The 55,404-nt window shown below is 41.0% G+C and overlaps 2 protein-coding genes across 2 annotated transcripts; one reads left to right on the top strand and one right to left on the bottom strand.

Annotated features, from left to right (window-relative positions):
• Positions 1 to 14,889: 14,889 nt before the first annotated feature.
• Positions 14,890 to 36,650, bottom strand: mrasa (muscle RAS oncogene homolog a). Its single transcript, XM_084022237.1, has 6 exons — positions 36,376 to 36,650; positions 23,956 to 24,215; positions 22,830 to 22,983; positions 21,944 to 22,043; positions 20,556 to 20,635; positions 14,890 to 18,571 (listed from the first exon to the last, which is right to left on the bottom strand). Exons 2-6 carry the CDS (start codon positions 24,146 to 24,148, stop codon positions 18,472 to 18,474), a joined length of 627 nt encoding a protein of 208 aa, XP_083878363.1. The 5' UTR covers positions 24,149 to 24,215; positions 36,376 to 36,650; the 3' UTR covers positions 14,890 to 18,471.
• An 8,055-nt stretch (positions 36,651 to 44,705) lies between these two features.
• On the top strand, positions 44,706 to 47,436 carry tmem177 (transmembrane protein 177). The gene is made up of 4 exons (XM_084023158.1): positions 44,706 to 44,747; positions 45,411 to 45,670; positions 45,999 to 46,986; positions 47,044 to 47,436. Exons 2-3 carry the CDS (start codon positions 45,470 to 45,472, stop codon positions 46,728 to 46,730), a joined length of 933 nt encoding a protein of 310 aa, XP_083879284.1. The 5' UTR covers positions 44,706 to 44,747; positions 45,411 to 45,469; the 3' UTR covers positions 46,731 to 46,986; positions 47,044 to 47,436.
• The last annotated feature ends 7,968 nt before the right edge of the window (positions 47,437 to 55,404 follow it).

The raw sequence follows: 55,404 nt of genomic DNA, 5'->3' as shown, positions 1-55,404 counted from the left end.
TGAATTCATTATTTTATGTGATGAACAGCTCTCATACACCAGACATCAGCTTTCATCAACAACATCAGTCATTACCTGGGTTGTCTTGGAAACAGTTTTCCATCTTTATAACAACAGTGTCTAATTTAGGCAGTCTTCAGACCTCAGCCTCAATTCTCAGAAATGAGATGACAGGCATGATTCCTTCGAACACCAATAGATTTCAGGCCACAACGTTGTCAAGATGTTAAATTGGACATCAGACCTCAGCTAACCTCCTTACATGTCCTACGTTATAAGACTGCTGTTTAAAGTTTAAAGATATAATCCAGTTAAAATCATTTAATCACCTTAATGATTTAAATTCATAACCACGTTTCCAAACGAAATAGGCTGACTGAGGCGCCTAAGGCCAAGTATTTTATAGGCACAAAATAAATTGCAACATAGATCCAGCAAAAAAATTAAGCTCTTTCAACTGGAGTTTCCATTTCATTGTCTTCCACGTTTGTTATGTCTCTGGCATGGATCCTTCCTCTGACTTTACTTTTTTCAAATTAAAACTTGAATAAACAATATATCACCCTCCAGCTTTCTTACACTGCAGTCTCTCAACTCTGCTTGCAATTTCCTGCTGATATTTTTGCTTTTTGTTTGTGATAAATCACGAGCAGTGGCTCCTGGACACTTATACATCAACATTTTTTGGGAGATAGTAGGCTACTGCCATAATTTAACATATTTACAACCTTCCTACGTGGGGAGACATGATACGGAGCTAAAGGAAATTAGTAGCAAGATGCCTCTCTTCACTGCAGACGACTACCACAAACTTCTACAGAAGATTGCAGTACAGGAAACTAAAATGCACAGGTTAGAAGTGAATGTGGAAGTAAATGGACAATGTGGGAACGACACCACTTTACCATGGATTCAAAACAGTGGGCAAGATAATGCTAACACACTGCTATAGCACGACAGAGAAACAGGAGGGCCGTGTGCAAGGTAATAACTATACTTGGTGCTAAGCCTAAGTGTAAATCACCTCCCAGAGAAATTAACAGGCAGAGCCCAGCGCAACGAGATTTGTGATGCGACCGGCTGCTTTTTCATCTCAGATGGTTTGTGACAGGTCTGTTCTGTGTCCCCAGAGTCAGAACCAAACATGGAGAGACAGCCTTCAGTTTCTAAGCACCACATATCTGGAACAAACTTCCAGAAAGCTGCAGGTCTGCTGCAAATCTCAGCTCTTTTATATCAAGACTGAAGACATTTCTGTTTGACGCTGCCTTTCAGAAAACAATTCAATGTATGAACTTTTTATACTGCACTGTAATTTCTATTCCTTTGATATTCTTGTTATTATTTTTTTATTATTATTATTATGTTTTTTTCTCCAATGCATTTAATGTTGCTTGTAAAGCACTTTGTGAATTGCCCTGTTGTTGAAAGGTGCTATACAAATAAAATTGCCTTGCCTTAACAATCCAGCTACATTCATAGGGAACCCCATACAGGAAAACAAATCTGTTGACCAGAATTTAAGAACGTAGACCTTTCAAGGAACAGAATTGTCATCACACAAGCCCGTTGCTAGAAAAACATTTGATATTGTACATATTTGCAAACCACGGGATACGTTCAATATAATAATGATAATACTGATACATAGGTTTTATATAGTGCATTTCCAGGTGCTCAAACACACTTTACAAAAACAAACTAAATCAAAACAACAATACAAGCAAACAGGCAAAACAAATACACAAACAAACCAAACAATTTTAAACATTTAAAGGTTAAAAGCAAGAGTGAAAAGGGGAGTTTTGAGGGTTGCTTGAAGGATGGAAGACTGTTGGCATTGTGGATGTGGCTGGGAATGGCATTCCAGAGGGAGGGAGGGGGCGGCTGCAGCAAAGGCTCTGTCGTCCCAGGTCTGGAGCTTGGTCCTGATTGGTTGGAAGGGGTTGGCATCAGTGGACCTGAGGCGACGGATATAGGGCCGTCCATATCCATGTCCTTACCTATAGCACTTTGATCATAGCACTGTTGTACTTAAGGTATACTTGCTGAACAGCTACTACTTGACTCAGACCAGGACCTAACACGTGTTTCTATTTTTTCGCTCTTACTTTATCGGTAATGATATGTTGTGGTTTCTTTCTTTCGACAAATTTGTACCTATTGTAAGTCGCTTTGGACAAACGCGTCTGCTAAATGCCCGAAATGTAAATGTAAATGTAGAATTTGCACCGAAAAATGTTGTCTTTAATCCCATTTCATACACAAGAAGAAATAAACGCACAAATAAACAGCAATGATACAGTGAAGTGTGGAGGATGTTTGTGATGCTGATTACCAGGAGCTTCAAACTTTTTAGTTGCTCCACCTCAACTCCATTGATGAAGACGGAGGGGTGTGTCTTCATCTCCTTTTGTCTAAAACAACAATCTTGTCCTTGGTTTTACTAACATTGAGTAGATTCTCTGCAGCACTCCATCAGAAGGTTGTAGTCGTAGATGTACAGCGTGAACAAGAATAAAAGAATAAATGTACAAAAATAAAATGCAGACAAAATAACTAGTAGAAAATGGTTACCTCTAAAGATAACAGCAGCAGTGGATACAATATAATCATAAAAATAAAGCAGATTTAGTAGCATAGTAAATAATAGAAATATAATAGCAGTAGTGGGTGTCGAGTTGTTTGTAGTTGTACTAGTTGTTTGTCCTACTCTGCAGCTACGTGTTTTTGATGTTCAGATGCACTCAGGAAATCTTTGCATGATCTTCCATCTACACTCTCTGAAGCTTGGAAGTTCAGCCAATTATTGTGGTCTCTGTGTAATTGATATTACACTACTATGTAATCATTATTATTGGATCTTACATTTACTCCTTATTACAACTTAAATATAGGTCCCAGTCAAATTAAATCAAGTTGATTTGTGCAGTGCTACTTTATATGCAGTAGAAAGACACAATGGACTTCATGGATGTACATATACTGAATGTTTGAATACAGCTGCAGGTCAAGCAACATCCAGCTCTCCAGATACCTCCAGTGAAACAGCCTGCAGCAGTCGAGTTCTGTTTGTATGTTACAAAATAGGTGACTGAGATGCAGAAGGTCTGTCATTTGAGAAATTTAAATTTAATTCAGCAAAATGTGCATAGGTACTCAGAACATTATAATACTGTGTGAATATTTTTTCATATTGAAATGTATTTCAGACAATTTTGCAATCTACCGGATTACAAAATAAACATTAATCACAAAATACAATGTCACAATTGAATTTTTTTTACAAATTATTCCATAAATAGATTGTGCAATATGCGTGAACATTTCTTAAAATATATTCACTCCATTAAATAAACTTACAATGACCATCATACAGTAGCTTTTCATGAATGATGCTGTACAGTGTTGCTGGTCTTTCTGTTTGTATCTGCTGCTCTCTCTTAAAGGGTGCTTGTCCTTAAAGCACCGTAACACACCGTGTGGCACATGAAACTAGACAGCCCATGTTGAATGGTGGCCATTCAACATGGGCTGTCACCATTATTATTATTATTACTATTATTACTGTCATATTATGACAGTGACTCTATGTAGTGTCTGCTACAATGTTATCGTTATCTGCACAGGTGGGAAACACTCAAACAAGAATGAGTCCAATTTAGACTTCATAGACTCCCATTTAAAAGCATCAACATTGATGCGCTCCAAGTGGTAGTCATTTGTACAGTGAACAAACCAAAAAAAAAATCAGACCACATCATCGCTGTGATTCCCATCTGTCCCATTGCCAGGTGGTAGTATTCAGGACTGGCTTTGAGAGGAAAAGTGCCAGTATCACTTGCAGAAATATAGTTGCAGTCTAGAAATGTGTCCACATCAGGGTACTTTATTTCCAGAAGCCGCTGAAGAAGCCCAGAGCAGTTGACTACCTTGCCATCAGGTGAGGCACCCAAGTGGGGAGCATGGTGGTTGATGACTAAGCCACAGTGGAATACATGGTTCCCAGATACCTGCAGTGGTGAAAGAAATATTCAGATCCTTTACTTCAGTTAAAGTTCCAATACAGCAATTTGAATGACTCCATTACAAGTAAAAGTCATGCATTAAATTCAACTTGAGTAAAATCATAAGTATTAAGACTAAAAAATGTGGAGTTTAATAATTTTGTTTGTACAATAACTGTAATGTCTAATACAAAATGAAAACAAAAAAAAAACAAGAAAAACAACAAGAAAAGCACACTTGCCTTAACTGCAACACAATCAACCAAAGGCTTCCAACAATTACTTCTAAAAGGGATAGAAAACAAATAACATTTTAATTGACTATTGCAAACATAGTGTCAATCAAATGTATGACAAAGACAGCAGGTGAATCGAATTGAAACCTTGATTCAATGACAGGTTCTCAGTGTGTATTTGCACTAGAGACCTGCTTATTTCTTATTATATAGCAAACCAGATTCTTATTATGAATACTTATTTCAGACATTGTGCTCTGAATGTCATTGGCATCCATCTGATAATGTAGATAAAATGATTGCTTGATTGTAGCGGTTTTTATTTTTATTTTAGAGAGGTTAAATACGACAGTGTAAAAAAAGTTTAAAGTTGCAAATTTGTTAAGGTTTAAAGTGGCAAATTTGCTCACGATAGGTCATAGAGGAAGTAAACACGTTGCTTGACCCGGATGTTTGCCTTTACTATGACAATAAGTGAACGCTACCGCTAGCTTAGCCAAACCACCTGATAAATAAACACCCATAAGATGACAATTTGGCCCATATAAAATCAACCAACAATCACCATCAACAGCCATCACCCTAAGGACCTTAGCAAAGTGTTGTCACGTTGGGATGGAGTAATTAGAAAGAGAAAAGCAACATTCATGGGAAGTTAGCTAGCATAAATGACGGTAGTTAGCATCGTAATAAACTTTTTTTAAACCTTTTTTTCTCAGAATATGGTCCACCCTTCTTGGCTCCGTTTCCCCCCCCCCTATAGTACGCCGTCGTAGATAACTCAAAGGGAGGAAAGACAAAAAGATGCAGGAAAGTCAAGTAAGAACAATGGTGCTGGTGGTGATGTAGTGAATAAGTCTGAATGAGAGCAAGAGTGTGATCATAGTCCTGCCGGATACAGGCCTAGGTGCCCAAAGTGTCAGGGGGCCCGTGGCTTTCACCTTCAAAAGACACTCAAACTAATCAACCCAGACCAGTCAAGTTTTATAAAAGGGAGTTATGCAGCTGACAACATAAGGAGAACCTTGAATGTAATAAACTGCATCAACAATCAGCGGAAGCCTTCTGTCATCTCTAGATGCAGAGAAGGCTTTCAACAGGGTTGAGTGGAGCTTTCTCTTCTCTGTTTTGGAGAAATTTTAAATGGGTTGTAACCTTACTGACTGGATTCAGAGCATTTGTAATAGCCCCAAAGCTGCAGTCATAACAAATGGCTACTGCTCACACTTCTTTGCCTTAACTAGAGGGACCAGGCAGGGGGGCCCTTTGTCACCTTTTCGCCATGGTGATTGAACCTCTGGCTGCATTTGTTAGAGACAACACCAACATCCAAGGTTTTTAAGATTGACGCGAATGAACATAAAATGTCCTTATATGCTGACGACATTGTCTTATACATCACTGATCTTAATAATTATATTCCTCACCTCCTAGATACAATCAAAGAATTTGGTAGCTATTCAGGATACAAGATAAATCTCCACAAGTCCAACGCTCTTTTCCTACACATGACACCAACTGAAGAATTGCTATCTTCTAGTGGGTTTAACTCTACACCAAAAGGCTTTAAGTACCTGGGTATATTCATTACTCCAGATTTGGATAATTTAGTTAAAGAAAATTACACTCCCCTCTCACTTAAGGTTAAATCAGACTTATCAAAGTGGGCCTCTCTGCCATTATCACTCTTGGGCAGAATAAATGTAATTAAAATTAATGTTCTCCCAAGATTTCTTTTTCTTTTCCAGATGCTTCCATGCTATTTATCGATACACTTTTTCAATCCAATTAATAGCTGTCTCTCGAGATTCATTTGGAGGAATAAAAAACCTCGGATCAGTTTATTGACTCTAATGAAGTTCAAAGCTTTGGGTGGTCTGGGCTTACCCAACCGCCAATATTATTTCTGTGCAACCCAAATAAGGAACCTGATTTCATGGTTAATGGAGAGACATGAATGCATGTGGGTTCAAATGGAATCAAAACCATTCAAACCACTGCCTCTCATCTCCCTCCTATTTATAAACCCCTTTGAAAAGATACAAAATATTGACAAATGTTTCTCCGTATCCAATACTCTACAAACCTGGAAAGACTGTAGAAAGGAAATTGGCATTACCTCTTGTACTTCTATACATTCTCCAATCTTTCAAAATCCAGACCTTAAAGTGTAAGTTTGGCGGAAATTGAAAATAAAGCTATTTTCTGAATGAAAATACATCAACTAAGCCGTGGAGGAAGTAATTTTCGCTCATCACGCAGTTCAGAGCTAGCACGGGCGGGAGCTAGAGTCCAAAATCGCAAACAGTGGGTTAGCATGGGGCCAACAGCCACACGCTTTCAAAATCGCATTTTTAAACCACTAACATTGCTCAAAACAGCGCCAAACCTCGTCAGCAGCGTGCTCTGGGTGTCTACACATAAAACGAAGCACCAACAACTCAGTTCATGAACCCGAAGTTTATAACAGAAGACAGTTAAGAACACTCACCAATTCTACCCCTGCCAGCTCCTCACGAAGGATAGTCCGTAAGTGTCGATTACCGAACGCAATGCAAAAGTGAAAGTGAAACTGGAGATTTCGCCCAGAATAAAACGAGTATACTTTTAAATTAGTGTCAGTTTGGCCAAATATAAGTTAATAACGGTGGGTAAAAACGTCGGGATAGTTTGTATACACTTCCAATCAGTTCAAGACAGCAGCCTTATCTGAAGCACATACATGTCACACGAGATCTCACACGGGAACACGAGAGCTGCGTTCGGTAATCAACACTTACGGACTATCCTTCGCGAGGAGCTGGCAGGGGTAGAATTGGTGAGTGTTCTTAACTGTCTTCTGTTATAAACTTCGGGTTCATGAACTGAGTTGTTGGTGCTTCGTTTTATGTGTAGACACCCAGAGCAAGCTGCTGACGAGGTTTGGCGCTGTTTTGAGCAATGTTAGTGGTTTAAAAATGCGATTTTGAAAGCGTGTGGCTGTTGGCCCCATGCTAACCCACTGTTTGCGATGTTGGACTCTAGCTCCCACCCGTGCTAGCTCTGAACTGCGTGATGAGCGAAAATTACTTCCTCCACGGCTTAGTTGATGTATTTTCATTCAGAAAATAGCTTTATTTTCAATTTCCGCCAAACTTACACTTTAATACTCACATTACTTTGGTCAATACATGTCAATGGACAAATTCTGACATTATACATTTTAAAGATTTGTTAAATCAGAATCTGCAGTTAAAATCATTCATGGATTTGAGATCACAATATATCCTCTCCAATAAACACTTTAAATACCTACAAATCCGAAGTGTTACAATCACCCTCATTAAGGAAAAATAATATGGCTTGGACTATCTGAAATGGAGGACACTTTGTTATCCTCACACACAATAAAAGGAAAGATCAGTGAATTTTATAATATTCTGACAAGAGAGGGTCAATCTTCTTTTCAGTTGTTAAAGACACTATGGGAGAAGGACATGGGGAGAACTTTTGAAGACAATGCATTGTTAAATATCTGTAATAGAATTAATTTCCCCTTTAAAAGTAATACAATTAAGGAAGACGATTTCAAGTTCATCCATAAAACCTACCTAACTCCATTAAAAATGCATAAAATATGAAAGGATATCTCAGCAGCATGTCAGAGATGTAAGAAGGTGGAGGGGACATTCATGCATGTTTTTGGACTGCAATCTTCTAAAAAGTTAATGGAGCTCAATCCATTCATTAACTCAGTCTGTAAATACATTTGATTTGAGCAGTAGTTTATATTTACCACAAAGAAATGCAGGATACTCATTTTGATCACTTATTTTGCAAAGAAATGCATACTTTTTTTCTGGAAGAATGATTCCCCTCCATCTTTCAAGATTTTCCTTGATCAACTGTCTTCATTCTTGCCTTTAGAAAAACTGACTTTGGAGAAATACAACCATGGACAACACAACCAATATCCTATTGGGTATTTGGGGTTTGGTTTTTGTTGGGTTATCCCTCTAAGGGTGGGGGGGGGGGGGGGGGGGGGGGGTAATGCTCAAAGGAAAATTGTAAACTGTAAGACCAATGACCAGCAGTATATGAGAAATAAAAATATATTTAAAACAAAGCATGACATAACAACTACAGAGAGCAAAAACAAACAAAGAGACTCTAACAACTATAGAAAGGAGCAAAATAACCCACTATGAGACACAACAATGACTGCATAGAGATGCAAAGTAATAAAAAGATTAAAGCAACTATAAATAGACTCAAAAAGACCACAGAAAAAAAGGAGTGTTGTTATGCAATTGGATGGATATGACCAGTTGAACATGACTGACAGCCCCAAACAATGAGAGCAAGGAGATTAGGAGTGAGTATGCCTGAGAGGATTGAAATCCAGGATGTATGAGAAAATACTCATAAACATGCAACAGTATAGTCTTCTCAGCTGAAGTAATGCTTGAGTTAAATAACAAATAAGAAAAGCATTTGGAGAGATGGCTATGGCTCCCATTCTACTTTTACAGACTCTAGGAACCACAAGTAACCCTGCTTATAAACCACACACACCGAACACAAAGAAAACACACAAGTGAAATCTGAACTTTTAGAAATTCTATTCAATGAAAGGCTGAGATAAATAGCCTGAGTGAGACAACCAAATTAAGCAAGAATTGCTAATTGAAGTCAGGCTACGGAAAAAGTCAAGGTAGCTAAAAGGCAATGGAGGATTTCTGAGAATGGTTGCTTGCACCCTGGGGAACTTTCCTCTTTGAATTTGTAGTCAGATGAGCAAGTGAGTCTGGATGAAGTAGACGCCTCCAACAGGTGAACAGCAGTTGGATCTCAGATAACTCCTGAGATGTCAACTTCCACTTAATATGCCTTCTCTCTCTTGCTACACTCAAATTATTAAAACTTTTAAAGTTGAAAAATCTGTAACTTGTGTGTTGGTGTGTGATGTTAGTGTTTTCCTCTCAGTGTGTTCTGAGTGACAGTGTGTGTTGTCGTGATGATTGTTCAGTGTTTCGCTCGCTGAGCTGGCTTTGCAGCCGTGAAGCAATCGAAAAAAAAAAACTGGCTACTTTTATTGTTTGCACCTCGTTTTATTGTTTGCACCTTGTCACTTTTGCACAAAGAAATAAAACACCAAGTTCTGAAAAATAGTGGATGTTTAAAGCCGGAAAGTAAACAAATAGGCTATAACGAGGCTAACGACGATATACGTCAAGAGTCTCGGTCGGTCGGTCAGTCTTTACAAAAAACATAGCGCCCTCTACCGGTGTGGCATTGAATTGCATTCGACACGTAAACCCAACGCAGAACCATCACGGTCTCCAAGCAACTGCGTGGCCGTTGCGTGATCACTACGCGGAAGCATAATCAGGGCTTAAGGGTGGGGGGGATAATGCTAAAAGGAAAATTGTAAACTGTAAGACCAATGACCAGCAGTATCTCCGTATGTTCATATGAATACATTTCTTTTGAGAAATAAAAATATATTTAAAAAAAAGACACTCAAAGACACCACAAAGAAACATAACAACTACAGAGAGCAAAAACACACAAAGAGACTCTAACAATATAGAAAGGAGCAAAATAACCCACTATGAGACACAACTATGACTGCATAGAGATGCAAAGTAATAAAAAGATTAAAGCAACTATAAATAGACTCAAAAAGACCACAGAAAAAAAGGAGTGTTGTTATGCAATTGGATGGATATGACCAGTTGAACATGACTGACAGCCCCAAACAATGACAGCAAGGAGATTAGGAGTGAGTATGCCTGAGAGGATTGAAATCCAGGATGTATGAGAAAATAATCATAAACTTGCAACAGTATAGTCTTCTCAGCTGTAGTAATGCTTGAGTTAAATAACAAATAAGAAAAGCATTTGGAGAGACGGCTATGGCTCCCATTCTACTTTTACAGACTCTAGGAACCACAAGTAACCCTGCATTCTGGGAATGCAGGGTTACTTGTGGTTCCTGGAGGGTTCCTAGAGGGTCTTGGGGTTTTAGGAGACAATTAGCTCTTTAAGATATGATGTCGCCTGACGAATAAAGGCTCCTAATTAATATGCATAAAATATAAATATAATATAAAAAATCTAATAGTAAAAGGGAGGGAATATTCATTGTGCTGCTTGAGTAATCTGCTAATCTGCGTTGAGCTAAATGTTAATGTCAGCATGTTCAATATGACAATCCTAACATCCTGATATTTAGGTTTAATGTTTACCATGTTCACCGTTAGCATGCTTACATTAATTAGCACTGCACCCAAAGCAGAGCTGTGGCTGAAGGACATGTGATTAGTTTACATGGTATTTGGTCATAAACTGATATTATCATAATGTTGGATGAATGAAAATGTTGTCCTGATAATGGGCTTTATGGAAAGTTAAGGGAAGCTATTATAATTCATCCTGACATTGATGCTAATATCTGTAGCCAACCCAATTTCAATAAATGTTGTGGTTTTGGTTTTGAGGTCCCCTCATACATGAAAACTTTAACCTGCTGTTGGCACAAGATGAAATGTCAGGGAACTGAACACCAACATAATGAATTCTCGGATGAGCATAAATGTGGCAAACAATCCAGTTACTGATGAGATATTTCACCTGGAACAAAGTGACCAACTTTGCCAACAAAAAAAACCCTAGCCAGGACCTCATGGCCAGTGTTGGTAATAATGGTGTTAGAGTACGAAGGCTTTATTTTTTTCAGTAACGAGTAATCTAATTCATTACCTTTCCCATCGTTGCAACGCCGTTGCCGTTACTGAGAATGTAAAGTGGCGCTTTACTACAATTTGGTTGAATGATGCCGTTGCAAATGCGATGATGATTGGCTGGGTGGGCGGATCATGGCCTGTTCACGCTGTCTCACTGCACGCTCTGACTACCAGACACAACAAGACAGCGACAATGGCAATGAGCCAGGGAAATTCAAAGGTAGTGTTCTCGAACTGGAAGTACCGGTACTACTTCTCGCTCATTGAAATTAGAGGCAAGAAAGTTTATGTAACATGCACGCTATGCCCAGGAAAAAAGACTTTATACACGTCTGCCTCAAGCAACTCAAATCTTATGAAGCACCTCACACCAACACGTGCTAACACGACACTTGTTGTTGCTGCTGCTGCTAACCCAACCCCAAGCTCAAATGCAGCTAGCGTGAGCATAAGCTCTGTATCTCTGTTAAACTTAAGCTCTGTTAAAACAAGCAACGCTCGATTTTTCACACATTGATTGCAAGGTACGTTGTTGAAAACATGGTACCCCTGTCCACTGTGGCGTCTGAGTCATTCAGAGCTATCCTTGCTAAAATACCAATACGAGGAGGAAGGGGGGTTGCCCCATGCCGAAACACTTTTGCTAAATTCATAGACAGTGAATACGAAACAATGAACATTTTATTTTCAATAATTGTTTTTTCTATATTTTTACTTCTATGCATGTCATATGGCAGGCTGCAATCTATTGAGTTCAAAGATACCAAATGTTCTAAAATACTGTATATAGTGTTTTATTCTTCAATCAGTTAATATAAACATCGTGCTAACTGTAACTAATTACTTTTTTAAAATAAGATAACAAACACTGCTTTTGGCATCATGGCCCTTTTTGTTTAGTGCTAATTAGCAAATGCAAGTATACTGACACATTAAACAGATTTGCTGGCGTGATGCAGAGGACTGATGTCTGCACAAAAGCCAAAAAACAAATTAATTAAAAGGTGCACAGAGAGTTACTTCCACAACTGTTTTATTTCTTATAAACCACACACACCAAACACAAAGAAAACACACAAGGGAAATCTGAACTTTTAGAAATTCTATTCAATGAAAGGCTGAGATAAATAGCCTGAGTGAGACAACCAAATTAAGCAAGAATTGCTAATTGAAGTCAGGCTAGGGAAAGTGTCAAGGTAGCTAAAAGGCAATGGAGGATTTCTGAGAATGGTTGCTTGCACCCTGGGGAACTTTCCTCTTTGAATTTGTAGTCAGATGAGCAAGTGTGTCTGGATGAAGTAGACGCCTCCAACAGCAGCAGTTGGATCTCAGATAACTCCTGAGATGTCAACTTCCACTTAATATGCCTTCTCTCTCTTGCCACACTCAAATTATTAAAACTTTAAAGTTGAAAAATCTGTAACTTGTGTGTTGGTGTGTGATGTTAGTGTTTTCCTCTCAGTGTGTTCTGAGTGACAGTGTGTGTTGTCGTGATGATTGTTCAGTGTTTCGCTCGCTGAGCTGGCTTTGCAGCCGTGAAGCAATCGAAAAAAAAAACTGTTATCTCAGGAGAACAAGCTGTTTCTCCCAATGCTTTAATTATTTGGTATTAAACTCATTAATTCAGTCGAGGAGACTATACTGTTGCATGTCAAGTATTTTCTCCTGGATTTCACTCCTCTCACACATACTCACTCCTAATCTCCTTGATGTGTTTCTTTGGGGCTGTCGGTCATGTTATCAGCTGTTCTCATCCATCCAATAGCACCGGAACACTCCCTTTTTTCACTCTTTTCTTCATTCACTTGCCTCTGATTGACAGCTCTTTACACCTCCACCCTGCCTGTTCTGTCTCATTCTTTATCACTGTGATCATGGTTGAATTATGAGAACGTGGCCGCAGCATGCAAAATGTCCCACCAACTCTCCTGCAAAGGAGTGAGACAAACAGACTTTAGATACTTCATTTAGCCTCTTTGTGTTGTTGTTATGTGTCTCTTTGTAGTAGTTACACATGTCCAACTTTGTAATTGCTCTGGTCTTTTTGCAGTTATGTTTTTCTGTGGTTGATTTGCCCCTTTTTGTATTTATCGTGCATTGCTCTGTGAGTCCATTTATAGTTGCTAAGAATGGACTTTGATTTGTGCTCTCTACCTCTCCTCCTTTCTTTAAAAAAAAGAAACACTACAATCGAGCAATCCTTTTAAATCACATGTTACATCTGCCATGAGCAATTACAGTGGTTTTTGTACTGATGCTAATGAAGCTGTTCTAAATGTGAGGCTGTGAGTGTTAAACACAATGGAACAACCATCTGGTTGGGAAAAGATACCACATCTGTCAAAGCAGCTGTGATCATACTTTGCAGTAACCTTTTATGGGACTGATTAACTCAAGTCTGTCCAAGTTCACTCAGGTAGACCTTCATACATTATAGTATTTATCTTTCTTTTTATGTTTAATGTATGATGTTATCTTCAAAAGCAATGCTCTCTCCCTAAAAATGTTTGTATCAATAAACTTCAAACAATCAGACATGCATGCACTCTTTAGCATAGAGACTGATGGATCCACTGTTGAGCTGCATGAACACTAAATCATATTAAAAAGCCCAGCTGGCCAAAGCAATACATGAGCATACAGCTGTAGTTAGTGTTGAGGTTCTGCTCCTGAAAAATGCTTGAACGTCTTTGTGAGAAAGTGTGTGAGAGATCGATAAACCCAATCAAAAGGTAAACTGACCAGAGCATCTACATTATCAGAGGGATGCCAAGCACAGTGCAAATACACATTGAGCACCTGTCGTTGAATGTGCTATATAGATTGACATGTAGGCGATGTGAACTTTTCTAGCCAAAACCCACTGATGTGACGGGGCAACGAGGTGACCAATCGTTGGCAGCAGCAGCTGAGAAACACCATTAATTCGCTACTTTAACGCCTCATAGCTCTGAGCTCCGGGTGGCCTAAAGAACATCAGTCTTCTTCTCGTTTGTCCTTCAACAACAGCTGGATGTCCTGTCACAATGTATTTGCTATGTGCCTTTCCTCCCTGTTGCTAAATTCCTTTTAAATAAACGTTTTGTATTCTTAACAAACTAGTGCTGTACAATTGCTGAAAATGTTTTTGTTCTGTTAAACATGCAAAACTATTCCATTGATTTAAATTGTTTTCAGAAAAAGGGAATTGTTTTAGGTTTACGGTCCTCTGAAGCAATCTCTTGTGTTTATGTTTCTTCTTTCATGGTTTGAACTAAAGTGCAAACGTGCGCTTATCAGACAGGATAAGTAATCAGCAAAGCACTGACCCCCAGTGGAAAGAACCTCAAAGTGCACTCAGATAGCACAGGACAAGGGAAAATGTGTTACATTTTTTGTCTACATCCTGGTACTTCTTTGCACTTATTAGATTAGACCAATGTGCCAACTCTTAAATGTTCAATTGAAGCTTTACGTTTTCTTTCAGTTGATTAAATGAAATCTTAAGCTCTGAAGACAGTCAGATCGTTTTAGAAATTATCTAAAAATTAGAAGTAAACCCCAAACACCTCTGTTGCCCCTCGTTCATGTCCAACACCTCTCCTAATCAATTTCTGAAAAGAAAGCAGTGTAAATCAATAGCAGAGATGCAGTTCCCGGCCTGCCTCCTCTGAGAGGTTGAAATCAATCAGGCAAAATGCTTTCCTTTCAGCATTCTGGCCGTGTTGAAATCAATGGACCCTGACAGCTCTGAAGATTAATGAGGGGGGCTTCTGCTGAACAAGCAAGACGACTCGCTTAACATGTGTAGCCGTGTTCACCTTGGCTGCGGTTTTCGGCTCTGAAAAATGGGCCGTTCAGCAGCGAGTCAGTGGCTCTGCATTTTAATATCATACCCACCAAACATCCAACGAAGAAAGAATGAAGCAGCTTAACATGTAAAGTCACAATACTTGTATTTCTTTATTGAAATATAATCGACCCCTGAGGCTAGATTAAAAAAGGCCACAGTTTGTTTGTGCCTCGTCTAGCTCCTCAGTCTGACACAGCCAGGTAGAACACAACAGACCTGTCCAAAAACACGTATTACACAACGGGTGTGACAAACCCAAATGCTTTTTTTTTCTCATCCAAACCTTAAGTTGAACCTTACTGCCACAGACGGACGACGTTTTAGGACATACATGACTCAAATCAATTGCATAACTTCAACGATACTTGTCTATTTGGAAAAAGAATTCTACCTCTCCAATACATGAAACAAAAAGTGCTCAATTTAGCTCACATATAACCCAGGGTCAAATAATTGATACAATATATTCACTTTCTGCATTTGTATTTGGTCTGCCTGAAATGTGAAGACGGTGCAATAAATCAGCAGGTCTCTTTGTACCAGCCACAATGATTCATTCTCGAGTGATAACTTTCTCATTTCAAACTGTATTTTGGACCTCAAACCAAAAAGTTAAATAGTCAACTAGAAGAAACCCGCCTGGTCCATGAGCTCAGTCTGCTTTCAGGAATTGTGTGACATTTTTGGAAATATGCTCTTCTTCCCAAGAATTAGATGGAGATCTAAAATAAATCTGAAGCTAGCCTGTAATCTTAGTTTGAAGTCCGGAAGCATAAAAGACTGGAAACAGCTGGCCTGGCTATGTTCATAATCTGGCAGATAAAACCATGTTAACCCACACTTTTTTATAGATTAAACAAATTAAATATAACATATTGAGTGAGCTATAGAAGTGCTGGTTGGCTTTTATCTTGAGACAGATCCAGACTAAATGTTTCTACTCGATCTCCTGTTTCTACCTTAATATTTAATCAACTGATGTAACTTTGGCCAAGGAAGTGAATAAGCTTATTTTTCAAAATGTCAAACTATTCCTTTAAGTAATTTCACATTGAACAAAGAAACATTTAAAGTTACAAATTGGACAACAAACTTTCCTTGTCTTGACCCTTGTGTGATTACATGTCCTCCCCAGTGAGGCCACCCACACGAGCTCCAGTAAAGAACAGGTGCTTTTTAGGGATTTGTTTTCAGGATCAAACTCTGTTTCTTCATCTTGGTCCAGAACACTTTAAAAGTCTCCTCATACGGGGGTCAAAGGCAAAAGGCCGATGACCCACTGAGATTCCCATAGAGAGAAAAAAAAAGAAAGGGAGGGAGGGAGATTTTTGTCCAGGTCTGGGACACACTGAGGTAACAGACAGTAATAAATTATTCAGTTGTTTAAAAAACAATTTGCAAGAATCATATCAATAATTCCTATCAATAATACAAAATGGTATCAAACATACATGATGCAACATTTTCAAACACATTCATTTTTTTTTCTTTGTTTTTTTTTTCCTCAACCAGGATCCAGAGTCTGTTGCTTCATTTCTCAATGATCAATGTTTTCTGCCCTTCTCGTGAAAATCTTTGTGAAGTCCCTTTAACAGTAGATGTAGATCAATACCGATTTCCTTCTATTTGCCGCGGTTGATTTTCCACTTTTCATGCTGAGGTGAATTTGTTCGCCATTCAATAACTGAGACTAACATGGAGCTTTTCTTTCAATATCTTTTAAATCATTAAATTCCAATTTATTTCATCTCCGTCAAAATGTTTGCCACGGTAACAGGCGTGCAGGCACACAGGGCCGCAGCACTAATAGCCTATTTGCCTGTTTTGTTATTCGATTTCACATTCAAATCGTTTTGACCATGCTTTTCATTTCACTTACAGGTTTGAACAGAAAACAACATGCCAATAGGAAAGTCAGAAATTGTATTAAAAGTGCAAAAATGTATTCCTTCAAGAGACGGTATTCATCCAGACAAAAAAAGTTGTCCACTGAAACTTTAGTGCATTAACAGTACAAGCCATTTCATAGGTTATTAAACTGTACAATCCTATCCACCTCATGCGTACAGATATGAACATAGCGAATGTCTTGTTGCTTTGAGTGTTTCATACAACTAAACTGAGTCTGTAGCTAGGTCAGCATGGCTTTAAGCCCCAGGATCATCACACTGCCTGGTTCACACAGGCTGCCTAACTCGGATGTATCCCCAGGGCTACAGTATGTGGATCCCCAAACTAAAGGAGTGTTCTCCTTTTATTGAGCATGACTCGTTGTCCTGAATTCAGCGGTGTGGCCTGAAAAAAGCCCCTAGATTGAAATAAAGTGACATCACATTATTTTGGTTAGTGGCCAGTGCAAATCAGCTTCTCCAGCCTGCTTCAGATCTAAAACAAAAACATGAAGCTCTCATTATCCCTTATCTATTGTCTCCTCCTGCAGATCTTTTGTAAAACAGCATAGAATTTGAACATTGCCACCGGTAATTAGATTTTTTTTTAATATCACAAATATGATTGTAATTTTTTAAATAGAAAAACATGAAAATGAGCTTGTTTTGAAGATCTGTTAAGACTACAAAGACCAAAAATATCAGGGCTATAGTCCATTCAGTACTGATGAAGACTGCACTCATCATGCCATCGACAGTGACAAAGGCAACCGAAATAAACTCTAATTAATAATAACAGTTAATGTAAAGTGGCTCTGATGAACTGTGTGTCGTTATGATGAGAATATAATCCATTTATAAGAGTGTCTGTAAACATGGCCGCTGACACATCAGTGTTGGTATAAACCCCGTCATGTTTACATGAAAGTGTGACCACATACTCCAACCAATCTTACTCTTCTTTACAATCACAATATTTAAACACTTATTCAACAAGCTTTGACTTTCACCTGTCAACCAATCCGACGCGACGCGCTTGCTCAGCTTCACGTCGCGATCCACATTTGCCACGTCCTTCCATCCTCTCTGAGCTGACATTTCAAAAACCACATCGTCACATGGCCACAAAGTTCACGCTACACTCACAGAACTCGCAGTTCATCCACCGAACCAAACCATACGACTTCTCTTTTCACCGTTCTCACCATTTGTCCACCGTGCCCTTATGATGTCCACTCTACGAGAGAAAACACAGACAACATATTTACAGATCACACAGGCGCTTCTCTTCCAGAAACTGCAGGAGCGTGAGGATAGAAAGGTGACGACCAGCAGGTTGTTGGGAATTATTCTCTGAAAAAACGAGGCTCCATTTGGAGCCAGGTCCTCCCTTCTCCTCCCTTGTCAAGAAGGCAATAGTCCCAATATCAAGGTGATTCTGATGTCTGGCTCCCCCCCACCCCCCAGAGTCTGTCGTCTAGCGCCACATTTGAAATGAAATCCAAAATGACACTGAGAAGCACTTCATTGACACTGTAGGTCTGTGTCGAATGGCGATGTAAGGGACCATACATTGAGGAGAGAGGGCTCATTCCACGGCATTGTGAAGGGTGAGGGGAGTCCAACATGTCACCGTTTCAGCCATTTATCAACCCTTTTGTGCTCTAGTAGTTAACCACTGGCGGGGAGTTCCCTGACATCCGAACGTATGTGGGTGTGCATGTGGATGTGTGTGTGTGTATGTGTGTGTGTTACGAATGATAAACAGGACGAGGGAGGTCACAATATGGCGCAGTGGAACCTGTGGGAACCTGCAGAACGCTCTGCTCTCCATTTCATCTTCTTTTTCTTCTTCTGGTTTCGCTCTGGCACCTGTTGCCTGTGGGTGTGGAGAGAGAAAAACAGACAAGGAACACTTTTACTACATAAACTGATTGTAATACAAATTTGTATGTTGCCGTCATACTGGCAGAGGTGTGAGGAAAATTAATATGAATGAAGGTAAGTCCCAGAATTACTTTAAGGACATGAATCACGGTGTTTAAAGTCCACTGCTCCTCTGCTTTCTGAAATAAACGCTGTGTGGAGCGTACAGTTCCAGTCAATGCACTACACTACACTAATGGATGGCTGCTGTGGTACCAAAGCGTGGAAAGCTGCCCAAAAACACTGAGAGATAGCCGTTTGTGTACCTCAATGATTTTCACATTTTATGTGTGATTCTAACACTTTGATTCCTAGTGTCTCACATTTAAACGTCATATACAAAGGCAGCATCTGGCTTCATACAGGCTCCTCTTTGTCTTCGAACGCATATGAAACGTAATACAAAATCAAAATAAATAAATTCCCAAAACACCATTTGATTATTTGAAGTTAAAAAAAAAAAAAAAAAGGCACGGTGGATTTTTGCAAAACAAACAACAAGTTCTAGGTGCATGTAGAGGCATGTTTTTTTCTAAAACGGGATGATTTATGTTCTTCTATCGGAGCATAGTGTCGGTTTCAGTGACAAATGTTGCCGACTGCGACTTTAAGACATGGCTAGGACTACATTTCAGATAATTCGATTTAAAGACTTTTCAAGGGCCTGTGGAAACCCTGCTTAAATCCAGATCAATTCACCATTATTTTTCTGACACCATACAATACAGTAATCCTGCCATTTTTAGCTCATACTTGGCTCATAAGGTTTTATGTAAGTGTAGTTCATTCATTTTAATGGTTATCTTCTAAGTGGAAATAATTGAAAAGTCTAGGAAATACATTAATTTGCTCTCTTGAGAGTTAGATAACGAGATTGACACCACTCTCATGTCGGCATTGCTACTGCCAGCAAGTGATAAGCTTAGCATAATGACTAAAAACGGGAAACAGCTAGTCCAAAGGTCATAAAATACCGCTACCAGCACTTATTGGGCTAACTAATTAATTGTTTAATTGTTTAATCTGTACAAAAAAAACAAAGTGTAAAACTAACATGTTGTGGTTTTAAAGGGGGGTTACAAACTATAAATATATATATATATAAAATATATGCTGGTATATATATATATATATATATATATTCGGATGATGTGTTTTTTCAGTGTCTGTGATTTCAGCACCAATCAATGAGAATCAACTATTGTAAATCACAATTACAATGGCGGCTAGACTAAGGGATGTCACACAAAGCTTAGAGCCTATCAACAGTATGTGTCACCTCTTAGAGATTTCACATTAAACACTTCATAGGTGAGTTTTCAAGTTACACAAGAACGAAGAGGATGGACCCTTTCTTCCTGAGCTACTGGTGCATCAGTCAGACCACAAGAGGGCAGTGTTGATTCATCAATAGACTCTCCTCTTAATTTCATAATGTACCAAAACAAAGAAATGTCCTCATGAGTCATTACCAATCCAACATGTAGTCATTGACAGCTCCTACAGCTGTATATATGGATGGCTGAGGACATAGGCCCCAAAACCTGGTGATGACATGCCCACTAGTTGCTGACTGGTCCTTGACCACAAGAGAAGGGTTTAAAACAGGATATGACCACATTCGTACCAAGAACACAAATCAGATTCTTCTGAAATTACACGTGGGTCAAGACAGGAAATAGCTCTCGCTTTTCCACTTGTACTACAAACACGACCACTGCCCTTACATACCGGCATAAAACTCACTCTACACCACAAACCCCTAAAGAAATGAAAGACACACTGAGAAAAGAAAAGAGTAAGACTTTGAGTTTAGACTATTTAATTAGACGTAATGACTAGTGTCCTCCAGCAGATTAACAGCTCTTGCTGCAAGTAAACCTGTCCTGTCCATGTTGTGAAAATTAGAGAATAAAGAGAAGTGAACCTGGAGTTACCTTATAACACGAACCAGCTCATGAAAGGCTTTGTCCACATTCATTGGAGGATCCTTGGCACTGGTTTCAATGTAAGTTATCTGAAGAAACAAGCAGAAATATTCAAAATCGAATCATAAACGGTATTACAGTGGCATTATTCATTCACAGATATATGAAATATTGCATTTGGTTTCATAACTATATAATATATTGTATAGAAAGTATAGACAGATACAGTATAGGCAATGTAGGGAGTGATATAATTGCATTTAATCCCAACCAAATGCTACCTATGAGCCAAATAATTGAAAGTTGCTTTGGGGACCTGGAACTAGTAGAAAGTCACATGATGACAGAATCTGTATCCATGAAAACACCAATTACGAACGTAATTGCCCGCTATCATGAATTAGATCTCACCACACACAAAGATTGAGAGAGATGTTCCCTCACACATGTCTAGTAGTCAAGAAAATAACAATGATGAATCAACCGTGTCTCATGCTAGTCAGTGTGGAAAGTCTTTGGCCAGGCTGCAAATGATCACTTCAAAATTGAAAAATTGAAAAAGGGGCCCTTGAATCCAAAATAGAAAAGAATTATAGTATATATAATACTACTATAATTATAGTCGAAAAGCATTATACAAAACCTCCCAAGATGTCATATACCTTGAATTAGGGAATCATGTGGCTTTGCCTTTGCTCAAACTACAACAACAGAATGTAAAAATACTCTGCTCAGTAAGATTTGTGCATTCTGTATGGATGTGATCCTTTCAGCAGATCACAGTAAACATAGTCATGTCTGCATGCTTCTGCCTGTCTCATTGGCCATGTTGTGTTCACTGAAAATACATTTAATCACCTCTAACTTTTACACTGACTGTTTAGTTTAAATGTCACTACACAGAGGTTCTGTCATTAACCTGGATTTATATTGATATTGTCACTGGACATTACAATTAGGAAATAAGGATTTTGGGAAGACTGCTGGTTCACATGCTGTGTGGTGTCTCTTTCATACTTGTTCAGTTCCCTGAGGAGAGATGTAAACAAGCACAACTTTATTGTGATTTGGCCGCATTAAAACGTAGGTGATCACAGAGAGCAGGACTCTGTGATCACACGTTTTAACTGTTGATGTTACCGATTATACAGCACAACTGCTGGCATGTCTATCCACTCCTCACCAGATTACATTTAATGTTAGAGAGCAAAGAAGGAGCGGTCTTTATGTATGTAAAAAAAACTAATGTGGGGAGCACAATTGTTTTCACACAAAGAAATTCTGCTCAACGTAGATGTGGTCTCTATCACAGAGGTGATCTTTTTTGTTAGCTAAAACTCTTGTTAGAAACTCCAACAGTTTACTGCAAAAAGCCTGCAATGAGGTTCGCTACTTACGTTGTGTTTTGCAGCCATCTCTTGGCCCTGGTCAGCAGTGACCTTTCTCAGATGGACCAAGTCCACTTTGTTTGCCACCAGCACCATGGGGAAGGCCTCCCTGAGCAGAAATGGACACACACACACACACACACACACACACACACACATCTCAGGTATCCTTGTATAACTGAATCATTCATTTCCAAACCTCTTGCAATGGTTTCTAGGAATGTTTAAAAGTGTCTCGTGGTATAATATTTTATAATATTTAACCTTTTTTTTAATCGTCTTAGAAATGTCCGATTTCTGCAACACTCAAATCTTGTAGAAAAATGTGCTACAGTAGAGCACCACTAAATATGGACACACAGTATCTTGCTCAGTTTCTATTTTTGTTCCATCTCAAGCTCAGTTTTATAGGCTACTGTCAGAGAACAGATGCATCTCTTTTCTCAAAACTGACTGCATTCAGGGATATTATGATGGAGCTCACAGGGCCTTAAAAACGATAAAAAGTGACGCACACGGCTGGGACACGCAGCGCTTGTTGCTGTTTGTGAATGATGAAGTTAGTGTCAGTGATCCGTCAGTGGTCTTGGATTTACTTACTTTGCCTTATTGTAAAATCATGATGGCATCATTCAGATATTATCGCAGATATCTGCTTTTGATCTAGCCTCAGCATTTTGCTTTTTAATATTATATTTGAATGATGAGATCACAATGACGCCCACCGTAACAAGGCAACTTGGGGAGATTTCACCTTTTCAAAGTATTGACCGGGCCCCCTTATTCATTGGTTTTCAGCAACAGTGTGAATGATTGGTTTGCATTTAATCACATGACATCATTTGAGAGTTAATAAAGTTAATACAGTAGGAGTGCACTTGTCAATCCCACCTACCTGTCTTTGACCCGTAGTATGAGTTGATGGAATCGGTCAACATGTTCAAAGCTGGCCTTGTCTGTCACAGAGAAGACGATGAGGAAGCCATCTCCTGTCCTCATATACTGCTCCCTCATCGCACTGAACTCCTCCTGGCCGGCTGTGTCCAGCACTGCAAGATGGAGGAACACAAATGTATTACTTTACATGAAAGCGTTTCTGATTCTGTTCATTCAAAACACCCCCGATGATCTACTTATTTGACATGGGCTTTGAGCATACTGTACTTTATGTCTTGTATGAGTAATGAATTATAAAATGTTGACTACTTGTCCTATTAAATAAACAAACCATCATTATTTAATGCTTTTGGCAAATTGGCAATTAGGCATTTCATACAATTATTTAATTTCTTATAGCATCACCTACACATCAAGGCCTCTTAAAGCTGCCATAAAGAGTCAGAGTTATTATTAAGTATTAAAATCCTCCTTAACAAGCATTGTTATATTTATTTAATAATGGATATAGAGGAAACTAACACAGTTGGCAGAAATAATTTAAAAATCTTCAGAATAAGAGTTTGTTTCCTCCACAACTTGAGTGATCTCCTCCACCCCTACACTTCCAGAATCCAAAGAGACACTACATTTTGTTAACCCTGTGACCCAGTAATCGCTCCTTTAGGCCAAGGTTATCCTTACATAACAACTGTGTCAGGCCTTTGCAGACGTCATTAGCTGTCAGTAGTTCACACAAAACGCATTCCCATAAACTGTAGAACTGTTAACGTGGTTTTCTAATTCTTTCCAGAGCTTTATATGTTTCCAACATAAATTGAACACTTTATGGGTGGAAGGATAAAATCATGGAATGATGCATAATTTCTCTCACATGCAACAACCACGGTTCCCTTTTCTAAATGTCATTAATTTCAGGGAATTGTCATAGTTAGCATAGTGAAGGAAAAAGTGTGTGGGGGGGGGGGGATTGAAGAACAATGTGAATGTTCACTCAGTGGTCAGTGATGGATATGTTTAATTGAAACCAAAAGAAAATGCAAAATAAATAAAGAAGACAGAAGATTAGCATGGGGATATTCTTATTCTTATTCTGTTAATTTAACATGCACATTTCTACTCACCATCCAGTATTGCCCACTGTCCATCGATCTCTGTGTGTTTCAGATACGAGTCCTCTATCGTGGGATCATAGTCGGGCACAAAGATCTTCTGAAAAAATTGGATGGTGAGGGCACTCTTCCCAACACCACCATCCCCCACCACCACCAGCTTGTACGTTGGCAGGTTGTCACTTGGCAGGGCGCTGGTCGCCATGGCTACCTTGACAGTGGTGGTTGAAGGTGAGAAGTAGGCTAGTAGGTGGCTGAGGAGACACACCTGGCTGAAATGGAGGACCAGGAGAAAGAGAGAGGGAAGGGGAAAAGAGAGAAAATGGGGATTGACAATAGACGGAAGGGATCAACAGAGGGAGAGAGAGAGAGAGAGAGAGAGAGAGAGAGAGAGAGAGAGAGAGAGAGAGAGAGAGAGAGAACAAGGGAGGGAGGTGTTAATGTTTTTTTGTTGCAGCTGCTTTTTCATCACCATGGGAACCACAGACCACAGCTAGGAGTTGTGGATCAAAGCAGATAGATGAACTTTTTCTTTTCTTTTTTTTTTACAAAAACAGAGAAAGAGAGGCCCACAGAGGAAGTCCAACACCCTTAAAGCCAGGGTTCTCAAACTGGCGGCCTGAGGGCCACATCCAGCCCATCCCCCATGTCAAAAATATTACGGTTTTTACATTAAATTATTATTATTTTATACTTGTTTTAATTGAAACTACCCCTTGTAATAAAAATCCAATTACATTTGTTTAAAAAATATATTGTATTTTGTTCGCGCAATACAATGGCAAAGGGCAGAGGTCATGGTGCTGTGCATGTCTGGCCTTGACTGTGCCTTTTTTCCAAAGAAGCGGGCGGAACTGTCGCTTACTTTGTTTTGCCACAAACAGCAAAGATGTCGCTTTCCAAGCCGAAAACAAAGGTGGACTGGAAACACAGACTGTTTTAAGGAAGATGGACATTGCAGTATTTTTATCATTTTATCAGAGCCTGAAAGTTAAAACCCCCACAGCACTCCTAATAGACAGCAACACTTTAAGTGAAGCATCCCAAACTTCATCAACATGTTTGTGATTAATTGGCTCGTTGGATCATTGTTGTTGGAGATATCTGGGCTGTTTACTGTGATAACGGTCTTTGTTGGCTTAGCATTTTTAATAGCATTACCCAACACTCAGACACTGGCTGTACCTTTAATTCCTCACCAACATTTAGTCACCCCAACACTGTGTGACATGTATTAGTATATCCAACACCGTAAACCAGTATTCGTAAATTGTTATTATGACAGTTAACAAGGAAATAACACGGTATGACGTACAGCGGCGCTAACGCAGCAGTGCTGCTATCGCCACAGGAAGGAAATCACGTGATCTGTCTGCGTCATCGACAACAGTGTTGCCCTGGTGACTGACTGACAGGCTGCAGGTTGCAGAGACGGTTTGAGTTGAGAGAGCTGGGTTTTATTTTGTTTGGTGTTTAACAAAATAATCGTTGAGGGTGAGAAGTTTGGCTGATTTGCAATTAAGCACATTGACCAACATGGTCCAGCCAAATACTAGGTTTCACCTGGTCTTGTTTCCAGTCCATTTAATGCAGCCAGTTCTATCAGAGCAAATGTCTAATAGCTTTCACAGGAACTGTATTTTATGGTGATTACTGTATTGACGTGAATATTTATGCAAACTGGGCAGAAATTAAATCACAGTACCCCACAGAGTTCTGTGACATGGAAAGATGAAAGTATCATTCTTTCTTTAATTTTTTGTTTGTTTTTTGAGCGGTAGTAAATTGGTTACAGTGCATGTGGTTCAATTCCAGCTGTTTTTCTTTTTCTGCTTGAAATGGATCTGATGCTGTGAACAGATGCCTTAGGCTAAGCCGAACCCCCGAATGCTGATCGTACTGCTGTTCCCTGACCTACAGTATTATGGTCCCGATCACTTGAACACGTGGGTGGGTCGCAGTAACATGTCAAGATATGCTGCAATGCATCACCAAAGACAGGGGCGAGGAATACAAGCAAGTTTACATGAATGTAAACCATGCAGGATTATAATGTACATTTTATAAATCGTAAATGTTTTATGAGGAAGAAAATAAGCTCAAGGATACATACAACGCATTTTGGTGAGTAACACTAAATGTTAACATAACTTTGGTTGTTAACAGGAAACACGGCACCTTTAAGATACTAAATGCAAAGCAAACATTTCCTGAGGCTACTGCTGCATTTTAAGAGCTTCCCACTGGAAAAACATCTTTTATTGTGAAGCATCTATAGGAAACACAGTCATGGACTGTCCTATATTTTGTAAACTGGCATATATTTATAGTAAAGAAGCACCAGCCATAATAAAACATGTGAGATGAAGGGTTGTAGGCAAGGGGCCGTATAGAGAACAACATATTCTTGCGTCACTAGCTCTAATCAAAGCCTCTTACAGCGTGGATGTCACAGTATAGGAAAGCCGGTGAAGCAAGCCTCAGTGAGCCTGGTGTGGTCTAAACCAGGCTAATGACATCTCACTAGCCCAGTAAAACCACAGAAACAGCAGAGAAATATGACGGCTTCCACATGGATGGATAAGTGTAGTTTGTAATTATGGCTTCTTGAAAACAAAAATAAACATCCATCATCTTGCTAGAATTTTAGCAGACGAGTATTTTTTCCCACACAAGTGAAGTACAGTAGAGGATTAAAAAAAATCTATTTAAACGTTTGCAAATATATTCAGATCCGTTCACACATTGGGGGAACAGTTGTATAATAACAATGGATAATGGCAGAGGAGCTTTAAGATGTGCGTGTGTATGCAATCTGATGCTGTTGTGGCAAAAAGCTCACACCACAGCTTACCACAAAGAGCAGCTACAGAAAGAATGAGGCATGGAAGGGAAGCAAGGGAACTGAGAGGGAGAGGAGGGTGAGAGAAAATCATAAACAGAAGAGTGAGGGAGAGGAAACAAAGGAACACGAGGACAAGGTTGATAGAAATGTTACAACATGGTATTGAGTCGATACCCAATTTTTTTTACCATGTGCGCCTGTTTTTTTATTGCTATTTCTCTCTAAAAAAAATATTAACAGTTCAACTTGGTCAAAACAGTAGCAACAGCCAAACCACAAATGCAACACAAAACCTGGGTTGAAGTCCTATTGTCAATCAAATCAAGCTAACTTTAAAAGCTATCTTGTGAAGGTTTTGACTACCAGTAGTGCTATTGGGCAATGTTTTTATGAGTGGGTCCATGAGTGGGTCCACGCCTACGAGGACACACATGTGAGCAAGCATGTGAATGACAATACACATTCCTGCTGGCGGTTTCACTTTATTCTGCAAGAAGACTGCAAGCTAGCACATGGATTTCAATTATTCATTTGGTGTAATATAAAAAAAAATATTTGTAACAGTTTTTGAGGAAGGAAATGTATTGCTTGTATCGCTTGTATTGCTATGTAATGGTTTTATGAGGCCACAAGGAAAAGCAGGTGCTCTTTGGTGGGAAATATAATACAACTAGATGGGATATCCACATCATCATGCAAAGAAAATACCTAAATGTTCACGATAAAGCAAGTTTTTTGAAAATCTTGGGGAGTAATGTAACGTATGTGTGATTTGTAATTAATGGGTTAAGACATTCAAGTCACATCCTTAGTGTTCCCACAAAATGGAAACCTATAATACACTATGAAATGAAGCTAATCTACTCCGTCTTGCTGTTGGAGCTGATAGCCAGTTCTCATTAAACTGTAGCAACAGTTAAAAGCAGACAGAAAAGCACATTCACTCACTGCTCGCACGACACCACCACCTCCAACCCACTCACCCACGCACCCATTCCTCCTTCATCCACCAGGAAACAGCTGTCAGCTGGCTGCAGTCCATCCTTTCCTGCCCAGCACAATGGAGGGAAGGAAGATGTTTCCTTCCTTTCCAAAACCAACTAGCCAATCGCTCAGGCTGCAGCAGTCAGCCAGCCAGGTTGGGCAAAGAATTTTCAAGCCAAATTCCTGATGGTAAAATGCCTCTTCAGCCAGTTGATTGGCTGGCTGTCATAAAACAATAAAATAAAAGCCTACGCTACTATACAATGCCACAAGGCACCGGCTGAAACAGATTTTCTGGGCTGCACATTATGCACCCAAGCACGTTTTTGTGTTTTTGGCTTTTCATTTCTAGCATTTTTTTATCCCTTTTACATGCATATTGTTTCTTCATGTATTTTTACATTTTAGCCTATTGTAAACAACGTGTCCTGAAATAGGCCGGTTAATGTTATGTTATGAGTGAAACCCATTCAAATCACTATTTTTGATCCTACTTGAGAAAAAAAAGTATAAAAGATGCATCTTCTCATTTCTCATCATGAGGCCTGTGGCTTTAAGTGTGTGCTCTGGGATTCCCTTCCAGATGACGTCATTTTCAACATATATTGCAAATGGAGAAAATACATGCCTTTTCAGATAAAGGGCACTCACAATGCATGTAAATAAATGTTGCTGCTCATCTTTCACAGATCCCAGGCTGCAATAATCAAACCATAAATAATCCAGTTTGCATGAAGTATATTGAAAATAAATCATTTATTGTGTATTTTAGACCATAAAATAGAGTTGCATAATGACAAAACTTGGCAATTTAAGGGTATTAAGGTAATTTGATATTAATGATTAGGACCGATGCCGGTTTTAAAAAAAGAAATAATAATCATAATTTATCACATTTTTATAGCTTTATTTTTTCATGAGTACATTTTTGTGCAAAGGTACCATAACATGAAGGTGCATCAAAGGTTTAGGAGACCATGATGTTTTCAGAGGGCCAACTAAGGCCACATGAGGACATACTTAAGAGTATTTTACTCAACACTCACTGTGTTCAAACTGATGCCAATTAATCTGAACCCATTCCTCTCGGATTTGGCCTTTCATCCACACTAAGCTGGCATTTCCATCCCTGAAAATTTAGCTTTTCAAAAACCCTCTCCAGAGGGGTTAAATCTGAAAACGTCTGTCTCATGTATCATGAACAAGATAAATGGAGCACGTCCGACACAGCTGTAATATAGCTGTTAACCTTCACTGGTATGATCAAGTACCTGTATGAAATAGCAACAATAATAAAGTAGTGCATAAATTAGTCTTTATCCATAGATTAGTTAGCATTTTTGTTCCCTCTTCTCAATGGGTTTTCTGAATGGGTTTTTGGTCACGTGCCTCAAATAAGGTCTGTGGTTGACACAAGCTTAAGAAATTTTGTTCTACGATATAAAATACATCAGTAGATTGTGATCATGAGACCGTGGTGTAGTTTGTTTATCGTTTAATTTTCAGGGATTATCTTGCTTGCAAAACGTGCACTATGATACATCTGTGTTTGCCACAGAGCTTATTTTCTACAATAATCCAAAATCCAATGGGAAAATCCCATTGGCTGTTTGACAAGGGAACCAGTGTAATGCTTACTTCCAGGGTTGACCTCCAAAAATATGTCATCCCTGCACCTCTCTATAAGAGTTACTTGTCCATGTTGTGTGTCAATAACTGATCAGGTGACATCATGATGCAACATTTGTGGGATGTGCTGGACAAACAAGTCACACCTTCAGAGGTCTAGTGCAGTCCATCCTGCTTTGGCGGCAAAAGGGGGACCCACGCAATATTAGTCAGCACCAGTGACAGTCCACAATGCCTGCCTACACCAGCGTTGCTCTATAGGTGTGTAATTTTACATATAAAATGACAGAACAGGGCTCCAAAGTGACCAAAAATCTGAGAGTGCAACTAAAAATTTCCATTGGTCGCACCGTTGCGCCTAACCTTTAGCTGGTTTGTCTGTGTAGCGTAATGTTTTTTTCCCCCACCAGCAGACAGCAAAGAAGAAATACCAGAAAGACACCGGTATTCTGATTCGCTGAATGTTGGTGGGAAAAATCAATCAGTGTATAAGCCTTAATATAGACGTGTGAAACTGTAGCTATCCTGCTCCTCCTTAAGCGACAAAAATAAAGAGAACTGTGGATAATGTTTTCGTAAAGAAAGGGGCTGTGCCGGTAACGCCTGTCTGAGCACAGGCACAACTCCTCACATTGTAAGATGCCTGGTCCCGTCTCATCCGACTCCGAGCCAGTGTCGCGAAGCGGGCGGTCCAGTCGGTTGTAGTTTTAAGAATCGGTCTCCGGTTCGCTGCGGAGGTTTACCTCAGGTTCACCTGAATCAGTGAATTACCTTGGTTCAAAGAACCGACTCTTTGGCCAGGAGCCAGAGCCCACCACATCCAAACAGGCCAAAATATGTGTCTTTCAGAAGGAATGGCTTGTCCAATTTCAGTGGCACATATGATTAAACAGCCAATATTATGCATGTATTGCAAAAAGGTACGTCCGGATCATGGCTGGGAATGCTGCTTTTGCTGTCGGAGCATTGTGGTTCTGAATCGAAACGTTAAAAGACAAACACAACCACGCACCCGTGATAGGTGCGTGGTAGGGCTGTTCGATTTTGCCCATAAAAAATCCTGATTTTCTTCTCTCAAAATCCGATTTTTGATTACGATTACGATTACGATTACGATTATTTTGTGAAATGACAAAAGGCAAAGAAATTATTTCAAATATGCTGTTTTTTATTGAACATTTTGCAAATAATTTCTCCACTGGGATTTGAGTGCAAACCTTGCTCTTATTAAACAAAAAATCCCTCAAGGGATTAATATAAAGAACAATTAACAAACTTTTGCCATCTGGCTTTGCTCCATGTTATCTTCTTGTAGACCTCTTGTAAAAAAAAAAAAGGAAAACCTCACTTTCACATGTATCTTAAGGTGTGTCCATTAAACAAAAATTAATGAATAAAGTGCAGAACTTGAACTTTTTGAAAACGTATTTCTTTTTACGATTTTCACGTTTTTCACATCGTCCTAACTACATAATCGCGATTACGATTTAAAATCGATTAATCGAAAAGGCCTAGTGCGTGGTGGGCCGAGCAGGCCCCCTCCCCTCCCTGCAGGGTTTCAGCACCAGGCAGCCACAAACTGAAGCATTTAGGAGTCAGCAATGATAATAACATTTAACACTGCCTAAAATATCACCAAAGAAGGGGCATTTTACTGATATAACAATTGAGGTTATTGTGATTTCTTCTTTGTGTTGAGATTTAAATAAAGAAAAAACATTTGGGAACTATAAAGAAAAGGTATATGTGTATTATTGCGATGCCAAAAGGCACGGTGAAAAAAGGTGCACCTAAATGAAAAAGTTGGTCACAATGGAAAAAGTTATACTGGAGCCCTGCAAAAGCAGCTGTTGTGTTTTGGACTTCGTATTTTGTCCTCAGCATGACTTCATAAAGTCTCTCCGGGCTCTTGAGAAGCGGTTAGTTGCTGCCTTGTGAAAGGATAAAGGGACTTCCTTCTTCACATGGGAACAAAACACATCTCACAGAACAGGAATAAGGAAGAACGCAGTGGCGCACACCCCAGCCTGTACTGTAGCGTTCATATCAACACTCATCCATCATCCAAGGGAGGTGTTAAGACCCAGTTCACCGAGTTCAAAACATATTTTTTTTCTTGGTTTGAGAGCTGATCTGATTTTATTTTTAACTTCATCTTTTGAAAACCATTGAAGAACTAGATAGTCTACTCTATGAATTGCACCATGGTTGACCAGAATATATGTTTTTCTCAATACTGAAACCCTGACTTTTTGGATGAATTGGGTTTTCCACCTAGGAGAAGCAGGTTGCTGGTTCTTGTCACCAGCTGTGACAGCTGAAGTGAAAGCGATCATTTTCTTAAGGGTTATCTGTGAGCTGGGGGCAAATACAAAAAGACTTGAACATTTCTTTACCAGCAGCATCAATATTGGCAATATTCGCCAGGGCTGTCAAAATTAACGCATTAACGCGGGATGATTCATTTGTGAAATTAACGCCTACATTTTTAACGCATTAACGCTGTTGGCTCAGTAGATGGGATGTCTAAGTCTAAAAAGAGGATGGAACAATCAATAGATGACTAAGATACAGCCGCATCAACACCACTGCAGCAACGTGACATTAACCTCTCACCATTGACCCTAATAAGCTGCAACAATAGCTTGATGAACAAACATGTTAAATCATCAGTTATCAGCAGAGCAGTATGAAGCTAAACAGACAGTCTAGTGAGTCTCCACCACGTCAGTTCATTTAGCTGAGAAGTTGTCAGCTGTGTGTCTGCTGATATAATCTGTCAGGGTTTCACCGATGTACTACAGCTGTTACGACGTAACTTTAGCGAGTGTCCCGTGGGGGGAGAGAGAGAGAGAGAGAGAGTGTGACGTGAGTATGAAGTCATTGGTAACATAACAGTGTGAATATCGTTTATTCAGTTTATTCTGTGTGCAGCTTATTTGTTGGTGAATAAATGCTACAACTTGACTCAAGCTAAGTTCCTGTCTTGTTGTCAGCCAGATAGTCAGTGAAGGAGGTTAACAACAACTCTGGCTGCTCCAGCTCCCGCACACTTAAGGGCCATTCAATCTGTACCGTGCCTCGGCACAATTGCCCCCCCACAGGGGTCCCCAGCCGGTTTGCACTCACACTGCTCCAGCCCAAACGGGCCTCGGCCCCATTGCCTCCTGTGCATACGTCATCACGTCATAATATGACACACGCATAGCTGGTTGTTTTCAAGAAGCGGTGAAGCGCCGTCTCAAAGTCATCACAAGAGAGAACACAGAGAACATGAGTGAAACTTTACTGACAAGTCGCGTCTGCGCATATTTCTAGTAAACACTCGGATTTTGAATGGAGACACACAGCTGCATTTTTATTATAAAAGTACCGGTCCGGTTCCACTCTGGTAGCGCTCACACCACGAGTCTGAAGCCCCAAGCCTGACCCAGAATCCCGCTGTGTCCTACACACTCATCAACAGTATTTTCAGTCATAAATCGTCTCGATAGCGGGGGAGATCCGAGTTGAACACTGAGTGATAATCAGTGGGACGGCCTATCGATTAAAGCCTACGTCATGTCCACATTGCGTACCCGTGCATGTGCTCGTGCATGAACCGTATGTACTCAAATCCACCTCTTCCAAGCGTGCCAGGGCCAAGGAAGCGTACCGTTCTTACGTACGGAACAGAGCTTTAAATTGATAAACGTTTAAAAAAAAGTATTTGTCTCTCACCAGTGACTACCGTACATATTTTTTCCCAAATAAGGTCCCATGGTGGTCCACAGTAAGGGGCATCGTCCTTTCTGAGACAGTGTTTCAAACAAATGGCTATTGGAGCAGCAGGAGGCTATGCTATTCATACTGTATTAAGATGTTTTCAAACAAGTCATTTGTTTGCTGAATTAATTAGGTGATTACTGTCAATCCTTTGCAATATATAAGGTGAGCAATGTCAGCTGCCATCTCATCAAATTTCCTCCAACTGATGCCCACAACTTTAAGAACCTGTGCAACATTTGGCTGAGAGAACTGAGTGCAAATAGCCAAACAGAGGGCTGTGTAGCTGATCACATCATTTTGGCTCATCAACAATGACTAACTCACCAGAATGTCCAGTTTCACAACATTGTTTGAAAACTGACTTATCCATGAATTACAATGATGTCATTTTAAGACATTCCCTTTGGATAAGGCTTCCATTCACACACACAACCCAAATATCTCACTCATGTACTGTGACTTGCTGGGGGCATTTCCTACTCTGACCTCATCCATTTATCCATTCATCCACATACATTTTTCTCTGGCTATTTGGGAATTTTAAACAGAATACATGATGTCATGAGTGAACCACTACCAGGCTACTATTCTGTATTTGAACAGGTTTTTATGATCTTAATACTATGGCAAGGCGATAATTAAATAACACTTAGGGCTGGTTAAAAAATAAATGCTACGGTTGATTGGCTTTGGATGAATTCATATTATGATGAAATCATCTCGTAGTTTTGTTCTAGAAAACGTTATTCAAATGTACGATTCTTAGGAAGCTGTGATTAAAAATGAAGTCTCTAAAGAAGTTTTTGTTTTACTCATAAAGTAAAAGAAAGTATTAATATTAATTAGAACTATGACACACAGTTCAATGCTATGGACATTGATTACGTGATTTATTAAATTTGACATATGTTCATCTATATTGATATTGGAAAATACCCTAAAAATATGAAATTATTTCAACCAAATCACGCAACAGAAAAGTACATAAACAATCAATGATTTAAATGACATGATATTGGGGAACTAGTGACATAAATACGTGGAAGATTTTGGCTAAACTTAATTATGGGTGCACAACATAAGCCATAGTGCTGTTCTCGTCGTTTCAATGACCCAAGACGCTTTACACTACATTCAGTCTTCACACATGCATATGATGGCACAGCCTTCTGGGCAATTTGGGGTTCAGTATCTCACTTCGGCATGCAGACTGGACGAGCCGGGATCAAACCACCGATCTTCTGACAGGAGGATTGTCCTACATCTGAGGTACTGCCCGTCTCCAACATAAATGTCAATATAAATGAATGAGTGCCACTGCCAAAGCAAAATGAAACAAATTCAACTGAATTTTGATGGGGAGAAAGCTGAGGAATTAATGTACAAGAGCTTGTGTGCCATTACAGGTCATTTCATATCTCGACAACGATATGTATGCCACAATATAGCCCATATTCAATTAAATAGTCCATGAAACAACCACATGGTAAAGCCTACTTTTGTATACTCCTGTGTGAACTAGATACATGAAAAGTACTGAGTAATGTCTCATTTGTTTAAGAAGAACTTTACTATTATTGAACATAACCGTTTCAAGTGAAACTACAGAAAAAAAACCCAATATAGTTTCCAGCACTGACTATGTACTTACATGCATGCACATGGAGTTATCAGGTTGAGACATTAGTTTGATTTAACTACACTAGGGTTTTCCCATAGGGAGAATTCTCATCATTCAGATTTTCTGAGACATTTGAGAAAGCATGTGCTTGTTATCAATTTAGACAACATGATTGAGTATCACATTATCTTGATATGTGATTTCCTCATGATACGATTCCATTTAAAGACCTTAAATCATCATATTGAATATCATTCAGCCCTAAGTGAAACTGGAATGTAAATTACTCTATTTTAGATGTTGTTGGCTTCTCTAGTCTCTAACTCAATCACTATCCCCACAAACATATTTTTATCAATTAGGATTGGAATAATGTGTCTTTGATTTATTCGTCCAGGTCTGGATCGTGCCTTGTTATCAGTCATATATATGCAATACCTTATAATCACAATTCCACTTTTCTACACTTTAGGCCAACATGCAAATCTCACAGGAATCATTATTAAAAAAACGAGTAGCCTAACATTACCAGGCCTGGACACGTGGATAAACCTCACACATGAGGGTCGCCTGGCTTGGAAACCTAGCATCTCCCAATCATCCGGAAGGTAATTTCCTTTGGTTAAAGGTCACGATTAAACTTAAGGGAAATTGTGAATGCACAAGTCAGCTAACCATTATACTCTCACAAGCAACGTCAGCAGCAGCAGTGATTCACATTTCCATGAAGTTATGAGGGAAGGATAAAGGGGGGTCTGTCCCCAGACAGCCGAATTATCTGGTGGTTTTACTTTGCTATTAATAGTGATTGACGCGCGCGCGTGTGCGTGCGTGCGTGCGTGCGTGCGTCTGTCTTTCTGTCTGTCTTTCTGCAGACTGGGTTGCTTCTGAATGATCTCATCCTATGATTTGATACATGAAGAATCTCTCTGTTCTCTCTGCACGCACGCACGCACGCACGGACACACACACACGGACACACACGCCGTCTTTGCTTCAGAGCCGGACCCTGCGTGAGGTTAAAAACACACACTGGTAAAAGAGTGCGTGCAGCGGAGGCATTTAATGATCATGACATACGGTATTAGACAAGGCAACGTGTTTTGTTGTCGGGTCGTTTTTGACACACATGTACGTGTGTGTGTGTGTGTGTGTGTGTGTGTGTGTGTGTGTGTGTGTGTGTGTGTGTGTGTGTGTGTGCGTGCGTGTAGCGGCCGTATGGAAAACCGTACAGTAGCCGCCCCTGAAATAACGGTTTTCGGTTGTTGCTTCATCCTCCTCTTTAAGTTTGCAGCAAAAAGGAATTTCCGCAAACTGAACACAGTCGTTCCAACGCGTGATTAGAAGACGAGCTAACTTCCCCTGCCCGTGTACCGATGTTAGCACAAATAACCCGGTGACAGTTAGCTAGGCTACAGTAAATTGTTGATATGCGGAGAGCGGTCGGTTGTACGTTTAACGGTAGACGTTGCCTGCGCTGTCCGCGGGCACACACGCCCCGCATTCACGACCTCTTCTGTCAGCAGTAAAAAAAAAAAAAAGAGAGAGAGAGAGAAAAAAATGAAAAGAAGAAGAAGGTACTCACCGATACGAGTTTCGCAATCCTGGACACAAAGAACCGTCCTCACGCCGACATATTCCTCCTCATCTCCCTCTCTCCCTCTCGGATTCAAAACACCACCGCCTCAGAGCCTCAGACGGGAGTGTGCTCCCCACATCTGCGAAACAATACGTTGAATAGCTCCATATCTTTGTATTGCAACAGCTGATGCTATAAATAGAAAAGCCCCAAAAGGGGTGACCGCCGGGTTTTCTGTGAAGACGCCGAACCGTTGACTGTTGGTTTTTCCGTGCGATGTGATCGTGTGTGTTTGAAAGCAGTTAGAAAGTAACGTGTTGGCTTTCCTTCGTAACGCGTTTCGTGTGTTTAGCTGGAGAAATCTCGTGACGTGGTGAGACAGATCCCCTTTTTGGTGAAATGGACTGTTCCTTTATATATGTATGTATAAATACAGTGGAGTTCTTTAAAGTGGTAGTCCTGTCAAATTAGCCGTGCCTGTTTTGAGGGGAGTTCAATGCTTAAATAAAATAAATAAAAGGAAAGTGTTTTTTTTTCTTCTTTGAATCATGGACAATTATCCTTCTAATGAATTGGTAACACCCATTTTGTCTCAATCAGCATTAGCCCAAAATCTTATTTTTTCCATACTCTTCTTCAGGTGTAAACATACAAACCTCTCCTCTAATTAGTTTGTGCCATGAGCACGAATGCTTGTGACACAATGTACTGGCAACAGGTGAAGGTTAAAAGCATTTGAAGAAGTGAGGTTTAAGCTGGTACAATTTTGCATTTACACTTCTGGTTCACTGTTGTGTCTCATTGTATTAATTTATATAGGTGATTCTTTTTTATACTTTAATTTGGAATAAACGTATACATTATTTTTACTTGTATTATTATTATTATTATTATTATTATTATTATTATTATTATTATTATTATTACAACAAACAAAAGTAAATGTGGTGAAGGGTTCAGGATGAATTTAGAAGCTGCTCTGAAGTCTGGTGGTAGGGCTGCTGCTACTTCTGTATCTCTTGCCATACGGCAGCAGGGTGAACAGGATGTGGCTGGGGTGGATTTTGTCTTTTAATATCCTTTGGGTTTTCTGATGGCACCTCTTGTCACCAACATCACTGACGCTCAGTAGATGAGTACCAATGATATTCTGGGCCCCCCTGTACAGGGCCGTGCACATCTCATTCGACTTTGAAATGTTTCCATTCAGGATGCTTGCATTGTTTGTTTTACAGATTAAACACTCATTATTAATAACTGATGAGCTATCACAGTCCTCATTTTCGAACCTTTTCAGTAACAGATCGATAAATCATTTAAATGCAAATATGGCAGGGGTCATGAAACACACCACCACTCCAAGGTCTGCCTACATTCAAGCAGCGGCTACCTTCTGCTATTTTTTTTTTTTTTCACACTCGCATGTCGCTACATAGAAGAACTGCTGTTTGCAAGGATGATGAATGTGTTCTGGATGTCAGCTTGACGCCACAGAAGCCCGGGTGCAAACACAAACACAAAGGAATGCTGATATCTCATGAGATGTGATACATAATTTAAAGATAGATTTGTCATAGTGTAGTTAATAAGTGCACACATGCTCAGGAAAGAAAACACGCACACAAACATATTCCACATTACTGGCAAGACGGTTTATGATGTAGCTGTCCATTAACAGTATGAGATGTGTGTGTGTGTGTGTGTGTGTGTGTGTGTGTGTGTGTGTGTGTCTAAGTAAGTGCATGTGAGAGGGAGAGAAAGATGTGAATAATTCAATTGCAATGAGGAAGAGGGACTTGCTATAAGTTTTATCTCTGTAAATAACCAGACATTAAGCATGCTTTGCGCTTAGATAAATGCTAATGTCAGCATACTCACTTGCAATAACAGTGTCAATATGCTGATGGTTGGATGGCAATGTTTACCATGTCCAGCGTCTTCGGTAACATTTGCTATTATAGAAAAGAGAAAACCGCTGCGACTACAGACTGATCAGAAATCTACGCAATAATTCTTTTTATAATGCAAACGTCATCAGATACCTTCTTCAAGGCAGGAACAGGTAACACAACATTTGCTTATCAACACATTTAGCTATTAGTGACACTAGAGGAAAAGTTAAGGTATCACTAAAGCTATCACAATTTATCCTGAGGGGAAAATACATCTGAACTGAATTTCATGGCAATGCATCCGATATACATTTAAAGCTCTGGTCTACAATTTGAAAGATTTGTCAATTGAGACAAAATTGATCCAATAGTAGCCATCCGGTCCGCATGGCGACTGTTGGATCAATTTTCCGATCCAATCCTCGCTCACTCTCCTGCTCCTGCTCACATGTCGTGTGTAGGATACAGTTTTTGGGAATAATATATATCTGTACAAAATCTCTCCAATCCAAGATATTTCAGTCTGGGCGAAGCTAAAACCATGTAGAGATTTACAGATCACACTTAATGGTGCCAATGCTTTATGATGTCGGCCAACCAAGTTGAGCCATTAAAAGTATCAGAACTTCCATTGCACCCCCAACAACATCGACAATTAAATTCAGAGTCAGAAGGGGGCCCACTCCTGCAGACACAGGGGCGGCCCCAAGTCCCAGGATTTCTGGGTTGGTTTGGTGCTCCATTAAATACCAATGTGTGGGAAGCTGAGAAGGATCCGGTCTGGTTAGGGTCACTGTGTGGATGTGGTAGGGATCGCTAAGGTGAAGCTTTTCACTTGAAAGTAAAGAGGAGCTGATAATACTTTTGAATTGGGGAAATTGTGAAATTGGTGTGGGGCGAGTCATAGAAATGGAATTTTCATACGGCTTTGCATTATAAGACTGTAAGACAGGTCAGCGATGACACGTGAGTTTTTCGGGTAAATCCAGCTGGGATTAAAAAGCTTGCTCTGTTCGACGTAAGAACATATTGATTTAGACTTTGGAGGACTTGTAGGAAGCAATCAAGAGGTGGTGAATTGATTGACTGCGTTACTGATTTATTTATTCATTGAGAGGTCACTCCACTGCATTGGTCGACAAGTTGATCTTAATTTGAGAAATGATTGCTTTGAAGTCCTCATTTTTCTTCGGGAGCTGCCAGCGTTTGGAGGGCAGGGTCAGGGAGAGGGAGCTATTCTGATGGCAGCACTACATTTACAGTCACAGGAGGACCAATGTCCATGAACACAACAATACCGGACCAAATGATATGTTCAAAATTATTATTCTCACAGGAATATTTGCAACATTTGTAAACATTATGATATTGATTTTCTTTTAGGGGACATCAAAAGGCCACATTGTTCATCATGTCCACGTTGAAAAGTGGAATTGACATTTAGTGTCCAGGTCATTAAGCACCAGTGACGTCTGCGTGTGTGTTTCAGTATGGAAACACACATGGAATGTGTATGTGGGAAAAAAACACACTCAATCCATTATCCATCAATGTCTAGCAAATACCATAGCCTCCCTGACCTTTAAACACAGGACGCTGCCCTTGAAAACGTTCGACTCCTTCCCCACTTGACTTGAACATGCATGTCTCTAATTTTACAAAAATGAGACGGAATGCAGCTTGTTTGAATTCTGTTTTTTTTTTATTTTTTTTTAAAATATAGTCCCCTCAGGCTGTTTAAATGCAGAGCACCACTGACACTGACACCAATATTAGCTTTAAAATAATGCTCATGCAATTTGGTTCATTCCTGATTCTTTTCACAGACACGAGGATTCTTCCAGTGTGAATTGTGTGGAAGGCGGGGAGGAATACATGGAAATGCTTCCTGTTGTAAACACTTTTTTATTATTAGAATTTATACATGAAAATTGGACCTATCCACCCTGGGTATTATTGAGCAGTGGGCTGCTGTAAAGCACCCAGAGAGCAACATGGGGTTCAGTGTCTCACAGGACACTTCAACATGCAGACAATAGGGACCGGGGGTCGCACTGCCACGATGACCTGCTCTACCCACTCAGAGACAGGACTGACACATGACTGTCATGAACACACAACACTCCCTTGTACTTCTGCACTTATTTATTTGAGGTTTATAGCTCAGAATAGAATAGAATGAGGGATTCTCTCTGAGTCTTTCCCTTCACACACACACACACACACACACACACTCACACACACGCACACACTCACACACACACACACACACACACACACACACACACACTCACAGCCACACTCACACTTACATCGCCTCTTGCCTGTTTCCATGGAGACAGAAGGGAGCTGTTTCTTCACTAGAATCAGACCGTCTGACATGATCACAATACATATGCACACACACGTGCGTGCACACACACATATGCAGCAAAGTGATTAATTGTTCCTTTTTACCCTAAAATTACTTATATGTGGCTTCTACGTGTACAAGGTTGTATTATCAAGGCATCATCACTCTACAGGTTTTATGTCGATGAATATATGAATCTATTCGGTGTATGTCTCTAATTTGCATGGTTTATCTTCCACATTGTGCACATTTCATTATGTATGCCATAAAAGGATCAATGTTTTTTAAAAATTGCATGCTAAATAAAGTGCATTAGTTTTCATATTTGTATTTTAACGAAGAGATGTACTGTAAGTCTGAGGGCGATAAAGGTTTGAATAAAATGTGGATAAAATGTGCTTTTTTTTGTTAAAAATTAATAACAAGGAGGACCCTATTCATTCACTGGTACTACTGACTAATACTATATTATTACCTTTCACCTTATACTTAATCTCATATCCTATACTACATTATCATTACCATTTTATACTATATTATGTTGATATGTTACACATATGTTGGGTATCAACACTTAACTCTGTAACTTGTGTCTCAAAATGCTCTTGTACATATTTATTTTGTATTTTATTTGTATTTTCTTTTGATGAATGTGTTGATAAAGCAATTACTAAATTGGCTTGATTGTGAAAAAACAATGGTTGAGTGTTCACACCTATTGGTCTGTATGATTAGATCTGACCTGAAATTAAAATAATGTTTTGCTGGGCTGAAATCTACAAATTCACAAATTATTTTACAGGGGTGTTTGGCAGCTTCACCGCATTATGCTTTCATTTCAACACTAGCACCATATACCAAGGTACATCCATCCATGTTGATGAAAACAGCTGTTGCACACTGCAATCTAAAATATTGTAATTAGAGGTCATCACAGGATCATGCAACACGGCAATACACCAGATCTAAAAGACAGTTTAGACAGTTTTCTCATTACTGTCTCAAGCAACTGCACAACTTTCACTTCCTCCTGTATACGACACCACTGCATGTGTGCAGCCAGTGAGTGCATTTCAAATCAGCTGTTTTGTTCCTGGTTCCAGCTTTCATTTGCATCCTGTGTAAAAGCACCAAGCTCAGCTACACCATTAAAATTTAACAACAGCTCAAAGGAATGTAGAGACGTCTCAGAGCTCCTCAAGAGAAACTGACACACACACACACACACACACACACACACACACACACACACACACACACACACACACACACACACACACACACACTTCATTACAGATCAGCAGCAACCATGCATATGTTCACCCCTTCCCCTTTTTTTTGTAATTTGCATGCATGGTGTGCATGTTTGGCTTGATCGAGAGAAATGTGGAACATTTACCATGCATAAACACACATTAATTGCAGTAAGGTCTAAAAAAAAAGGGAAATACCAATAGGGCTGTAATGATCCATCCCCATCTATTAATCACACCCACAGATGACTGCAGCAACTCGACAGAAAAAAAGGGATGTGGAGGAGACCGGCTTTAATGTTATTCTGGCAAGTTCCACCTGCTTTGTTCCTCATTTGTTCTGTTCTAAACGTTCTGTTTGTTTGTTGTCTATTGATCCTGTTGTCACAGATGGATTACTGGACTGGGCACCGGCCCAGGGACCCAAATTGTCAGATGCCCCCCTGGCCTTCACCTTGCAAAATACTGTACCCCTCGGGCAGACACATACCAACCAGGAAGAGACTCAAAATGACCTCAAAGCAACATAAAATGACTAGAAAGAGGTGCAAAATAAACACAAATAGGGGCCAAAATAACCACAAAATGACAAAAAAAGGACCCAACATGGCAACAATAGACACAAAAACATGCAAAAAGATGCATAAGAACAGCAAAGAGACACAAAACAACAACAAAAAGAGGTGTTGAGGCCTTTTACACATGGACCCATTGTCTCACAATCCACCCATGTTGATACATATAACTTTACTCTGTTCTGCTTGATTTGTCTTCCAATAAAACATAATATACATACATTCAAAAATCAATGATGACATAATACATATTTACCTTTAGTGACCTTTTTTCCCCATCATTTTCTATTCTCCTCAATTCTATTCTATTCTATTCGCAAATTGTATGATTTAATTTTACTTTAACTTGGAGGCAGAAGGGAATCCAAAGCTACAACGTGGCCTCATTCTTGCTTGATTTCCACGCAACAAAGTAGGAATAGATAAAAACAGTGCTTGTGAACCAAAGCGTAAACGATTTGTCATCTTGAAGAGATTTGCCATAAAACTGAAAAATGTCTAAAATTATTTCCAAGGCTGAACTCCCACACACTAGACATACAGCAAAATGACTATATTCACATATTTGTAGTTTAAAATGATCTACATTAAAGTGCAATAAAGTACAATATTCAGTGAGGTTTTACACTTTTCTACGCTTCGTTACTTGTCCAGGAACAAATGGGAAGAATAAACCCAACTCTCCATCCCTGATTTCCTGAGAAAAAGCACATTCACACGTCAAACAAATCTCCCCACCACTCCAACCCTCATTTCTTTCACCTGAATCTCATTTGACTGACAAAGCTGAGAATTTGTTCCATGCTTAATGCCACGACTCCACCCGCCGTGCAGATCAAGTTCACCTATAGGTTTCAACTGTGACCTGAAAAAAAAGGTGCGATATCATGTTTGCAAATGGGCGGTTAATCTTGCCGTGTGTCATCACCATGTTTTACAGGACTATACTAGCAGACTGCATTATGGCTCTCATGACAGGTCATGATTGCTCTGCTAAATATTTTGTTATTTTTCATCTATTTAATTGAAGATAATCCATCTTTTGTTATGAGACAAAAAAAAAGCACTGCATTTTTTATTTTGCATGCCTTTTCTTCATTTACATATTCCCACCCGTCACCGTGTCAGCAGGGCAGGTGAAGCTGATTGAACTCAGCTGAACTCGACTCATTACACGTCATCAAAATGGCGAATAGCATTGCGTCAATTTTCGCGACAGCCGATGGGAGTACAGATGAATTGAACGAACGCGACCGGCCGATAAAGCACGTTTTCTGTAGGCCTAAGCTGTGGTTTTTCCTTGCATTTTAACGGTGGAGAAGGCAACAACAACGCTCAAAGAAAGAAGAGAAGCATAAAAGAAACGATGATGAAGGACAAGATTACAGCTTTGATCAGTGAGGTAAATACCCTGGTGGAAAGTACCATCAAAACCGCAGAGGGAGTGCTGTGAGATGATGACACGTCATTCCTGTCAAAAGTCAACGCTTTAACGAGTGCAGATCAGCGCCCCCTGCCGGACGACCCAGAGTAGGTCACCGGAGCATGGATTCAACGTCTGGTGCACAACGAAGCAGATGGTGATGTAGCCTATGTATTGGGATGCAATTGGGGAAAATTAAATAAGTGAAGGTTGTGAATACTTATATACTTATTTTATTGGAATATACACATGGAAATTGCAAATAAATGTAATCCTGAATTGCAGCAGAACTTGGTAACATTTAATAATACTTTTTGTTGTTGTTACTGTTTTTGTGTTTGTATATTTCTTTGTCTTGCACTTTGTTAAGGTGCCATCAGGGTGGTTGTGCCTTGGTGGTCAGATACATTACTACCAGACTACAACTACCTTTTTATACCCATAACTTCAAATGGATGCACTTGTTTTAAATGTATAAAAGGAATATGTTGTTTTTTTAATAAACTGAAACAATAAAACTTTATATACACTATCTGGTTATGTGAAGGACAGAAACTTAACAGGTGAAATCTGCTATTGTTTTATAACAAGTCATTACATGATTATTTCCAGCAATGATTATTAATAATATTCTGCTCAACCTCTTAATAATTCTGCCTTTCATTTGAACGTCCTTGCTCCTAGCTGTCCTAACACATCTGCTCTCTCGGGTCTCGGCGTTCATTGCCTAATTTTGTAGGTTGAAAACACTCTTGACGACATTAAAGTACACTGTCGTAAAACTGTCGCACAACACCGCGACGACGCTAAATCGCTTTACGGACAGGGGTTTTACGTCTCGTAAGAACTGTCTGGCTGTCCTTGCCAATATGTGGAGAACATGTGAGTGTTGGATGCCTTTTGTTTGATATAAAGACGATACTTGCTGGTGTTTTCGTTGCGTTTGCATTAATTGATCTAAACCCTAAACCGGCTGCCGATGTGAGCATTTCCTTTTGGGGTCAGTGGAGCGAAAACAAGATCAGTTTGCAGCAATAGAGTTGGGTAACGGTACGTTTGTGTTGGTTTTAAGCGACGTTGAATGACCAGAGATAGTGATTGACATAAGATTGCTGCCTAGCTTACCAGATAATTTGGACTTCAACTCGATTAGGAGATTCATTGGTCACTCTGCCTATAGATGCTGTGTCACCATGATGCTGTTCCCACCTTTGCCAATATGATGCATTAGTTGTGTCAGCTGTTATCTTCCCAATCTTATCCAGAGTTAACCTTGAAAACAATGGCTAGGGACTGTCTTGTGCACCTGTCAACGACAGCTGACTGAATATGGGTGAAGCTAATGTTGTGGAGAGAATATTCCTTCAACGGCAGATTGAACAGGTTTCAAATCTCCACCTGAAATGTCCTTGAGTGAGACACACCCACACACTAGCCAACAGCTTCATGTTTCTGTTAAATTCCCTCTCATATCATATGCATATCTTTAACAAGCAGGAAGTCATCTGTTGCTATACTCATGCATGCCTGTCTCCTCCCTTCCAGATGCCACCTGCTGAAGACACCCGACTCACACCAAATCAATTAAAAAACAAAGACGTGACATGGCGTCTCACTTCCTCAGGTATGCAGTGCTTCTTCAGAAGTACAGGACTCCAGTGCTTGTTGTGAGCTGTGGCGGGGTCTTTGCAGCCAACATTTTCCACCATGTTTTTCCTGACATCTCCTACCGTCAGCTCTATCAGGCCTGGTCCAAAGGAGAACCGGTCACGTTGTCTGAAAAGCTTGAGGATGTCTTCCAGCAGGTGTTGTTGTCTAATTTACCTTCAAAGTTACATTTATAAGAGTTGTGGACTCAATTATGTTTGTATAGGATATTCCATCTAGAAATTAACTTCACTGTCGATTATTGAAGTATTCAAAAGCACTATATTTTTTTTTTCTAGCAGTTATGTCAGGCTTATTAGCATTAGATGGATGTACAACGTTTTTACAGTTGTTGAAGTAAAAAGAAGTCAAACTATATAAATCACAAAACTCACAAAGCATTTCACACAATAATAAATTCAAAGTCTACGGAGGAACAATAAAAAAGTGAAATAAAATCTAAACTCCCTGTGTTGCCATGTGTAGGTGTTGAAGGACTATGGTATCAAATCACCCAAGAACTTCTCTGCCTTTGCCTCCTTTGGGTTTCATCCGGTTGCCGCTGGTGTCCCTTGGCTTTCTACAGGGGCTCAAATTGGCATCCCAGCAAACTTCAACAGCACTCCTGATGACCCAAGCGGAATCACCAACCGCACCATTTTTATCAACGGCAAAACGGTGGAATGGAGCAGTGATACTGGCTCTGCTCTACAGGAGGCCCTGGTGTTTTCCCTCGAGGCACAGAAGTTTGCCGTAGCACGAGAAGTGGCTCGGTTGCAGTCTGGAGGACCTGTTGTGAGCGCCGCTGTTGCCCCGGTCTGCCTTGGTGGGGTTTGGGTGTACAGCGTGCTAATGAAGCAGGTGTTTGGGCTCCATGCTGGGCCTCCACTAATTCGCGGAGGTGTGAACCTTCTGGCGTTGGGGCTCGGTGCCGTATCCTACTTCCTGGCCTCGGATGCTGTCAGCCAGTGGATTGACTATAGCTCGGACCGCCGTGCAGCGGGAGTGTCATGTGATTATGCCAAAGGAGGGGTGGAGTTTTACAATAAGATTCTGTCCCGAAACATGACACTGCGTTCCCTGATGGGACAGAAGGGAGAGGAGATGTATGCTCCGAATGGGAATTTGTTTCCCGCCCACATCCTTCAGATGAAACACACACCGTACACATCCAGGAGGGCAGGGATCCTCACTCTGCTGAGAGAGCAAAAAGCCTGAACAGAAATGGTGGTGGGGAGCTTTCTAATATGTCGTCCCACGTGTGCTGAATGTTATGTTGTGCATTTTATGAATCCTGAAGTGTGGAAGATTAGAAATGACAAGACCTCTTGTGTTGTTATCTTCAGGGTGTCAAATATTGTCCAACAGAAGTCTAGATTAAGGTTGGTTGTTTACCAAAGTAAAAATAAACATCTTTAAAACTGTTCTGAGCTTGTGATGGAAATAAATGTTTTTGAATAGACATAGTTGAACAGTCTTTGTCATGCAGAATAAGGTGTCATTCTTCTTTGGCTCAAGATATTACCCATAGTATAAAAAATATATTTCCTTACTACATTTTATTGGTATCAAGCCGTGCCTTGGTAGGTTAGTTTTGGACCTTTGATTAAATACCCTGTGTCATCGGCAAATTGTTTCCAGCCAGTGTAAATTTTTCGTATCTCAGACATTGAAACCCTTCTATCATGCAACACTAGAGAGGTTTGCTATTACAGATCTTCACCATCGGCCCAAATGTAATTTTTTTTAAAGTGTTTAGCCACTACGATAAATGCTCTAAGTTAGAGAATCTAATGCATCCATTATGAAGGACAATATGTGGGATTGTTATGGAACAGACTAGTGCTTATAATATCTGCACTATTTATGTTTTGGTGTGGGTATATTTGGAAGCAACTACACCCCCCCCCCCCCCCCCCCCCCACCCCAGATGTCTCCCTCCTTTACAGCCAATCACGTGAGTGTCTCCCCCAAAAGTCTAAAACACAACTCCGCCCGCACCGGTTCATCTTCCCCAGAATGAGGGAATAAATTACTTCCATAAAATGCTTCTTTATAAAAGAAAAATAGATATTTATATAACTGTACACCTAATCTATACAGCATAAAGACAGGGAGCACAGGAAGAAGGGAAATTATCTCCAGAAATAAGGTCGATTCTGGCTCTAGCACCCATATCCCTCCAACGCAACGCACTCACGTGATTGGCTGTAAAGGAGGGAGACATCCGATTGGCTACAGACAACCTCCTCTTAGAAAAAACGCATTTGTGGATCAGAGTCACGTCAGGGGAGTCTCAAAAGTTTCACACACAAATGCAGGGAGGTTTACAAATTAAAAGCACTTTGTAAATACAGGTCCAACAGTTCATATATGAATGTAACAAGCCCCAAATGCGTATTTGATGAAGATTGCAAATACTTTAACATTCATGTATTTGTGATTTTTTTTTAGATTTGTGTGTGCATTGGAAATATGTTTATGAATCTTGTTTTTTATATGTGAATATTTTTTACTTACATATGAAATGAAACATATTTGTGTGTGCATTGAAAATGTATTTGTGTTTTGAGTCACATGTATATACAAATCCCCAAATACATTTGTAAATCTTTTTTGTGCATTTATGAATTTCTGTGTGCATTTATGAATTATGAGACTGTTCTAGCTCCATACTGGAACAATAAAATACGAAACTCATACATACGTATTCAGTGCATGGTTGACAGCCAGCGCGTCGAGCAACTTTCCCCCGTTCAGCCTCTCGGTGACTAAATACGTTTTTTGTTCGGATCGTCACCATTTTAGCTCTTTCCCTGTGCTCTTTATACCAATAATCATCTATGTTGTGTTCACTTTAATGAAGAACATTATATTATTCTCTCAGGGCAGGTCTCAAATAACCTTTAAGGAGAATAACAGGGCTACTCACGCATCATGTGCACGACCATAACTAATTTATTTAGCGTTGATAATCTTAATATGCCGCTTTTGTGGTTCAGAACTCATCATATAGAACCCAGGTTCCCTTAGGTCATCTGACTGCATATTAATGAGGTTCAGATGTTGTGTTTTAATTACAGCTCCAATCCCGTACCCTGTGGACTGAACTAAATATAGAAGCATATAATTAATAGTGTTGTAGCTAGACATACACTGACTTTATACATCATTGTCCTTAGGAAGACCGTGCCATGGAAGTGGCTACTAAGTGGAATCCACAATCCACCGTGTTTTCTTTCAGTGGATCAATAGAATAGTGTAGGCCCACCACCCGCAGGAGGGTTCAGAAGGGGCCGGTGCGGTGGGATTTGGGTGGCTGTCCTGGGCGGGTGCCCCGGCGACCCAATCCCCGGACGGTGACTCTAGCCATGGGGACATGGAATGTCACCTCACTGGGGGGTAAAGAGCCTGAGCTAGTGCGGGAGGTAGAGCGCTACCGGCTACAGGTAGTCGGGCTCACCTCCACGCACAGTCTGGGCTCTGGAACCCAACTCCTTGAGAGAGGCTGGACTCTCTTCTACTCTGGAGTTGCCCGCGGTGAAAGGCGCCGAGCAGGTGTGGGCTTGCTCATAGCCCCCCAGCTCGGCCGCCATGTGTTGGAGTTTTCCCCGGTGAACGAGAGGGTCGTTTCCCTGCGCCTTCGGGTCGGGGATAGGTCTCTCACTGTTGTTTCGGCCTATGGGCCAAACGGCAGTGCAGAGTACCCGGCCTTCTTGGAGTCCTTGGGAGGGGTACTTGAGAGTGCTCCAACCGGGGACTCCATTGTTTTACTGGGGGACTTCAACGCTCACGTGGGCAACGACAGTGTTACCTGGAGGGGCGTGATTGGGAGGAACGGCCTCCCCGATCAGAACCCGAGTGGGGTTCTGTTATTGGACTTCTGTGCTGGTCACGGTTTGTCCATAACGAACACCATGTTCAAACATAAGGGTGTCCATCAGTGCACATGGCACCAGGACACCCTAGGCCGGAGGTCAATGATCGACTTCGTGGTTGTGTCATCTGACCTCCGGCCGTATGTTTTGGACACTCGGGTGAAGAGAGGGGCTGAGCTGTCAACTGATCACCACCTGGTGGTGAGTTGGATCCGCTGGCAGGGGAGGAAGCTGGACAGACTTGGCAGACCTAAACGCGTTGTGAGGGTCTGCTGGGAACGTCTGGTGGAACCCTCTGTCAGGGAGGTCTTCAACTCCCACCTCCGGGAGAGCTATGACCAGATCCCGAGGGAGGCTGGGGACATTGAGTCCGAATGGACCTTGTTCTCTGCCTCCATTGTTGACGCGGCTGTTCGAAGCTGTGGCCGTAAGGTCTCCGGTGCCTGTCGTGGTGGCAATCCCCGAACCCGGTGGTGGACACCGGAAGTAAGGGATGCTGTCAAGCTGAAGAAGGAGTCTTACCGAACCTGGTTGGCTCGGGGGACTCCCGAGGCAGCTGACGGGTACCGGCAGGCCAAGCGTGCTGCAGCACGGGCGGTCGCTGAAGCAAAAGTTCGGGTCTGGGAAGAGTTCGGGGAGGCCATGGAGGAGGACTATCGGTCGGCCTCGAGGAAATTCTGGCAAACCATCCGGCGCCTTAGGAAGGGGAAGCAGCCCCCCACCAACACTGTTTACGGTGGAGGTGGGGAGCTGCTGACTTCGACTGGGGATATCGTCGGGCGGTGGAAGGAATACTTCGAGGATCTCCTCAACCCCACTGACACGTCTCCCATTGGGGAAGCAGAGGCTGGAGACTCAGAGGTTCATCCACCCATTACACGGGCTGAAGTCACCGAGGTAGTTAAGAAGCTCCCCGGTGGCAAGGCACCGGGGGTGGATGAGATCCACCCTGAGTACCTCAAGTCTCTGGATGTTGTGGGGCTGTCTTGGTTGACACGTCTCTGCAACATCGCGTGGCAGTCGGGGACAGTGCCTCTGGACTGGCAGACCGGGGTGGTGGTCCCTCTATTCAAAAAGGGGGACCGGAGGGTGTGTTCCAACTATCGGGGGATCACACTTCTCAGCCTCCCCGGGAAAGTCTATTCCAGGGTGCTGGAGAGGAGAATTAGGCCGATAGTCGAACCTCGGATTCAGGAGGAACAATGCGGTTTTCGTCCTGGCCGTGGAACACTGGACCAGCTCTATACCCTCCGCAGGGTGCTCGAGGGTTCATGGGAGTTTGCCCAACCAGTCCACATGTGTTTTGTGGACTTGGAGAAGGCATTCGACCGTGTCCCTCGTGGCATTCTGTGGGAGGTACTTCGGGAGTACGGGGTCGGGGGCCCTCTGCTAAGGGCTGTTCGGTCCCTGTATGACCGGAGCAGGAGCTTGGTTCGCATTGCCGGCAGTAAGTCAGACCTGTTCCAGGTGCATGTTGGACTCCGGCAGGGCTGCCCTTTGTCACCGGTCCTGTTCATTATTTTTATGGACAGGATTTCTAGGTGCAGCCGTGGGCCGGAGGGGATCTGGTTCGGGAGCCACTGGATTTCATCCCTGCTTTTTGCGGACGATGTGGTCTTGTTGGCTCCTTCGAGCCAGGACCTCCAGCATGTCCTGGGGCGGTTTGCAGCCGAGTGTGAAGCAGCCGGGATGAGGATTAGCACCTCCAAATCTGAGGCCATGGTTCTCGACCGGAAAAAGGTGGCTTGCTCCCTCCAGGTTGAGGGGGAGTTCCTGCCTCAAGTGGAGGAGTTTAAGTATCTTGGGGTCTTGTTCACGAGTGAGGGAAGGATGGAACGCGAGATTGACAGGCGGATCGGTGCAGCGGCTGCAGTAATGCGGTCGCTGTATCGGTCCGTCGTGGTAAAGAGAGAGCTAAGCCGAAAGGCGAAGCTCTCGGTTTACCGGTCAATCTACGTTCCTACCCTCACCTATGGTCATGAACTTTGGGTCATGACCGAAAGAATAAGATCCCGGATACAAGCGGCCGAAATGAGCTTCCTCCGCAGGGTGGCGGGGCGCTCCCTTAGAGATAGGGTGAGGAGCTCCGTCACACGGGGGGAGCTCGGAGTAGAGCCGCTGCTCCTCCACATCGAGAGGAGCCAGTTGAGGTGGCTCGGGCATCTGCATCGGATGCCCCCTGGACGCCTCCCTCGGGAGGTGTTCCAGGCATGCCCCACCGGGAGGAGACCCCGAGGAAGACCCAGGACACGCTGGAGTGACTATGTCACCCGGCTGGCCTGGGAACGCCTTGGGGTCCTCCCGGAGGAGCTAGGGGAAGTGTCCGGGGAGAGGGAAGTCTGGGCGTCCCTGCTCAGGCAGCTGCCCCCGCGACCCGGTACCGGATAAGCGGAAGAAAATGGATGGATGGATGGATCAATAGAATGGAAGCTTGAAGGTATGGCGTTATATTTGTGCCACATTTATGAAGCAGCAATGTGAGATTTTGAGCGCAGAAAAATATATTTTGCGAGCACAGAAATTATATTTTGAAGAGAAATGCTACGCGAGCTAAACATAATGTCATTTGAGCAGGCAAAAATATATTACTCTCACTCAGTTTTACTCATGCCCTCTCTCAAACTCTTGCTCGCTGCGCTGCAGACCGCTGCACCGGCACCATGTGTAAAAACTATCCACAAAACGCGGCTGTGTGACAGAGCAGAGTGCGTGTGGACTGAGAGGCTGGGCGGGCTGAGCCCACAGTGGAGAACGCTATACATACCTCCTCTAAAGAAGAGAACCGGAGATCTCCAGTGGAGGATTTTACATGGTGCCATCGCTACTAATGCCTTTTTATCTGTTTTTAATCGTAGTATTTTAAACGAGTGCCCATTCTGCAGGTTGACTGAAAACATTTTTCATGTTTTTATTGAATGCAGAAGATTGGCAGAGATTTTTAATGTTTAACCCATGTTTTTAGTCTGTTTGGTGTCTTGTTTACTGCTCCTGTTTTTATTTGTGGAGTAAGGTTTAAAAAAAACAGAAAAAGCAAAGTGCCAACTCCTAAACTTTTTAATTGGAGAAGCCAAAATGTCTATTTATCTCACTCGTAGAGACAAACTGCAGGGTGGGCCGACCCTTGACCCTGTGACCCTGTGGAAGTACAACGTAAAGGCCAGACTGAGGCTGGTGTTCTGCTTCCACAGGATCACAGGGAACATAGATGTATTTAAGCAGCAGTGGGGCCATGAGGAGCTGTTGTGCCGGGTGAACGGCACAGAGATTGAATTCGCATCATTCCTCTGATTAACTGATGAGTTGATTGTATAACTGTTTGCTTGTTGCTGAACCAATTGTAAATAAAGTATTGTTAAAAATCTAAAAATATTCTTCTTCTTCTTTTTCTTCTTCTTCTTTGCGTTTTTTGGTACCACCTCCTCTCTTCTACTTCTTCCCTTAATACTCTGTGTTCTGACTGTGTTTTTAATTCTATAATAAGTTCTGCCCTTGCTGTCCTCGTCCCACTTCTTCTGCCAAAATTCAGATATTTTCTTTTTGACTAGTGCTTTGCCTTCACCTTTTCCAAGTGGAATATCAGTGATATGTCGCGTATTTAATGCTGTTTTTGCCGCTTTATCTGCACATTCATTGACTGTAATTCCCACATGAGCAGGTACCCAGAATTCTAACTCGATCCCTATTCTCTGAATTCTGAACAGACACTGAAAGACTTCATATACCAAATCTTCCCTGAGTGACTTCATGGTCTGTAGGCTCAATAGCACTGCTGCAGAGTCCACACACATCACCACCCTGTCTGGTCTGACTTCCTCCACCCACTGAAGCCCAAAAATTACTGCCATCATCTCTGCCGAATAAAGTGATAGTTGATTTGTTATCCTATTGCTCATTTGAATTTGAAAAAGCGGGATGACTCCTGTACCAACACGATCGTTTAGAGCCATCAGTAAATATCTGTAAATACCTGTAAAAATGATTCTTTATGTATTGATTTGCACAGTGTCCTATTTCCCTTTCCATCCAATCCTTTAGGTTCATAATACTAAAATCAACCTTAACTTTAGGGAAAAGCCATGGTGGGACATTACTTAATGGCAAAGAGGAGTTAAAACAAATTTCTTTAATACCATATTTTTCAATTTGATCTTTTATCTTCCATCCAAAGCCATTTCCCTTAAAACTGTTATATTCCCAACATTCGTTTAAGACACTTTTGATGTTTTCAACCCCACATCCTCTTCATCGAATCCAGTATGCTAATGACAGTTTGTCCCTTCTGAACTCTAGTGGGCTTTCACCTGATTCCACCAGCACGGCATTAATTGGAGTTGTCCTCATTGCACCAATACAGAGTCTCAAGGCTTTATTTTGCATTCTTTCAATTTTGTTTAAGTGTGATTTGGCTGCTGCTCCATATACAAAACATCCATAGTCTATTGCTGATCTCATCAATGACATATATCTATTAATGCCTGTTTATCTGCTCCCCAGTTATATCCAGATATAGCTCTCATTAAATTAACTACTTTTTTGCATTTTGTTTCTAGTTTTTCGACATGCAACTTCCATGTACACCTTTCATCGATCCATCTCCCCAAGTACTTAAATTCCTTCACTTTTTCTATTGGTTGTCCATATAAACTAAGACTCTGTTCTTCTCTTAGCGGTTGAAAGTTTGAAACCCCAATTACATGACCATTGTTCAACTTTTAGAATAGCCTCCTTTATCTTTTTAAAAACATTCAGAGCATCATCTCTCCCCCTAATCCAAATAGCTCCATTATCTGCATATAAGGATGAGCAAATCCTTCAATCTAGATTTATAAAACTGTCATTAATCATTACATTAAATAACACTGGACTGATGGCACTTCCTTGGGGAATTCCATTAGCTATGTCATATTCTTCGGATATCTCCAGCCCTACTTTAACTCTGAACTTTCTTTCAGAAAGGAAGTCTACAGTTAAATAATCTTCCACTGATAGGGTATCTGACTTAAGCTCATACGGACACAAACACCTATGGAGAAACACTGCCTCTGAGAGTGGAGGAGAGGTGAGCCGAGCCATCCTCGACTCACCTCGTGACATCAGCGATGAAGCACAAGCTGTTCTTCCTTGTTGTCTTTTCTGTGGATTTATTTAAAAAAAACTAAAATCCTTCTCCTGCAGCATCCTCCGCCCTTCAGCACCCTTCAGCCATCTTGGGTCTTTTTTCCTACAGTTTCAACTTGGGCGTTATTTGATCCGTCGTGTTTGCGTCTGCAGTCTGGCCGCTCGTCTCAGAACCAGCTCATTGCGACAGGTGTGGGGATGCTCTTCTCGGCCGGGACTTTCGTCTAGGTGGCCACGGTGCATGTTCTCCCCGAGGTCAGCCGCAGCAGGACGGGCCATCCCCCCTCGGACCACGAGCAGCACACCGGGGCCGAGGCCCACCACTGGCAACACCTGGGGCTCCTGGAGAGCCTCACTCTGGTCCTCGGGGTCGGGATCCCGATGCTGCTGGCCATCGGGCTGCATGATGACTGATTGAGATGCGTCAGGGCAATTATGTGTAGGGCGACTGCCCCCACACCTAAAAGAATCATATCTGCCAAATATTGTACACATCTGTGGTTTCCAAGCAGGTACTCCAATTTTCAGATGCTTAACTGAATCTTTGCATATGACACTTTAGGAACCTCTCTGTTTGTCGGTTCCCTCTTTGTAGTTTATGGGAAGTAAAAACATATTTGCTCATTCTGCTTAAAGTGTAAGTTTGGCGGAAATTGAAAATAAAGCTATTTTCTGAATGAAAATACATAAACTAAGCCATGGAGGAAGTAATTTTCGCTCATCACGCAGTTCAGAGCTAGCACGGGCGGGAGCTAGAGTCCAAAATCGCAAACAGTGGGTTAGCATGGGGCCTACAGCCACACGCTTTCAAAATCGCATTTTTAAACCACTAACATTGCTCAAAACAGCGCCAAACCTCGTCAGCAGCTTGCTCTGGGTGTCTACACATAAAACGA

The sequence above is a fragment of the Eutrigla gurnardus genome (assembly GCF_963514095.1).
Source record: "Eutrigla gurnardus genome assembly, chromosome: 12".
Lineage (NCBI taxonomy): Eukaryota > Metazoa > Chordata > Actinopteri > Perciformes > Triglidae > Eutrigla > Eutrigla gurnardus.
Note: the sequence above shows the minus strand (reverse complement) of the source record. Positions and strands in the feature narration are given on the sequence as shown.

Bases quoted from the DNA above. Each gene is read 5' to 3' on its own strand.
- mrasa (XM_084022237.1), bottom strand. From the start codon at position 24,148: ATGGCGACCAGCGCCCTGCCAAGTGACAACCTGCCAACGTACAAGCTG. The intron at 22,984-23,955 runs GTGAGTAGAAAT...TCCATCTTGCAG, and splicing joins ACAGTGGGCAATACTGGATG to TGCTGGACACAGCCGGCCAG. The intron at 22,044-22,829 runs GTAGGTGGGATT...ATTTCTGCTCAG, and splicing joins ATACTACGGGTCAAAGACAG to GGAGGCCTTCCCCATGGTGC.
- tmem177 (XM_084023158.1), top strand. From the start codon at position 45,470: ATGGCGTCTCACTTCCTCAGGTATGCAGTGCTTCTTCAGAAGTACAGG. The intron at 45,671-45,998 runs GTGTTGTTGTCT...TGCCATGTGTAG, and splicing joins TTGAGGATGTCTTCCAGCAG to GTGTTGAAGGACTATGGTAT.